At 37.5% G+C, this 72,089-nt stretch overlaps 3 protein-coding genes and 3 long non-coding RNA genes across 6 annotated transcripts in view; 5 read left to right on the top strand and 1 right to left on the bottom strand.

The window, feature by feature from the left end:
* LOC148743398 (uncharacterized) overlaps positions 1-2,969 on the top strand; it is a 6,649-nt gene extending 3,680 nt beyond the window's left edge. Inside the window, exons 3-8 of the mRNA XM_088751105.1 lie at positions 286-357; positions 928-999; positions 1,146-1,217; positions 1,862-1,933; positions 2,550-2,621; positions 2,781-2,969. Coding sequence (XP_088607231.1) covers positions 286-357; positions 928-999; positions 1,146-1,217; positions 1,862-1,933; positions 2,550-2,621; positions 2,781-2,856 — 436 coding nt within the window. The 3' untranslated portion in view covers positions 2,857-2,969. The remainder of the gene's footprint in view (positions 1-285; positions 358-927; positions 1,000-1,145; positions 1,218-1,861; positions 1,934-2,549; positions 2,622-2,780) is intronic.
* On the top strand, positions 2,901-6,457 carry LOC148743397 (G protein-coupled receptor GRL101-like). Its single transcript, XM_088726274.1, has 7 exons — positions 2,901-3,046; positions 3,352-4,351; positions 4,631-4,715; positions 5,035-5,103; positions 5,205-5,264; positions 6,039-6,101; positions 6,309-6,457. The coding sequence occupies exons 1-7, from the start codon at positions 2,979-2,981 to the stop codon at positions 6,416-6,418; spliced, it is 1,455 nt and encodes a 484-aa protein (XP_088582400.1). The 5' UTR covers positions 2,901-2,978; the 3' UTR covers positions 6,419-6,457.
* A 99-nt stretch (positions 6,458-6,556) lies between these two features.
* On the top strand, positions 6,557-8,514 carry LOC148743396 (uncharacterized). The gene is made up of 4 exons (XR_015989143.1): positions 6,557-6,641; positions 7,465-7,506; positions 7,885-7,924; positions 8,264-8,514. It is a non-coding gene; the product is annotated as an uncharacterized LOC148743396 (long non-coding RNA).
* A 21,321-nt stretch (positions 8,515-29,835) lies between these two features.
* LOC148743395 (uncharacterized) lies at positions 29,836-31,386 on the bottom strand. The gene is made up of 2 exons (XR_015989139.1): positions 31,155-31,386; positions 29,836-31,026 (listed from the first exon to the last, which is right to left on the bottom strand). It is a non-coding gene; the product is annotated as an uncharacterized LOC148743395 (long non-coding RNA).
* A 26,116-nt stretch (positions 31,387-57,502) lies between these two features.
* Positions 57,503-60,436, top strand: LOC148743394 (G protein-coupled receptor GRL101-like). Its single transcript, XM_088751098.1, has 7 exons — positions 57,503-57,531; positions 57,857-57,928; positions 58,092-58,163; positions 58,260-58,331; positions 58,636-59,635; positions 59,912-59,996; positions 60,324-60,436. The coding sequence occupies exons 1-7, from the start codon at positions 57,503-57,505 to the stop codon at positions 60,434-60,436; spliced, it is 1,443 nt and encodes a 480-aa protein (XP_088607224.1).
* Positions 60,437-60,485: 49 nt separating this feature from the next.
* Positions 60,486-61,660, top strand: LOC148743393 (uncharacterized). Its single transcript, XR_015990034.1, has 3 exons — positions 60,486-60,552; positions 61,327-61,389; positions 61,597-61,660. It is a non-coding gene; the product is annotated as an uncharacterized LOC148743393 (long non-coding RNA).
* The last annotated feature ends 10,429 nt before the right edge of the window (positions 61,661-72,089 follow it).

The raw sequence follows: 72,089 nt of genomic DNA, 5'->3' as shown, positions 1-72,089 counted from the left end.
ACCGTGTGATATGCTAATTAGATGAACTGGCAAAATAACGCGCAGCAAGAATGTCTCCAATTACTAAACAATTAAGAACAGAAGTGTGGCACTCTACGAAAAAAGAAAACTGGTTTTCAAGCGAGCTACCGCAGACTTATAAATAATGATCAGAAATTAACTTCATTAAAGTGTAGGGCGGTATTGGGTATCTGAAATCGGGGTGGAAAACTCGCCGTAAATAGCCGATGTAACGAAAATTAACAGAGATAGGGAATGACCTATTATATTTTAACTTTTAATCAGATGGCTTCATAAAAACGGTATTGGAGCGCTATCCAAAGACGCGTTCAAAGATTTGACTAATTTGGATGAGCTGTGAGTATATGGTTAATGAAATACTGGCTCTATATAATATTTACTCTTCATCAATAGTCTGCTCCTCGTGACATGGAAAAAGAAACGAAGCGACCATGTCCCTTTTAACCTCAGCGCGGTAATCCTGTGAGGAGTATACAGTGAATAACCTAGTCACTGATTGAAACTGGCAGACATTTTGGAAGGAAGCGTGACCCCAAGATAAAAGTGTTAGACTCGAAAGCGCTGGTCCTGGTTTTGAATGCTGCCCTGACCATTACGCGGATCTGGTTTTCGGTAGTCCAGAGTTCCACTGCTCGATCTCGTTTTCCTTTTACTTCAATAAATCGGAATAAATAACATTTTACGTTGAATTATTTGTTTCAGGATGCTTGAAAACTCGTGAAAACCAACTAGATAGGCGTAGTGTACTTTTTCTATATAAAAAAGTGATAATTTCATTGAATATAACAAAGGTCTAACTCAGTGCAGCGCTAGGGTTTCAAAGAAGAGAGAAGTAAACTTTTTTCCCTGACCTGGTTTTATTTTGTTTCTAAAAGTACTAATGCAATTACATGTTGAACTTTTTAGAGATCTGTCTGTTAACACAATTGAGAATCTACCACAAGAAATCTATAGCAACCTATCACAGCTCACAAAACTGTAAGTCGCCACACAAGATCTTTTTGATCTTACCATTCGTTATCGCAATCTACCTTTTTTTCGCTGTGAAACGCAATTTTCGGGTTTTTCCTATACACTGACAAGTATCACTCGTCAGTGTCTTGCGAACTGTTCTATTCTTGCAGGATTTTATCGAACAACCAAATCGAAGAATTACCCCCATCGATATTTGCTAACCTGACCCAGCTCAGGACATTGTGAGTAGTAACGAATAGTTTGAATTGTTGATTGATTGTTAAAATTTTTTATAGTCGATTGATCGATTGATTGATTTATGAATTTGAAAAATTAAACACTTAAAGCAAATTTGATAAAAAAGAGATACTGCATGTAAATAACGGAAACAGAAATTTCTTAGTTAGACTTTCCTAGAATTGCTTTCGAGTTCGACAATTTTAGAACTATGCGAGGTCAATTTGATCATCAAGGATTGCTCTCGTTCTGCTTTCATTCAAGATAGCTTCAACGGAGACTGCCAAGTGCAATAACATGATTGACTGCACTGTGTTTGTATCCTTGAAGATTGAACGCCAAGTCAGTTCAAGATGAATCTTGAACTGACTTGTGCCATTCTCTCAAGCGGTCAAATACCATGAATCAACTGCGTCTTGGTCTGTAGCTTTTTCCCGCGCTTGGTCATGAAGTCGTTTGCTTGTCACTGTATTTACATTTAGTGTACAATGGATTCGTTGCGATTACTTTGGCTTTGGTTTTCTGGCACTTTCTGGAAAGGCACTCTAGATATATATACTTACCACTCACATAACCTTCAACTTTTGAATTAAAAATAATAAGAAGAAAAGACCTGTAATGAACAGGTATATGATTGGCAATTTAACAGGAAAATGGAGAAGAACAAGTTAAAGAAGCTCCATCCTAAACAATTTTGGGGACTGACAAAGCTGCATGACCTGTAAGTATTTCTTGTATAGTTTTGGTATCTAGTTTCTAGGTTTTGAATATGTTATTACACTGATTTTTGTGACCCAGCCTGACTGAAGGATTTTTTCCTTATCGCAATTGCCTGCAACATACGCTGGGATCGATCACATTTTCCAATTATGGAAATTTAACGCCCTTTGTTATAACTTCTCTGTTTCCGAAATTTCGGAAATATATGCTTGTGGAGAGTCTGTGGAGATAACTAGAGAACCTGGAAGGGAATTGGCCGGGTTAGAAATAATAAGCGGGATTTTTTGATTACCCTGGAAATTAGTTGTAAAGTTGATGCAATGATGATGCTTCACTAGAAATGACCAAAAACTTAAAAAACCAAATGAGAAGGTGTAGTCTGATCAAGTGACTCTGATGATGACTTCCGCACAGGTTGTCGAAACGTCAGTCACTACCACCGACAACAGTCCTTCTAAGGACTACACTCACCCGGACGATCAGACTACACCTTCACATGTTACCCCCGGGTTCAAACCATTTACTGCAAAACCAAATGATGTGATTACATTGGAAATTGCTGTAAATTACTTTCCCTGTTATGAATTTAGTGAAAAACTTTTTCCTTTTTTCATCAGCTATTTTTCAGGAAACAAACTCGGATATTTGCCAACAGGAATTTTCAAAGATCTGAAAAAGCTTTTGATATTGTAAGTAGGCAATGAATTATATGGCGATTAATTTCATCGAAGTGGTATCGTGGCATCTTCTAACAATCGCACTTTTTGGTTTTAAATCCATACATCAATGCTGAAAAATGGTATCATTGCTGTTGTGCTGATTGATTTTTTTGTCTTTACTTCTGTCAGAGAAATCTTTGATAATAAATTGACGAAAGTTTGCATCGACAGTTTCGAAGAAATTAAGCAGTTGAAAATTCTGTGAGTTTTAACTTATTAAAATGACAATCAAGATATAAAAGGCGCTTCAAGAATGTAGACAACCACTTCAAGAATGTAGACAACCATCCTATTTATTGAATTGATTCAAATCTAATTTTCAGATATATGCATTACAATCAGATGAGGGAGATTCCTTATGGATTTTTTAAAGTGTTAAAAGATATACTGCGAGTGTAAGTTTTTTATATTGTTTTATTTTAAAATTTAAAGTTTTTAACAAGGCTTGTTGACAAGTTGTTTGCAGTTTTATTTATCTATTTAGTTGAAATAATTACACTTACAGGAGTTTCGACACAAATTTGTTGCGTTGCAATGTGCACAAGGACGACGCTGACCCTGCTTTCATATACAACGACGCCCTTTTTTTGCGCATTCTTAAGACTTGGGTCCTGTAGACAAGTTTCATGCGATTTTAATCATCCATATATAGAGTAAAAATTTCTTAGAAGACTGGTTAATTCCTATTTTACAATTGCAGGAGTTTCGACACAAATCTGATGTGCTGTCACATGCATAAGGAGGACGCTGACTGTGCTTTCATTTACAACGACGACTTTGCTAACTGCGAGAGCATGTTTAAGAATTCTGCCCCAAGGATAAGTATCTGGGTGATTGGAATGTTTTCTCTGGCTGGTGCAGTGTTTGTCATAGCCTGGCGAGTGATTTTCAAAGAGAAGAATGTGGTACAGTCCATCATGTTGCTACATTTGGCGGTGTCCGATGGTGTGATGGGCACCTACCTGATCACTTTCGGCACCAAAGATCTACTGTGGAGAGGAGAATATTACTTACATGACTTTCAGTGGAGGTCTGGCTTGTCTTGTCAAATTATTGGAGCGATCTCCTTGTTGTCAAGTGAGGTGTCAGTAATGATGATGACACTGATTTCTGCTGATCGCCTCAAAAATATTGTGTTCCCTTACCAGGGTGCTTCTCTGAAACCAAAGGCAACACATATCCTGTGTATCTCCATATGGGCAATTGGTTTCCTTATTGCCTTTTTTCCTATGTTTGGTATCAGGTATTTTCAAGACCCATTCAGGTACCATAGTTACTATGGTAGAAGTGTGGTTTGTTTGCCCTTGCACCTTACCTCTGATAAGCCAGCAGGTTGGGAGTATTCTGTCGCTATCTTTGTCGCTTTGAATTTTGCTTTTTTCTTGTTCATCATGGTTGCTTATGTCACGATACTCCTCAAGTCTTACTTGTCGAGCCGGCGATTAGCCCGCCAGGGTACTGCAAGAGAGATCCAGGCCAGAAGAGTAAACTTTAGGAGGGAAACGGCTCTTGCAAGGCGGGTGTTTTTCATCATTCTTAGTGATTGTGTGTGCTGGATGCCGGTGATAGTGTTAGGCATGAGGACCATCATCGAGAAGTCTTTCAAAGCGCCAGGTGACCTTGCCGTCTGGATTGCTGTATTTGCCCTTCCGATCAACTCTGCCTTGAATCCCATCCTGTACACCTTGTCAACAGAACAGGTATGATAGACGCCTATAAATCAACTACAATCAACAAAAGAGACTCCGTCGACTAGAGCTACAAAAAGTAGGTAGCCTAATTATAGGAATGGTAATGAGTTGAAGCCGACAAGGAGAACTATGATAAGAATGCCCACAGCTGCTTTGATGACCCGAAAATGACCCTGACACTTTTTAAAATCATTGAAAAGCAGAGAGTCACTTGTTTCATTTTATTATGTGAGACCAGTTCAAAGCAAGGAACAAATTTAGATTTTTTTTTGTTTATTGCCTACTCAGGTCCGAGGCATTCTGGGGAACAAATTGGAAAAATTCTGGAACTACTTGAAGAACGTTTTCTTTTGCTGTTGTCGAAATCAGGAAGGTGCGATGTTATGATCATATATTTGAAGAAATAAAACTACAGCTAACACTTAGTAATAAGGTATAAACCAAGCAATTGGGTTAACTATTAAAATATTTCTGCAAGTATAGTTTTTGATTGATTGACTGATTTTTTTTCAAATGCATTCATTCATTCAATCATTTATTCATTCATTTATGTATTCATGCATTTGGGAATTCACTTAATCATGCTTTTCCTTGTTGGTCTCTGCGTTCGTTCGTTACTACTTTCGTTCGCTCTATCAGATCCTTCTTTCCGGGTTCGTTCACTAGCCTTTTCTCGTTGTTTTCCTGAAAAGGCGAAGGACAGGGAGAACAAGTGAACCAGCAGAGAATGGATGAAAATGATCAACACGGCGGCCAGGGAGGTGAAAACCTTTCTTGTGTCAGCTAACAATTCTTGGAAACTTTAAGCGAGGGTACAGCAGAATTCTGTGACTAAAACATATTCGATTAATTTTTCAAGCAGAAGTTGAGGGTGCGGAAGCAATCGAACTGGCACATATGGGTGCGCATCTCCCACAACAGGGTAGGCTGACGTTTTCTAACCAAAGCCATCTTAACTGGAAGAACAGTGTCGTACTGAAGTTTCCTTTGCGCTGATGATGTTTATTGTGTTCTCTACCTGGGAAGGTTGGATAATTTTAATTCCCCTAGACGTAGGTCTTTATTTTCATTACAATCGTCCAACATTTTTTCGTTCATTTTGTTACTTTTAATTTTTAGATCCCGTCATGTAACACAAAATTTGATCGATTTGAGAGCTTTTTAGACGGTTAGGTGTGTGATCCTAAGCTCACGGTCATTATCATCTTCTGGAAAGGGGAAGAAAGTGATCTAGCGTGTTTAAGAGAAGTTTTTGATTTTGAAATAACCACAAATACTCAGATACAGTGTTTTCAAAACGTCATGAAGAATAACGAACAATATTGTTAATTAGTCGACAACTATTTTAATTTATTACACGACTCGGGCAGTCAGAGGGCCAATAACTAAAATCAACCAATCAAAATGCTCTATTGCCGGTCAACATTCTCTCAGTATTGGACCGGGTACTGTCCCGAATGGTCTCGAATGATACCGCACTTGTGTCCCTTTGAACTTCAGTCGTATAATAAAGCTCTTATTAACCAAGCTTGCTCGGGACCATACTGGAAGAATATCTGCCCTTGGTCTTTTTTGTACGGACCGAGCTGCGCTCGGTCCGTACTGTCAAGACCTCGGGCCGATATTCTCCCAGTACGGCCCTCGCGCTTGGTTAATAAGATATATGTAAAGGTACAATTTACCTATTGGTTTCAAGGAGAACTCGACGAAGCCGAAAGAATTGAACCAGCACCTATCGGATCAGCTCAACCAAATGAAGGTAGGTCGTCTCACCTTATAATATGGTTTTATCAACTGGGTTGATAATGTTAATTGTCCACCGTAATGAGTTTGTAAAAGTCTAGTTGAAATAATCACAAATACTCAGATTCAGTGTTTTCAAAACGTTGTGAAGAGTAGCGTACAATATTGTCAATTAGTCGACAACTATTGTAATGCATGGTATAATTTACCTGATGGTTTCAAGGAGGACTCGACGAGGCCGAAAGAATCGAACCAGCACCTATCGAATCAGCTCAACCAAATGAAGGTAGGTCGTTTCACCTTATAATATGGTTTTATCGACTGGGTCGATAATGTTAATTGTCCACCGTAATGAGTTTGTAAAAGTCTAGTTGAAATAATCACAAATACTCAGATTCAGTGTTTTCAAAACGTTATGAAGAGTAACGTACAATATTGTTAATTAGTCAACAACTATTTTAATGCATGGTATAATTTACCTAATGGTTTCAAGGAGGACTCGACGAGGCCGAAAGAATCGAACCAGGTGCTATTGGATCAGCTCAGCCAAATCAAGGTAATTCGTCTCACCTTCTAATATGGTTTTTTCAACTGGGTCGATAATATAAATTGGCCACCGTGAAGAGTTTGAAAAGTTTAGAGACTCTCTGCGGTGGGCAATTTACATTTATTTATCAACTGAGGTGGTGAAATCAAATCATCTTTTAATACCCTCACCGACGCAACACCACAGTTTCTTCAGAAATTTACCTTACTTTATTTGTTCGCTTACTAATACAGAACGTAAACATGAAATCTTCGGCGCTAATGAGTAAAGTTTGGGGTGGAGAAAGTTGAAATTCAACTTGTAAAATCAAAACCTCAATGCTCTTACAGGAGAGTCTTTGCCTCTCGTAGGTTGAATTGATATCTTGAAAAAAAGCAAGCCGATTAATTTTTCGATTCAAGTAACCTCAGAAAAAGGAAACTACTTCAGTAAATCACGATAGTCCACGTTAACTGACTTCCCTTTCGGCTCAGAGATGAGAATAACTTTTGATTAGTGAAATCGACATATCCTGCCAACGCCATGATTGTTTCTCTCACTTTCCTCTTGGAACCGTTTATGATGGAGCACGTGATATGTATGTGACTTTGAACCCCGTGTTAAGTCTTCGCGGGGTTACCATTTTTTGCGGAACAAGCTAATGCAAACAAGAGGTCTATATCCCTTCTCGAGTGTGTCGAGAAACAAGATATGCAAGAGACATACACGCATGAGTACACACAAGTCGACTTTTTTCGGTTGAAAAGTTGTGAAGACCCCTTTTAGAAGGAGCACAACTTAAATACCCATAGTATATTTGCTTATTTTTTTCGTTTTCTTTTTATCAACGCAGAGCAAGGGGAGCAAGAGCTTGATTCTGTGTCCCTTACTCGAGGTAGGTTAACCTTACAAAGGGCTTACAAAGACCTTTATCGCAAATTTAAAATTTCTATGACCAGGAGTGGATATAGTCTATCATCAAACTTCGTATCAAATATCAGAATCATATGGAGAGTGGAGTTCTCAGAGTAGTTATGTCTTTCTGTGAGAGGGTATCGAAAAACAATTTTTTCATTAACATAACATGATATGGCAGAATTCTAATTAATATTCAGTAAAAGAAATCAATGTTTATCTTCAACATAATACTGTTGCACGCTTTCGTTCAGGAGAATGATGTTAGAATGTTGTTTACTGAGCAGCAAGCAGCAACGCATCAAGTAAAACATCTCTTGAATTTTTTATTTTACCTACCGTGTCCATTTAATTGTAGGTAAACGGAGCAAAAGTTTCAGGTTTTCAACCGAAAAGAGGTGAGTGAGCAGAGAGATACGCCCAGTTTTATCTTACGCTGATGACGCTCAGTTACTATTACATAGTTGATGGACATAGTGACTGAGAACCTGACTGCTTAAAGGTTGACTGTTTTTTTTTAAAGAGTGACTGTCATTGTAACTGACTGACTAATTGACCGACTGACAGACAAATCGCTGACCAGTCGCCTAAATGACCATTGACTTTTCAACTTGGAATTACTGACTGAGTACTTTTCTGACCAACCGACGGACTAATTGACTGTCTGACCGATCAAACGACAGAATAGGGCTGTTGTCGGAGAAAGACCCCCCAAAAAACTTCTTTCTTTTTAACAGAAGATGGGGACAATCAAGATCTTCAAAGCGTCGAAAGTCGTACTCGGCTTCCAAAGTTATCCATGAAGAGCAAGATTTCGAAAACGAGACGGCACTGTAGGTGGTGTAATTCGAGGAAATTGTTGCAAAAGAAATTTTGAACAATTTTCTAAGCAGAATTGGTCATTGGGATCAGTGATGAGATACAGCTGTGGCACCATTTTAACTAAGCGTATTCTTTGTAGAAGATTCTTGTACCTAAGAAGAAACTATTTCCGTTCATTTTGTGCCACAGTTTAGGAGTTTAAAAAGAATCATTAAGTCAGTTCTATTAAACCCCTCAGTGTGCGTTGGTTATTTTAAGTCAAGTCAAATCTCGCTCAGTCCTTCGCTATCTTAAAAACCTTCCCAAAAAAAATTTTTTTCTTTGCTTCAGTGGTTTAATCAGTTATAGTTACACACTATCACTTATCTACGTTAAACAGATAATTGATCAGATCATTTCTTGAGGATTTTATTCCCCCATGATGCAAATTGCGCATGTCTTGGGACATGCCCGCGAGATTTTCGGGCACTCTTTCAGGCACCCTTTCAGGCACCCTCTCAGGCACCCTTTCAGGCACCCTTTCAGGCACCCTCTCAGGCACCCTTTTAGGTATTTCATATTCACGATTGAAATTTTCGTCATTGCCTCTTAACATTATCAGTGCTTCATTGTGATTTACATCATCATAGTTTGTACAAAGAAAAGAGGGACGCGGTTGAAACTAATGGCATTATTTGGCTCGAAACGACAGGATGGCACATCGAGGACTACAAGGGTGTTTTTTTTTTTGCCATTTTTGATCACGTGTTTGCTCGTTCGGCCTGATGTACATAATTATATTCAGAACAAGAACAGGTATTTAAATATATTTGCTGCAGAGTTCAGAAAATGCACGCTTTCTGACCTATGAATTATCTAACACTTGATCCTCGTTTAGACAAAAAATTAAACAGTGCGCTGGGATGAAATGTGTTAAATTTTAATTAATAAAGTGTTAACATATTGATGAAATGGCTCCTGGTTAAAGGATCATGTTAATATATAGCACCATTGAGTAAAACTTACGGAGGGTGATTATCAATTAAGAGGTAACGTCTTTAGTAATCAAATAATTATTATATTAATGTTGTAATTATATTCATGTTGTATTAAAATTCTGAGATATTTAGAGATAAAGCAAGTATCTCACTTCAACTCTTGCAACCAAAACAGCATGAAAATTTTGGAGCTTACATATTTATGAAAATGTATGAAACTGCCTCTAGAATAAAAGAGAATAAGAGAAATGCCAGGATATTCTTTTCTGTATCGTTTTGCATGTGCTCACCTTTTATTGACATAATTAAGCGATATGACACACTTCTACCTACTCCATAACGTAATAAATGAGGATCACGAGGAAAGTTCATAATTATTTGTTACGGCTCATAAGAGTTACTGGTTCTAATTCCATCAAGTGGTGGCGCGCCTGAGGTGTTATTTGTAAACTCACGGTAAACACAGTAAATACCAACAACCCGGCGTCAAACAAATTGCTACTCAAAAGCTCAAAACTTTTCTAACGACTCAAAAAAAAAACAAAAAAGCTTGCACACATCAAAAACAAAGTCTGCGTGATTTGCTGGCGACATTATGTGATCTCAAAGCAAGTGGGCACTAGTAGACATTTACAGAGTATGCTAGCATAATTTTTGGCATAATTCGAGCAAACTGATAATTTCTGCCAAGTAGCAATGCTAGCATAATTTGCTCATTTTGATAATTATCAGATCATTTTTGATGCCATTATTTGATAAATTTTTTGTCTCTAGTCCCAAGCACTTGGTGACCTTAATCGATATTTAAAGTTTTAGTTAAACTAGTAGCATTTGTAGGTCACTGTGAAGCACTGAACCCGGGTCTAACCTGAACCACATGTTTATTTGAAATTCATTGTGGATTTGTTGCGTTTCTTTCCTGTAGACGAACGGCTTCTAGTTAAATAATATATATTTTGGACTTATTTGCATTTTTTCAAAGAGCATAATTTAAAAAAACGGTGACATAATTTGGAAAAAAGAGCATAATGTTAGCATAATTTGGCCAAAAAAAAGCATTGCTACTAGCATAATATGCCACTTTCACTAGCATAATCTATAAATGCTTAGGCGCTAGAAACGCGCGCACAAGTTCGGCAACGTCGTCTTAACAGTTGTCATCCTTACTGACTTGAAATAAATGGACAGCGCTTTCTTAAGAATATTCATCTTAAGATAATGATTTGGAACAGCTGTATACAGACGGCTTTCTGTATGTGAATTCGACGCTGTTTAAAGGCAGTTCGATCTGAGTTTAAATGAGGGAGCAGCGAAAATATACTCCAGGTATTTACCTCGTTTTGATATTCCAAATGTCGATAGGGTGAAATGTTAGTAAAATAGGTCACAGACTTAATTGAGTGGGGGGTGGAGATATCAAACCTGTCGGAAAAATTTACTGCACTTTTTGCTTCCTCGATATTTAACTCAAAGGCAATAATGAATTACTTCAGCCATTCTTCATTTACGGAGTTACAAAACATCTATAGATTTAGCGGCTTAACATTAAGCACTAACTAATTTTTCCCATGCCACTGTCTTTCCAATAACAATGATAATGATAAATTTATTAATGTATTATCATAAACAGTGGTGTGTTAGTTATTGAGACTTTCTCGGCTGGAATAAGATAAGAATGATAACAACATCTTTACGTTTTTGTGTTCAGTCAATTGTTGAAGACACGTGCTTTGTGGCGCGGACAACTTAATCGGAAGAACAAGAAATAAAGAATCTTAGGAGTAATTACCTGAAATATTACTACGGAAATGTAATTGCTTAGGTAAGCCTGGAAAGGTAAGTGTAACTGGAATGCTTTAAAATTCCTTAGTTCACGGGAATTGTTCTCGAAAATGCATCCAGCGCGCAAAGACAAAGTACAGTAGAATTTCGAGCAGACAAAAACCTGCAAATTCAGCAAACAATCTCTTGATCTTTCAGTTGACAGCATGAAACTCATTAAGGTTTAGGTCAGAACGCATCTTAGGACTGTATATTCATAGTCATCTCACCTGGAACGAACACATTGACACACTATGCGCCAAAAACTACTTCAAAGAATTGCAGTTTTAGCAAGAGCTTGGAAATATGTACCAAAAAAATATCGATTGCTTCTCTACAGTGCAAGTATCAAACCGCTCTTCACTTATCGCTGCACTGTTTGGAGCGACTGTAGCCAAACCAACTTAGACGAACTGTTTAAACTTCAAAAACGCTGCGTTCGATTAATTTTGGATAGTCTTCGGGATGCACGATCTTAACATAACTTTTAAAAGCTTACGCGGCTAATATCTGGCCTATCTAACAAACTGGAGCTCACTAATCAGTATGCCATTAGAACTCTTTTAAACATGGCTAAGTCAAACTCATATACTACCTTACTTGACCATGTGGGTCTGAAGACCCTAGAGCATCGCAGATATACTCATGCTCTCTGCCTCTTTTATAAATGCTTATATAACATGGGGCCGAAAAATATTAGGGAGATGTTTTTATTTCGTAATAATAAATATGACCTCAGAGGCTTCTGCAGGCTTGATCTGCCTACTTGTTCTAGCAGATTCATGCATAGGTCATATCAATACGTCACTACAAGATTATGGAATAATCTACCTGACTATGCAAGAAGAGCTCCTTCTCTTAATATTTTTAAATCAATGCTGGACGAGGTCAACTTGACTACCAGTGTAGAGTGTGAATGCAACTTTTGTACATAGCTTATTTTATCCCTAGCTTGTTCCCTCTTAGTTTTATTGATTCCTATTTATTTCCTATATATACATCATGATTCCCATATGTTTTTATAGTTCCTTTTTATTACTATTATTATCATCATTGTCTAGCTTGTTATATATATTATTTTCACGTTAAAACGAGTTATACTCAATTGTGAAATGTGGATAAATAAATTACTTACTACTACTTACTTACCGGCTAATCAACTATTCAAGCTCAATAAATTCGGCCTCTCAAAGAAAGTTATTGATGAAAAAGCACCGGAATACTTAATTGCAACCTTGGACTGACTCCGGTTTGAATAGAAATACTCTAGCAGAACAAAAACATTATACCGCTGACCCAAACCCAGTACTGAAGCAATGAGGAGAACATTCTTTTATTCCACTATTAAAGAACTAAATGCTCTTAACTTAGAACCAACCACCTTCTTTAGCTTAATGAAGACAACAACACTGACTAATAAGGCCGCCTCAAACTATACGGTGGACAATTAAAAAGTTACTGTGATTTTTTTTTTTTTAAGAACTTTTATTATAATCACTAGTTAAACAATAGTGTTTCCGTCGAGGAACTAAAAAAAAAAGTCTTTCTATAGGATTACACAATTGCTGGTGAACCAGTAGTTTCCATTGTGGTCCTTGCAAACAAATGAAACAAATGGTCTAAATTGAACATAACATCATTAAGAACATCATTAAGAACCCCAACCGGCCGGAGGCAAACCAGTTGGCTACTTACAAGCGTGGCCAAGGATCTGACCTCGGGCTACCGTGAAACAAATCCAGTGGTCAGGGTGGGACTCGAACCCGGGAGCGGCGGATAACAAGTCCGACACTCTAACCACTCGGCCACACTGCCACACTAGCGGCGGATAGTTGCCCCGCGGAAATTTGATGTTCTTAGAACAAATATGCTAGTTTTTAAAACATCAAATTTCCAAGGGGCAACCATTAGAACGATAATTCCAAGACGTAAACACTCTATTGTCTTATACCTGTAAGAATTGAAAAGTCACTGTTTTTCCGATCTGCCAAACTTCGCGGCTGTCAAACCATCCAAAATTTTTCAAGGATGAGTACTATCCATCTGGGTATTTTCCGCGGACGGGCACTGTCCATCCGGGTATTTTCCGCGGACGGGCACTATCCATCCGGGTATTTTCAGCGGACCGGCACTATGGGCTAAAAGTGTCTCTCCACGGATGAACACTATTGCGTCACGTGATCAATTTACACCAATAAGAATCGGAGAAAATTTAGTGGTGAACTATAATTGTAAATAAATAATTTGGATATATGAACAACGTTGAAATGGTAAATTGGCCACCGTAACGATTACAAAAGCTGACGTTTCGAGCATTAGCCCTTCGTCGAGACGTCAGCTTTTGTAATCGTTACGGTGGCCAATTTACCATTTCAACTTTGTTCATATATCCAAATTATTTCGTTACTCCCACCGACGCAGCCCCAAACAGTTTCTTTCGAAACTATCAGCCTTTATAATTGTAAATAATTTGAATATATCAACAAAGTCGAAATGGTAAATTAGCCACCGTTACGATTATAAAAGCTGACGTTTCGAGCGTCCACTAATTTATTCGTGTTTTTCTCGTTGCCATGTTCCCACCAATCACGTAGCTCCTTTTTCTGCCTTTAAAAGAACACACAACCCACAATTCCACTATTCGCTCCGACAAAGGGCTGACGCTCGAAACGTCAGCTTTTATAATCGTAACGGTGACCAATTTACCATTTCAACTTTCTTGATATATTAATATTACCCCCACCGACGCAGCCCCAAACAGTTTCTTTAGAAACGATCAGCCTTTATAACTGTAAATAGGCTTTTGATCATGATTGTTGTAATTTTATTCTTATCAATCTTGTTTTTAAAGGGCCTCTAGGAAGGGAGAATACAAGAATTTTTATTTCATTTATCATAATTACTATTTGTAAATGAGCTTTTCATCATTGAGCAATTTTGTTTTTAGAGCGGCTACTAGAGAGAATACTTTTTAAAGTAATTGGTGTCACTATCTTAAAATAAAGGTTTTTTTTTTGATTTAGTTGCAAATGTGCAGAGCGGTACGTTCAGGGCGGTGCCTTTCTTTTTATTAAATATATCAACTTAATTCATGTACGTTAACTCAGTTGTACTAAAACGTTATAAGATGTGATACGGTAAAGTGACTATTTTTACTTCCCCTCAGCTTAACAACTGAAAACAGGAAGATGGCGACCAGAAGGACCATATGGGGTTTCTTCATTGCTTTCTGTAAGCGTTTTTATGTTTATTAAAAATGATATCAAGCCAAAGGACTAAATATTTCACATAAGCTTATTCCAAAGCAAATCACAAACTTTAAATTGCCTCCCCGGTAAAACTGCAATTTTTGCTCAGATGGCAATTTTAAAAGACATGTTTCGACAGTAACGAATCGTAATTTTCAGTTAAAATATTTAAGAAGTAATATTTTTAACTGAAGATGACAGTAGTTATTGTCAAAACATGACTTTTAAAAATGCCATTTATTTTCTAAAATTCGTTACATATCTGCTCTTATCTAGACTTGTTCCTTAAATGTTTAGGTCTGAATAGAATGCACTCGCGAGAAGATTAGGAACCTTCAGCGCAATAGAAACATCTGGCGGAAGGCGACTGTTGGACAGGAACTCGAAACATGCTCACTGTTTCTTCTTAAATTAGGTGACATCTAGCACATAGGTTCTACTTTCGTCATTTTCACGGCTTTCTGGTCTTCGATGTTCCAATGAGTAGGAACGGGCTCGAGGCAACAGCAGACCATGTCCGAGATGTAACAAAAAAATTCAACTTATGCAGCACAAGCATTAGGCTGAGAAAAATACAGTTTAGTGATTCCTTGTTTAATTTTCAACTAAATCGTGTTGCAAAACAATTTTTTACTCTCATTATTAGGCGACCAGCCTTATCTCCTGCGTCTAGAAGAAGCAAATTATTTTAATATTTGATGTTTGGCATCAAACGCGCGCTCACTTAATTATGTCATTTATATGCGTCACGAGGAGAAAAAAGTTTGTTAAATATGCTTTCGTAGAAAATTTCATCGCATGGCTAATGAATCATAGTAGCGAACCGAAAGATCGAAAGAAAAGATCGTATGTGTATTACGAAAAACAATATCTCCGTAACAATTACACGAGAACATAGGATGAGGTTGTGTCTACAAACATAAATTTATTATCCGCTCGTTTATTTCAACCGGTGCGCGATGTATTCCCGCTGGTTAATATCTTGCACTTAATATGATGCTGAAACCGGCAATATGTTTCTTGTGTTTGAAATTAAAAACCAGGAGACAAATTACGTCTAAATATCCCTGAATAGTTAACAGATCAAGTGAGGTTCCAAAGCATCAGCAAGTATTCCGGCTGAACCCGCTCCAAAACAAGGATATAGATAGTCTGCGTGGTTTCTTCCCTTTTAGTTCTTGTCGATGTCGATGTCGATGTATCAGTTCTCGCCGGTGTGAAGTTACATCCTCATCTTTATCTTACTAATACAGGTTTCATAGACACAACCAATGATGACGTAATTTGTTATATATGGCTTTCAATCAAAACGTCCTATCGGCTTTTGTCTCCATTCTGAATTTTTCTGGCAAAAAGGATCCATTCGAGATGCTGTCTTGCAATGCTCCGGCGAAATTGACATATACCAAGACCTGGGCGAGGAACTTCTCTCTTTGTCCTCTCGTTTACTCTGATTTTACTTGCAGTTGCGCTAATAGCGGAAGTAAGCCTTCAGAGAGTTGTCCCATCGTTTTACTCAAGTCAACTATTGCAAGCTCCGAAGGGAAATTATGTGGAACTCAATTTCACCTTGGAGACGTCATATCCAACACCATGCATTGATGATATGTACCTTGCGATTCGCGATGGATACAACAAGTCTGCCAATCTTCTTGGGAGATTTTGTGGAAGGAACATTTCTGGTATTGTGCGATCCAGTGGCCAAAACTTGTGGATCAGAAAATTAGGTTTTTTCAAGCATTATATCATGTTTTGGGGCTCGTACACCAACAAAACACTTAACACAACAGGTATTGTCTTCTGAAGTTACAAACTAAAACAATTCTAAAATGTTTTTAAGTCGATCGACAGAACATGACAGAGGTATAAGTATATTTTATTCATTTGTTCCCTTCTAGTCTACCCCAACCTTGACAACGTGGTTACAACTCAGTTTGTTCTTTTCAACCAAACCTCATCTCTATGGTGTCCAGCAAAAGGTGCACCGGCACCAATTATTGTTTGGAGAAAGAACGGCACAGTGGTACAAAACAGTACAAGTGTACAGTATCAGCTGAACATTACTGGAGAAAACCATGACAAGTACAGCTGTGAAGTAAACAGACGTGAAAATAAAGAAATTCATCTCGTCATTGAAAGTGAGTTTATTTGGAAATATTTGATTTTAAACCCAACAAGGCTGAGAAGGAAATATACTGCACATTTGCAATGTTTCCATACCTCGCTGGTGAAATGAGCAAATCCTAAAGCTTTTTCACCCACCTTCGCAGCTGAGAGACTGACATTATCATTTAAGCGACCCAATGACATTGAAATAGTATTGAGGATTCACGAGATAACGAGAGCGAAGCTCCGCAAGTACAACCAAAAAACCTAAATTTCAGCAAACAGCACGTAAATAAAAGCATGTTTTATTGGCATAATCTAGGCTGCCCAAATTCTTGCAAATGTATCACAGCAGTTGGAATCATGAGTGTAGCTACCCTCATTGAATGTAGAGGAAAATATTTACAGTCAGTTCCACGGCACTTGCCCCTTTTCTACAGCGAAATTGTAAGCATTTCAACTCTTTTTGTTTAACCTGTATAACCTGTATATACTCGTAGATACCTAGGTGAAAATCTGAAACCAAATGTCCCTAAAGTTTTCTACAATCATTAATTGTTTTCCCAAACATCTCAGCGGTCCGAAATCCTGACTCCTCGAATTTTATTGGCTTATTTAATTTCGGGAGCTCCAGCGGTTCGGATTTTCCCATTCAGACCCCGGATACGGAATGCTCCGAGTGTTACAATCTGTTGCCTAAAAAGCGTTTGTAATTTAATAATTCTCCTCAAAAAGTAACTCCGATGGAAAACAAAAACTTACATTTACAACTGCAAAAAGAAACAAACAACAGGAAAGGAAGACGTTAAACTCACTAACCTATCTATACTCGTAGAGATCTAGATAACAATCAGATAGAGGAGCTGGCATCTGGAGTCTTCAACAGCAACACGAAATTAAACTACTTGTAAGTCTCCAAAGTTTTTAATAACCATTATTTTTTTCTAAGCATCTCAGCGGTCCGGATTCCTTAATCTTCAAATCTTATTGTCTTATTCCGCGAGCTCCAGCGGTTCGGATTTTCCGAGTACTTCGATTTGTGGCCGTTTATAATTTAATCACTCTCCACAAAAAGTAACTTAGAAAGTTAAAACGTGTGGTGTTTACAGTTGATCACTGGAACTTTATTTCATTTAAAATCCTAATTTTCCTAAACAGTTTGTCCGTTATAAATCGTTAAGCAAAGTTTTGAGTCCTTCTGCAAACACACAGTCAAGGCAAGTTCCTTGAATGTCGGCATTTCTACCAAACATTGCACTACAGAAAACTCTGTAATTGTCAGTTTCCAGATCATGACCGATACTTATAAAGAGAAAATGTTTCAAAATTTTTTTGGAAGGCTTCCTCTCTTTTCTCCACTATCTACTCGCTAAAAAGTTGATCGGTTCATGAAGGAGCTTACCGTTACTACAACCCTAAATCATTCGGTTCCTTTTGGGAAGCATTTCGTCAAAATTCTCTAACTTAATTAAGCGATCTATAATAAACTGAAAATTACTCAGTAAAAGAGAATATTGGTGAGCACGGCGACCTAAGACTTCCAAACCATTTGAATGTATCAGGGTTTCTACGTTTTTAGCGAATTTGCTTTATTTGTTTGTGTGAGGTATTCTCCATGGCTTGTGTCCAAGGGGCGGAGGGGAGGGGGGCGAGAGACGGAAAGGGAGAACACAAATGAAGGTCGTACTTGCATGTGTTCTCTCTCAGATCTCAATGTTACGGCTCTGTAGTTCCCGCCTCTTCCCTCTGCTAATTAATAGAACACTGATAATTTCCTGTGAGACAAAGTTTCAACACTTGCAGATGGTTACGTAATAACAAGATCAAGAAGCTGCGAAGTGACTCCTTTTCTCAGTCAGTCAAGCTGAAAAGTCTGTGTGTGAAAAGTATATCCGTTTTTACATGTATCAGAGCACCCATTTTTAGCTGTCTCTTATGAAATTCATCTTCAGAAAATGTACGACAACAATACACAGGAGGTTAAATGTTTCACCTCGATGCGGAATATTTTCTCCTTTTAGAGACTTGGGTACAAACCAAATAGAGGAGCTACCACCTGAAGTCTTCCACAACAGTACAGAGTTAGTCAAACTGTAAGTAACTAATATCTATACCTAAGCTTGTGGTAGTTTTATTGACGCGCGATGTGATAAGAATTGCTATATAACTCACGCATGGTAGGTTAGTGAACCACAAAGGTAATGGAATAGGGTTGGAGGGTTTTCAGATCGGCAATATTGACAGAGAGGAGTAGAGCATCCTTCCATCTTCATAAATGACAATATACTGGAATTTTCAAATTCCATTTTCCAATTTTTATCGGTAAATCTGTTTCATTTGCAAATGCGAAGTATTCTGGGTTGCCAACGTGGAAAGGGGAGGCAGAGAGAGAGGGCGAAATGTGATAGTCTCTTAAGGTTTTCCCTCTCAGGTGACAACTTTCACGTTCCGTACTACCCACCTCGTTCTCTAGTTTTACCAGTTTAGCAGTCGCATTTTCCTATATGATGGTGAGACAAAGTTTTCAACATTTACAGATGGTTAGACGGTAACAAGATCAAGAAGTTGAGTGGTGATTTATTTTCTCAGTTAATGGAGCTGCAATGGCTGTAAGTGAAAATTGGTACTCTTATATCAGCCATTTTGTGTTTGAGATTGTACCATTTCTTACAGAAAATAAAATTAAAAAAGTTAACGATCGCAAACCTAGTACGGGACTGAATTAATTTCCTCAAGATTTGAAGAAATGCCGATAATTAACGGACGTTTAAAAAGTTCCGCTCAAAAATTCATTATGTATCATTTTTATAGGAGGTTAAAGCACAACCAGATAGAGGAGCTACCATCAGGAATCTTCAACTACAACACTGAATTGGTCAAATTGTAAGGCAGTTAACAAGTTTGTGCTCGATTTTTACCAATTTTTTTTTTACTGTCATGATCGTTATCGTTATTAATTCTAAAATAATCGAAATATTGTTTAACGAAACCATAGTCGTCGTGAGTGAGGAAACATTACTTTTGTGTTCACCATCGCGAAAACCACAACAGATATTTGTTAGCGACTGACAAAAAAAGCGTACTATGGTTATATTTACCCTCTATGACGCTCTATTTCCCTAGTCTTGGTTCGCTATTTAAATTTGAAAACTGAGAGCAATTGTACATGCTTTGACTGCTTTATCTTGTTATCCACCAATAGATGGTTAAACAAAAACAAGATCACAAAGTTGCGTGGTGATTTATTTACTCCATTAGTCAAGCTGCAGAGGCTGTAAGTGGAGAACCTTTGAATATCTATCGCTGATCAAGTCTTGGACAATGTAGAGTGTTTATTAGATGATCAAGATAGTATATTTACCACACAATACTCCGTGATTTGTTATTCTACTTCTACTTAAGAAAGTAGATTTACAACACGATTGATTACTAGGAATTGTCCTTACAGTGGTAATTATAAAGCTGTGTAACGCAATACATTACAGATAGTAACTAGTTGATCCTTCTTTATTCTCCGACTCCAAGTGTCGTAGTCATAGACTTCTTCAGGAAGTTTTACAAGTACAACTAAACGCCTGTGTTTATAAGCCAGAGTTACGGGGGCCAATGACCATAGAGGCTTGGCCGGACTTACCAACAGGAACAGGCAAAGTTTTGCGAAAAATTTTAAAACGCGTAAGGCTAGGTGACAAAAATATTTTGGGGACCACGGTTTTAGAGGCGTTTTTACAGGCGTTTAGTTATACTTGTAAAACTCCCTGAAGAAATCTACGACAGTTAGACGGAACGCGTTGGAGAATAAAGAAGTTTTACAACTACTGTTCGCAGAATTTCTGCTCACTATTTTATATTTAAAACATTGTGAGGTGACTCCTTTTCTGAGTTAGTCAAGCTGAAAAGGCTGTGAGTGAAAAGTATATCCGTTTTTACATGCACGAGAACACCCATTTTTAGATGACTATTATAGTATTTATCTTGAGAAAATATACAACAACAATAAAGAGGAGGTTAAATGTTGAAGCTCAATGCCGGATATATCCTCTTTTAGGGACTGGATACAAACCAAATAAAGGAGCTACCACCTGAAGTCTTCCACAACAACACAGAGTTGGCCGAACTGTAAGTAAACAATATCTATACCTATGCTTGTGCTTATTTTATTGACGCGCGATGTGACAAGTATTGCTATATAACTCACGCATGGTAGGTTAGTGAACCATGAAGGTAATGGAATAGGGTGAGAGGGTTTTCAATAGACTGGAATTTTCAAATTCAACTTTCTAATTTTTATCGGTGAATTTGTTTCATTTGCTAACGCGAGGTATTCTGGGTTGCCAAAGTGGAAAGGGGAGGCGGAGAGAGAGCGAAATGTGATCGTCTTGGAAGGTTTTCCCTCTCAGGTGACAAATTTCAGGTTCCGTACTACCCACCTCGTTCGCTGCGCTTACTTGTTCGATTGTTTTTTGATACATTACAACTCGCGAATAAAAATCGTTTGCGCGCACTTTATATGGAATAGTCTCAGTCTATATCTTACTGAAAGCAACACATTTCTGAAAGACAGAAAATACGAACCTTTCATGCATGAAATAGTCTACTTCGCGTTTTGCGTAAGACTCGCTTGCAGCGTCAACTATTGCGCAGTCGCATAGCATCACAAGTTTCGAAAAGATTTAATTATCTAATAAGCTAGCCCATAATCGTGAGTGACGAACCTTACTTTTATGTTCACTATCGCGAGAAAGCGAGAACCCGAAGAGATATTTATATATGCTCAGTACTGACATTTACATGGCATGAGTTAGAATTCTCCTTATCTTATGGTCGACAAGGAAATGAAAATTTTTCATTAAAAGAGAACACTAACAATCTGTTCAAATTTCCCTTCAGAAAATACTATGTTAAACAACCGCAATCCCTCCTTTTCGGCGAAATCCGTCTCGCGCTACAAGAAAATCAGCTAAAAAAAGAATGGATGTTTGCGTACCGCGTGGAAATCTGGGAGTGTACCTCACTCCCAGCGGTCTGTGTGATGTGATAACATCAGGTGTTTTTTTCGCTGATTTTCTTGACTTGTGCAACGAATTTCGCCGAAGGGAGGATTTCTCGTTGTCTAGCTTGAAGGTGTTTAACAAGTCCATTGTACATAAACGTATTCAATACAATTATTATCTGTGTCGATATCGTTACTAATTCTTAATTACTCAAAGGCTGTTTTACGACAACAAATTGCGTGGTGATTCAATTACTTAGTACTCTAGCATTTCCGGCTACTGCGAATAATCTCACCATAACAACCCAGCTCGACTCCTTGTCTTGGCCGGCAGTTGTCCCACTAAACCTGTTACCAGTTATTTAGACAAAATTATGGCTCGTAACGTCAAAACTTTACCATCAGGTGTTAAAGACAGCAAACACGTAACTGAAATTTTTAGACTTTAATTTTCTTGGTGAAGACAAACTTCTTTTGACTATGGATATTACATTTCTCTACTTATGCTGTCATTGCAAATTGCGAAGGTCTCCTGGGCTTCAAACCTTTTTTGATCAAGGCACTATTAAGAAACCTGTTTTTGTCGTTCAAGCGGGCAAGCATCGCGCCCAGCCAATTCATCGACAATCAGCACTACAAACGCCACATAAGGAAACTACTGACCGCATTCTATTTACTCTTACATTTCACCCTCACAACCACGCAGTTAAATCAATCATTCTTAAAAACTTTAAATAACTTCAAAACGATTCAGAGACCGGTACTATCTTTTCACAACCTCCGCTTATTTCATTCAAAAGCTTTAAAAACATAGGCAACTTTTTGGTCAGAAGTTCACTACAAACTAATGATCAGCCCGCAAGTTTCAAATGCACTCGCGCACGATGCAAAACTTTTCCTTTCATTCATAAAGTTAGAAAGAATCGGGACCCACACGATCAATTAAGATTGCTGATCACTTCACGTGCACCTCCGCCAAAGTCATCTATTGCATAACTTGCACTTATTGCAAAAAGATATTCATTGCTGAAACAGGAACACGACCAGGTGACCGATTCCGAGAACACCTTCGCGACAGTAGAAAGGAATGACAGGGATGCATTAAAACCAGTCGCTAGACAGTTTAATCTGACTTATCATTCTAGGCAGCCTATCGCAGTCTGCGGCCTTTCCTTACAATTATGTAGTTCGAAAAGCTGCAAAACTCTAGAATAGAAGTTTATCTACCGAAGGCAGTCTTCAATAGCAACACCGAGTTGACCTATCTGTAAGTTTTAAATTAAATAATCAATAAACTCTATTTCTAAAGATTATATCGGTTTTGCTAACATTTACTCACCACATGCTGAGATTCGTTTTCATTAATTAGCGAAAATATATTTAAATTACGGCCGAGTGTCGTCAATCGTAAAGGGAGTAGGAGAGGATGATAATAGATATGGTTTACAGATTGACTGTCCCGAGCAGATAAGAGTAGTAACTCCTATTTGAAGCATGCTTGGGGATCTTTGCTCGCTCCATTCTCTCCTGGTTTCTCTTTCCAATTTTTCCTTTAACTAAGCCGCACAGACAAACGTGAACAGATTTATTACACTTCCTCATGCAACTGTTTTGCATACTCTCTAACTCTTCTAGATCCCTGAACAATAACAAAATGAAGGAGTTGCACCATACTCTATTGAATCAGTCAGTAAAGCTTAAGCAGTTGTAAGTAAAGTGTGTTTTTCCTTACCAAATGAATAAGCGCATGCAATATACTACACATTTTATGGAGAACGATAAAGATCTCTAGGTTAGATTATACAACCCTTGAGTATATGGTGGCACAAGAACTGATTACGAGCCGAAGTAAAATAAAGGAGCTATTTGCATGATTTTTAATGATATTTAAAAAAGAGACATCTTAAGTAACTTATCACTGATGAAGTTAGCGATGCTGAGTTCTTGGAAACTGAACTTCAGAGGTGGACTGGTCGAAATCTGTTAAATAGATGTTCATTAAACAACAACAAACATATGAAATATATGTATGAACTGCGGTTATGAGACGTATATGTGAACGATCCTTCGCAGTAAAGCACTATTTGAGCAATAGTGAAAATCAGACCTGAAAAAAATTTCAGGCCTGTACGGGATTCGAACCACTGACCTCTGCGATACTAGTGCAGCGCTCTACCAATTGAGCTAACAAGCCAACTGGGAGCAGGCCAGACCTGAAAAAATCAGACCTGAAAAAAAAAAAAAATTTTTTTTCAGGTCTGATTTTCACTATTGTTCAAATAGTGCTTTACTGCGAAGGATCGTTCACATATACGTCTCATAACCGCAGTTCATACATAAATTTCATATGTTTGTTGTTGTTTGATTTATCATCTACGGGTTTATGTCGAATTAATTTGATGGCCTGCTCCCAGTTGGCTTGTTAGCTCAATTGGTAGAGCGCTGCACTAGTATCGCAGAGGTCAGTGGTTCGAATCCCGTACAGGCCTGAAATTTTTTTCAGGTCTGATTTTCACTATTGCTCAAATAGTGCTTTACTGCGAAGGATCGTTCACATATAGATGTTCATTAGTTAACAAATGATAAACACCACACCACACCACAAGAAGCTAGAGTCACTCTCGACCATCGCCTTGTGCGACTCTTACGTTTCTCTTGTGCTTAGCCACTTCCCGCGTCCATCCATAACTCAATTGTGTACGCTGTGGTGTTTACCATTTATTTACGCAAGTCTGTCATCAAATGCTGCGTTTAAGCCTCAAAAAGGGAAATTAAAGCTTTAACAAACTTATTTTTTCCCCATATCATCTTTTACCGTTTTATTCAGTTTAAACTTTCTGAGATAACAGTAACAACATTATCAAGTTTTCATATCTCGTGAATTGTTCACAGCGACACTTTTATATTCTGGCGCGCCCAGAGAAGCAGAGAAACAAGAGAGAATAAAGAAGAGAGAATAAATTTCTCTGCCTATAAATCTTCTGAAGATTTATAGTCAGAGAAAATTCAATCACACAGGTAGGGAATTCGAAGAATCTCTTCATAACCCTCCTATCTGGCGTAAGGACATTTTTGAATGGTAATGAATTGTTGTTTTTTTATGATATATACTGAAAGATGATTCTGCAAGTTCCCTATAAAGCCTCGATTAGGGACAGGAGTGTCTTAAAAAAAACAATGGAAATCTTCTTTGTGATTAAACTGCAAATTTTCGTTTTCAACTGCTTTTTATGAGTTAACCAGCCCCGCATCTGTGATCTGTCATGGGATCCATAATATACAAGGCGCTTAACCTAAGGAAAAATGCGTTATCCATCATTTTACGCTATTTAGTCAAATGCTTCAACCCCACTCAACACTCAAACTTAATTCCCCCCAGTCCATCAGTTGATAACAGGAAGATGGCGTCCAAAAGAACAAACAAACAAACAAACAAAAAAAACATAAAGAGCTTTGGCGGAGAAATGCACCGAAGCTCATCAAGATAAAACTTCGAGAGCATTTTGACATATTTTTGTTGAGTTGTCGTTCGCTACAACTACTTGTTGCATCTAATTGCCAGTAGGTACATCACTGGTCTTGAAATCGCCTGTCTTTTCAGGACATTATTTAACTATTTCGCTCTTGTTTTTTGTCCATTAATCAAGACGAACAAGTCACAAAAGAGCAGCATGGTGATTATCAAGTTGGAATTGAAGAACGATTTAACCAGGAAAGCACATAATGATCTCATTATATCAGTATGAGAGCGATTTTCGCAGTAACGAACACTACTCAAGCAGTAGTGAAAATAAGGCCTGAAAACAATTCAGGCCTGTACCGCACTCCACATGTATGAATTTCATATATTCACAAACGTTAATCTCATCATAATTATTACAATTATTATTATCATTTTTTTATTTACAACGTTTATATCAATATCAAGATATTGAATACATTCAAACAATTGTATTACGGTTTCAAAAATCGTTTCTACCCTGCTTTGTTCTTACATGAAGAGGCTTATTCATTCATTTATTTTTCTGTGTTCTTAGTGCAGCAAGGAGCTGAAATGATGGAAGTTCAGGTTTTGGCAATGCCACCTCAGGAACAAGGTTCTTGATAACTCCTCTATTTCTGTTCGTTGAACAATAACATAAAGTTAAATACCGTAACGATTCATTCTGATAGTGTTATTGTGGTCTCTTAATTTTTTCCCTTTCAACATCTTTTAGAGGAAGATCACGAAGGAGAAGATAACATTGAAGAAGATGATCTGGAATATGATACAAAATTGTAATCATGAAAGGATATAAAGCTAACAAAAGCCAAATCCTAAACTTTTTAGATCTAACCAGTAATTATATATTCCTACTTATGTTTCATTGTGATGATATCAGTCACGAGACTTCGATATCACGAGCCAGGATAATACGTCTAGCTCATAGAACTGTTAATTCTAGTAACCTGCTCGCCGTATAACTCACTGAAATTGCTAGGTAAGGTTATCTGAATATCAGGACTAACAATTTAGGAATAGCTTTATCCCTGACATCTAACAAGATATTTCTTGTTGTAGTACACCATTGAACAACAAAGAGCAGTATGTTGGATTATCAACGAATGGTGAAATGCAGAAAGAAGAATAATTCTACTAATAATATTTTTGTGGAACACAGTAAAGCAAGGATAGCTTCCTACTTTTCCTGGTCAGATCACGGGAAAATGTTTTTCAAGGCTTATCATTTCATAAAAATTGAGCTAACCGCCTCCCGGTTGGCTCAATGGATAGAGCGCTGGACTGATGTGCGGGAGGTCGAGGGCTCGGCCGGACCAACACTCAAGGTCTTAAAATAATTGAGAAGAATATGCTGCCTTTCTATAACATCAAGAAATGGTTTAGATATTCTAGTCTTCTCGGATAGGAACAAATAAATGGAGGTCCCGTCTCCTGCAGGGTTAGGGGTAGGAGACGTTAATTTCCCACGCACGAGGTTACTGTGTGATGGATGTCCTCCCCTGGGGTGGGATGGGTGGGTTATTGTCTTGCGTTTCATACATGAGCCTCTGGCTCGGGCAATTTGGGTAACCATGCTCCACGTAAAGACATTAAACTTTGATTACTATTAAAATGTGATCTTGTTTGATACCACTGGCCTACTGATTCAATCGGTTGTTCTCCATGTTTAAAACCGAGAGACATATCCTTCCTTGACAGAAAATGATAATAGATGATAGAAATATTAATTAGAAAGAACAGCCGAAATGGTATTCACATCTGCTAGTTAACAATTGGTTCATGCTTTAGCGTGCACTATCGAGTTATGGAGCACGCGGGAAGTTTGGAGAGCACGAAAGAAGCGTAAGAGTTGCCCTAGGCGATAGCTGAGGGCAACTCTAGCTTCTTGAGTGCTTTCCAAACTTCCCACGTGCTCCATAACTCGGTAGTGCACAGCTGAAAGCATGAACCAATCGTTTTAGAACATAGCCGGTGGAAATGTGCATCAAATGCGACGCGAAAAACGGACAACAATATCAGTTGAAGCGAATCGTGACGGCGCTGATGCCGAGTCTCCTTTTCCTTTGTTTTTCTCTTTTTCTGCCTCATTTAAGAACTCTAGCCCATGGGAAAAGGTCGAAACATTGTCTTCGTTTTCGGACTAGCAGGCCGAGTTTCTGTTTGTATCCGTTATTGTCGCGAAATGTATTATTTTTCCCTGCACTAGCAATGGCCGCTCGCGCGAAAAAAAAATTTTTGGCGAAGTCGGATTTGCTGACGCTATCAGCGTGCACTATCGGGATTTTGAGCACGCTTACGTATAATGAATTTGATTGCGCGACTCTGCTAGCTATGTTCTAATAAATCTTAGCAAGCCTCTCAATACTTTATATCTCTGTCGGGTAAATACAATGATCTTGAGAAGACCTCTAGCGTGAGTAGGGCTACCCTGGAGAATCCTTATTTAAGCCATGTATAGGGAACAGACCGTAGTATTACGGCAAAGAAAATAAACCATCCACTAAGTGTATCTTCTACGTGGTTAAAACCGCTGGGAACTAATTATGAGTAACATATATAGCCTCCGTTTATTTACTCCAAATATTATTGTTGATCTTGTGATTTACTTAATCAATTACTAATAATATTGCAGCCAAAAATTTTTGGTAGGATATTTCAATTGTCAAGGATGGAAAAGTAGAAAGAAAGTAGCGGTTCAGCTGATACAGCGAAGTAACCTAACTATTTTGCAATAAGATTATTCACATTACCTATTGTCTTTAAAATCAGTAAAAGCTATTAAAAATCAATACCAATGATACATGAACTGTTTTTTGTGTTTTACCGAACAAAATAATAAGCGAAAGGGAGAAAAATATCATTTATGATTTAGGAAATTCTTGAGGGTCATCAAAAGCTCTTTTCTTGTCTATCGAAAATTTTCCCTGCAATCGTTCAAACCGTGGCTTAAGGAAAAGAATAAATAACCTGGTTGGCCTGTCAAACGCTGATCCCAATTTTTATGAAAAATTCACTTAAGTTGTCAATGCTGAACAAATTGCCACCTCGACCATACGATGCCAGCTACGCCACCCCACCTCCTTCCCCCCGCCTCCCCAAACGTAGTAAACGATCATTTAAATATATTCCCTTCCTATCTATTTTTTCTGACAATCCTAAAAAAATGATAAAAAGATGAATAATGAAAAAAAAAAATTTGCCGCAAACTTTTCTTGGTTAGCTCACTAAACGTCTCTTAGTTATGAAAATAACTTAACGGAAGTCGATGGAGATCCAGCTTTCTAAAGAGAGAAAAGGAGGCTATATACGATTTGAAGTTTAATTTACATAACACATTGCGATCTAGATATATATTTCATTTATTATTATCAACAAAATATGGTTGAAAAGGAGGCTTAAAATATGTTCCTGATGTAAATGAATTCATTTAAATAGATATGAGTGAATATGATATATTTGGACTCAAGGGGGCTGCGAAATTCTGGTTTCACCACCATTGTAGCCTTGGGGCACATTCTGTGATCTCCTGTCAAGTCACTTTCTGAAACTTGCCCTTTTCAAGGAGAGGGGTTGACTTATTCGAGCGCTTGCAACTCGTTACATTTTGTAAAACGTAAGAGTAAGCATTTTTGGTTTTTATTTGAAAAGCTGGTTATGTGTTGGTGACTCATGTCGATGATATTTATTAAAATGCAAAATTGGTTGAAGGCATAATTGCTGACGTTTTATGGACAGATGACTGAGAATGTCGTACATAGTGACTTGACTTGAATGGAAGGCTTGTTCATAAGAATATCCATTTTAAGATGATCTGGAACAGCTGTATGCAGGCGAACTTTCTATATATGAATTTTTTGTTGTTTAAAGATCGTTCGATCCGTAAATTGAAGTGAGGGAGCAGCAAAAAAACATTTCAGGTATTTATTTCTTTTTGATGTTTGAAATGTTGATACGATATAAGATAAAATTCAGCGTCAGTGAATGAAGTGAGCGAAGGGCGGACCTTTCAATTCTAAAAAAAATATTGGTATTTGTGCCTACTCGATATTCAAATATTCAAGGCAAATCTGAGTTACTACATATGCACTCTTCATTTTAAAGGCCGATAAGTAAATTCAGCGTTCTCAGGTCTGGCAACATCCACTGCACTTATCTTTACAGTGCCATAATTTTAAAAGTGACTATTGATTTTTTCCTACACCACTTTAAAAACTGGAATGATAATAAAAATTACGACGTTTTCATGTTTTTATATTCAGTCAATTGTTTGCCGCGGCACGTTCTTTCTGGCGCGCACACTGAGACAGAAATAGATGTACAAGGAAGAATAAACGAACCTTAGGAGAAATTACATCGTTGGAGAAGATGTAATTGTAAAGGTGGGGGAGAAGCCATTTCTACAAGAATTTCTTTACAACTTTTCTTTTACGGCATAAGGATAATTTCGTGGTATTATGGTTATACATAGTTAGTAGAGGGGACTGGTTAGGAAACGCGGCAAACTTCAGTCGGATAGGTTATTGTTCGATTTTATCGAGGTCACGTGACAATGACCCTGCACACACAAATCCAAAATGGCACCGCGGGCTTGTTTCGACAGTCACGTAGCGTTTAAGTTTTTGGATTTTCTCCGTGATCGAGCGACATCTTACCTTCAAAATATAGCTAAAAACATTAATCAAGTCAGTGGACATAATGCCAGGTGAAAATTGTTCAGTATTTGGCTGTGGAACGTGTAGGAGAAGTAAAGGAATTGAAATCTGGAAGCTACCGGCGCCGCGAAACACAGAATACAAGAAGTGGCGAGAAGACTGGCTGAAAATAAATAAGTTACTCTATGTTAGATACTTTAAACATATAGCCTTTATACTCGTTTTTGTCTATAAAATAATCATTAATGAGCAATATTTAATATGTTGCAGGTTGTAGCTACCAAATTAATCTTTTGTAATAAATTACTTATTGACAAATTGTTGCAGGCTCTTAATTCTAACTATATCTGCCTTTCTTGTTCTTTGCTGGCTCTACAAATTTCCTTTCGTACTGTTTTCGTCTTCCTTTGTTTACATTGAATTTTGTGTTTCTGTATAACATCTTTGGCCAGTGAGAAGCACCGTACAGTAACATATAAATGAATAATGCTGTCCAAAACATCTTTTGCAATGCTGTTATCTATGTCTGAGTCCAACAGCATGGTGTCATATGCTGAGACCAATTGAACATCACAAGCTGATTTGGATTCATCTTAACATTGTCAATCTTCAGCTGGAGACTTCCTGAGGTCAGAATCCTAAAATTATGTTCTATTCTCTTAAAAATTGTTTGAGCTTGTTTAGAAATAACCCAAAGTCCACCTCCGTTTAAAGATGAAATTAGTTTTTGACTCCCTGCAACATGCAAATCTTCTGCTTTGCCAGCTTTCAGTATTGAAGCTGTTTGTTCAGTATGTGCTGTGGGATTATATACATTAATTGTTCACCTTGCTATAAAGCTTGTGCAGAACATATCCTCCAATATATTGTAACCCTGCCATATCTCTATCCCACAGTTTAGTAGGGATATTGGGATTTGGTGATTCATCTTTCTGTTTGCTGTAAGCTATCAAACAATCAGCCACTTTGGTACTAAGCAATGTTGCCGTATTACTTGACAACCCCACAAAAATTTTTGTTGAATTGAGGCCTATTCTTGAATAGTACTTCGAGTAGAATTGTTCTGCATTTCCAGTTTTAACCAAACGCATATACATGGATTCTACTTCTGAGAAGTCCATATTTTCTTCATCCCAGTTCGTATATCTTCGTAGCTCTTCTTTTGCGCTTTGAGGGTAGATTTTTCTTTCAATTATTTTATCTCGTGCTTTCATTGATAACGCTTCGAAGTCTTCACCAGTGAATTTGGCTTCTTGAGTCGGTTGATTTCCCCGCGCTTGTTCCTCCTTATGCTTTATTGTCTTATGTCTTTTTAATCCAGCCTTAGTCTAGCATTTCTTTTGGCACAACTAGCAAACAATTCCCTCTTCGTATTGAACCTAAAAATTGAAAGACTTTCAGTAAAAAAATATGTTATTGTACTACGACCGATGCCGTTGCTAAGGGCATCAATAACTACAAAGTTTTTGGGTGAAAATAACTTTTCAAAGGCTTCTAAAAGACTTACAGAGTCAGCTGCTTCGACAAAGGGCTCTTGTATTCTTCCTCGTTTTCCAAAGTTTCCAAAATGGTATCAGAATCGTCGCCGAAGAAAAATAAGTCGTTCATGTCCTCCATATTGTTTTGGTTCTGTGCAGGGTCATTGGTCACGTGACGTTCGAGCGAAGCTCAGGGGACAGACAATAGGCCGGCCCTCTGAAGTTTGCCGCGTTTCCTAACCAGTCCCCTCTACTAACTATGGGTTATATAACTTGTTCTTATTATCAAATGCAGTGAAATATAACACTGGAAAGTTCACTTAAAAACCTTAGTAAAGCAAAGCAGTGCCATAAAAAAGAAGCTTTGATGTAGCTGCATCTCGTCGTCTTTAACTGCTTTGTGAGGAACACAGCCTCGGCATCTCTGATCTATAATGAGATCCGCTAACATACAATGCACTTAACTAGGCGGAAAAAATGCATCATCCATCGTTTTATGTTACTCAATCCAATTATTTAAAAGTTGACTCAATATTTAAAACTTCCCCTCAGCCCATCAGCTGAAAACAGGAAGATGGTGTCTAGAAGGACCTTCTGGGGTTTCATTATTGCCTTCTGTAAGCACTGTTATCTTTCTTTTTTATAGAGTATCAAGTTAGGGGACTAAATATCTAATTTAAGCCGATTCTAGAGGATCGGAAATCGTTACTTTTTACCGACCTTAATAAGGGTTTTGGTCTAGTGAGAATACCTCACACGTCGATGAAATATTCCGGCCTGCGTAGGATACACTCGTGAATAAGCGAGTGACACACGCACGGAGGAGACACGTGGCGGTGAAGCTCTGAGGGGGATACGAAAATTGATTAACTGTTCCCTGGTAATTAAAAGAAAAAAATAAAGAAAAAACATAGAAGCAATGGAGTTGACTTCCACTTCCCTCTCGAGTCCGAACTTCGTTATTCCGCGATCCATGAGAGGGGACGACCATTACACGTGAGCTCCAAACCATGCGCGTGACGTATTACAAAAGTCAACTTATGGGGAGCACTTGAGCAACTAAACAAAGACATAACTGCTTTTCTTCACTCAATTTTAAACTAAACTGTACGGAAAAAATGGTCACAAAAAATCCAGCCACATTTATTGTTCTTAGAAGAGACAAATCTCTTTACTTGTCGTAGTTTGCAATGTCCGATACAAGTGATACAGTCTCCTTGGTCGGTCATCCTTTGCTTTATATCAAAGCTATTGTTATTTCGCCCCTGTGTGATTTCATTTACTTACTAGTTTACTTACTAGTTTTCATAGACATAGCCAATCTCAGCGTTGTCTTACGTGTATAACTTTGAATCAAAACGTAATGTCGTGAGTCCCCTTAGACGTATCTGAACTCGAACTCTAATTCTAGATGGTGCCTTTAAATAGCTTTGATAGAATTTACATATTTCAAGACTTGGGCGAGGAACTTTCCTTCTTTTTCCTCTCGTTTTCTATTGATTTTACACACAGATGCGCTGATACCGGAAATAAGCCTTCAGATAGTTGTCCCAACTTTTAAGGCGAGCCAACTTTTGCAAGCTCCAAAAGGACATTATATGCAAGTCACTTTCACCTTGGAGACTTTGCATCCAACACCATGCATTGATGATATGTATCTTGAGGTTCGTGATGGAAACAACAAGTCTGCCAATCTTCTTGGAAAATTTTGTGGAAGGAACTTTTCTACTATTGTGAGATCCAGTGGACAGAACTTGTTTTTAAATCCGTCATATTCTCTTCGCTGGATAACTGGTTATTACAAGATGAGTTATTTTACCAATAACAAAGCAGCGAATAAAACCGGCAAGTATTGTCTTGATGAAAGTATCTGAAAATAAGATAACCATATTTGAAGTGCTTTTAATTTTTCTGTATTTGCTTTTTCTCTCTTAGTCGAGCCAAACTTGGATAAAGTGCTCAAGACTCAGTACGTTCTTTCCAACCATTCCTCGTCTTTATGGTGCCCAGCACAAGGTGCACCAGCACCATTCATTGTTTGGAGAAAGAATGGCAGAGCGGTACAGAACAGTACAAGTGTGATGTTTCAACTAAAAATTACTGAAAAAAACAATGCCAAGTACAGCTGTGAAGTGAACAGAAAGGATGGTGTTGACAAGAAAGAATTCCGTCTTGTCATCGTACGTGAGTATTTTAACATTTTGACATTTATTCATGCTTACACGGACGCATTCAAAATTTCCACTTCCAACCACATTTACTAATTAACAAACAGAAAGGCCTTGACTGTGCTCTGTTCTGTTGTAAAGCACATAGAAATCGGCTAGAGCACGAAGGAAGTGTAGAGAGAAACACGGGACGTAGTCGAATATTAGAAAATCAAACTGCTTAAGGCGTTTGTCTTATGAATGAACGACATCAGAATTCACAGGGACAAGAAGATTTTTCGGGATGACAAAACCCTAAAACGCGTTTGTTGTCTCTGATATGGCCTTCATCTCCACGCATCGGAAAGATATAAGAGCAAGCTTTTATTTTAGTTCACTCGAGAGGCGGCCAATGTTATTTCTGAGGCTAGCTTCACTGTGATGACCGGAGATTGCCATGATGAGCTAGCCGCGATGGAACTCAGCATGATTGCAGTCGCTCGGAAATCGTCACGATTTGCATACATTTAACAGTGATACCAGTTTGATAAATTTTTAAGTTTCTCCATTCCTCCTTTGTTCTCCTTTGTGTTAGAACATGAAACTATACATGTATATACTATACAAGTGAGAGTCATGTTTACTTGATATTACCGCACGTAAGTTTACAATCTAACTGAGCGTGACTACCTTCAAAACTCGGACTGTCTATTTTCCTAGTTCTTTTTGAGAATTTTCGTCTCTGCACACGTTAAGATAATGCAAACTACGGCACTTCGCACGTTTACAAACCGTTGTTTGTGCCATGTATTCGGTTTTATTTCGAAAAACACATGGAATGAATAATACGCAGACGTGCGCATACTTACAAGAACCAAGCGCATACACTACACTTTGGCTCTTCTGGTCCTACTTGCGTGCTCGCTTGTTCCAAAATTTCACTTAAAATTCACGAAAAAAAACGATATATACAGTACAAATTTGCAAATGGTGTGACAGCTTTAGCTCAGTTCCGTGCTCTGTACTCTAATAGAGCACGTCCTTTCAATCAATGACATTGTGCGTTGTATCCGAACTTTACCATAAAATGCATTATGAAGCATGACAACGGGATTATCATCTTTCCTTTTTTTAAGGCTGTCCGGATCCTTGCCAATGTACAACCACATATAGGTTTATGGATATGGTTACACGAGTTGGCTGCAAAGACAGACAACTACAGTCCGTTCCAGATAAATTCCCTCACTCCACTGCGAAATTGTAAGCATTAAACTCTGATTATGTAGTTTGATCCTACGACTGAGAGTAGTCGTTAAGGGATCCGAAACGTGGTTGGAATTCATCATCAGAGTGGAGAGGAGTTGTTTAATTTGGTCGCCGGTTGTTATAGATGTTATTCCTAGTTTTGTGTCTCTCTGTTGGCTGAAAACCTGATAGTCAGTTTAGATTGGTCGGCTCGATCTGTCCATAGGTCCATGTACTAAAATAAGCAAACAAATAGAGCTAAATAACAGCTTTTAATAGAACTGTACGAACTGTCCAAAATCTTTCCAAAATGATTTTTTTCCAACACTCTGAAGTAATTAAATGTAATCAATTGAAATTCACTATTTTAGCAGATAAAAACATTATTTGTGGCGAGAAGTTAGGAAAAAATCAAACTCGGATCAAAGTAAACAGATCGTCTAAGCAAAGTTTGGAAGCGCTTTACTCTGCTTTGATTTTCGAACCAATTGGAAAAACATTTTCGAATTCGGGCTCATAGCAATGAACCGATCTTTTTTGAAAATTGGCCCGGAGTGAGATAAAAGTTGAAGTAAAAAATCGTCTGGCTGAATTTCTTTTAGATATGATCAAGAGCGCAAAGGTCAGAAATAAAAATTACATACTCGAACTTGAAAAGTTTATTACTTTTCAAATAAGACGTCAATCATTAATCGGCCCCACAGTTCCTTAACACAATATGTGCTGCTTGACTTCACCCAGACTGTCTGCCGAAGCAAAACAACCTAAGCGTGTATAAATCGATTGAAAACACATCAGTAGTTTTCTCTTTGTGCTCAATTAATATCTCTGCATTTCAGGAAAATAAAAAACAAATAAGTTGTCGAATTCTGTTGTTTATAAACTTTAAGATGATATATATAGGGCGATTTTAGTTTCCTACTGGTAATCTGCTATTTGGGAACTGTGGTTCGTATGAGTTTAGAAAATACTCTACAAAGTGAATGTGTAGGAAATAGTTGAAATGCGTACTTAAAGGAGCAAAATTGAATTCAAATGAATTATGATTCAAGATACAGACGACAGAAAGAGTATAAGATGAAATTTAAACTTAACTATGTTTTCCTCTCCAGCTATAGTTAATGGGGGTTCCACTGTTATAAATGAAAGCATAAAGTTCTCTAAGTGCAATGACTTTTGATAGCCGCAAGTGGATTATAAGTCGGTGGAATTGTTTTTTCGTGTGGGTGTCTAGAAAGGGGAAATGCTGAAAAAAGGAGGACCTACATCTTGCAGGTGGTTGGCCTCGAACAACATCAAGAAATTACATGGTGATATATTCACTCCATTGACCAAGCTGCAGCTGCTGTAAGTGAGCAAACTTATTATTACTTAAATTATTTTATGTATCACATCACGTCTTTACATAGATTCCATAACACGCATACAAATTAGTACGCGGGTTAGAAGGTAGAAATTGAAATCTCAAAATCAAAAACCTCAACAACTTGGAAGAAATTTAATTTCAAGTGGTTTAGTCTCAGAAGCGAAAGATCCAGTTTAGAGTTATGGAGGCACTCGCGAGAAGTTTTAAGTGCACGAAAGAAGCGTAAGAGTTGCTTGAGGTGCAGTTGAGAGCAACTCTAGCTTCTTGGGTGCTCTCCAATCTTCGAAAGTGCATCTACAACCCGATATAGGCACAGCTAAAGCACGAACCAATCTTTTTATAACACAGCATGAATATACACGTTGAGCAGGAAGAAAAAGAGTTTATTATAACGAGTCATGTTTACCAGTTAGTCGTATTCTACCCGAAAACCATTAATAAATGACAAAGCAAAAACGACCATGAAATATTTAGAGACCAATTATTTATTCAACGCGCGAATTTCTTGCATGCATAAAACCACGTAGTACATTCAGCATGAATCGTTGCTCACGGAAATTCACGGACAGAAAATTGCGCAGGTTTGTGTTGAAAATTTTGGAATTTCTAAGATAGTACGGTTTTTGAAATGAATCCTTCATCACACAATACTTTAAGGACAATAGTTATTTTTTAGAAGAACGAAAGGAAAACTTATAAATTTCTTGCATTTACGAGACCAGGGTGATTTACATACTTTGAACAGAACATAACTCCAATGTAAAATCCTTTTCCGCTTACAGGACAATCAGATTAACGATCTATCATCTGGAGTCTTCAATAACAATGTAGAGTTGAATGACCAATAAGTAATCAGTTACAACCTTTAAGATCACATTGGTTTTGTTTACCTTCACGCCATCTACCAAATCCAACTTCCAATTCTTAAATCGCAGTTCAAGTTAAAGAAAATGTCGTGAAAATTACCTCTATCCTGGCTCGCCATCGAGGTGTGCTCAGTCTCATTATTTATTGAATATGAGCGGATATGTCAATTTTCGTCTTCCACAAAGCGAGTAACAGATTTTGGTTCACTTGCAAATTAACATTGTGGAATGATCATTTATCGACCATTTGAAGATAATAGCAAAAGCGTTTGTTTGACCTGGACATGACTCGAATAAATGGCAATCCCGAGAGTAAAAAGGCTCGCTACAGCAAAAATACTCAAGAGTTAATTCTTTTAACTGAATTCAGGGAAATATTTTCTCGTAGGAATTTGGATAACAACCAGATAAAGGAGCTACCACCTGAAGTCCTTAAGAACAACTCCGAATTGATCAAACTGTAAGTAACTGATAATCATTCCTCTGTTAATATTGCTAAGAGTTTTATCTAATTATTCACTAGATAGTATCAAGAAGATCTTTGGACTTAGTGGGTATAGTCAGTCTTAAAGAAAGTGAAAGGGGTGGGACAGATCGCAGATGAACAGTATTGGACAGAAGAGAAAAACACACCTTAGTTTATTTAAGTATTCTCTTAATTAGATAAATATTCATTTTCTACCTCTCGAGGGTCTTCCTTTTGATAACCCTATTTACAATTAGCTTGATAACTTTAATTTAGCGGTACAAGCGTTGTTGTTATGAAAGGAGAGGTGGAGAGATGCAAAGACATACTATTTACAAGACAAGAAGAAATAAGTATAGTAATTGTGTGGGAAAAAATGCAAAGGGAAAGGTGCGAAAGGGACACTATGTGAGGCGCCTGCCCAAGAAATTGAAGTTTTAAAAATACACGTGCACGGATCTAAACAAACAAAGAAATAGAAGTAAGTATGGTGATATAGGCAATCCCAGAGGATGAGCCACGAACACACCAAGTCCACAACAAAAATTGATATTAAAAAGGACTTATACTTATTTTATAAAAGGATTTCAAGAACCCTCAAGCGTTCCCTCAACTTAAGACGGGCCACATACTTTGAATCTTATTTTACACCAGAATCACAGTCAAACGCGAACGGGATTTATAGATTTCCATGTATTGATAATAGACCGTTTCAAAACTTACATGTGGTTAAAAAGTAACCAGGTGAAGAAATTGTCTGGCGATGTATTTTCCCACTTAGTCAAGTTGCAGTGGCTGTAAGCGAAATGTCGTCCGTACAAATAATTTATATAAACGTTTGCAACACTTACTCTAAGCACTTTCCCCCTGTTCCCTTTTTTCGTTGCCCAAGTGATATTACCCAGTTTTCAAACCTTATGTCCACTAAGATTAGTCTTCGTTTTTCATTCAACAAAACAGAGAGTTTTTATGGCTGTTACAGAAGGCAAATATGATTTATTTCTTTTCCATAACTTATATCTCAGCCAAATTTCCTTCAGGCTTCGTTATAGGCGAAGAAAACAGGGTCGGGGATAGTGTTTAAACTAACTGTCATTTGGTTTATGAGTCAAGCTACAGCCACTCTAATTACAAATTTTCTTCGGGCTTAATTTATGGCGAGGAAAACAGGGTCGGGGATGGTGTTTAAACTAACCGTCGTATTTGATTGATGCGTCAAGCTACAGCCGCTCTAATTATAAAACTTCACTTCGTGACAGCATTGTACAACTCTTAAATATACTCTTGGTACTCTGACAGTTGCATTGTTTATTATTGACACAAGGATAAACATAGCTATTCAAACGATTTTGACTATATCATCACGTTCTCCGAGGCGACTCGCAGCAACCTCAAGCGGAAAATAAATCTAGAGCGAAAAGTTAACTGACTGTTTGCGCGAATCAAACTTGCATAGTGGCAGTAAAGAACTGAAGAGAGTGACTTCCCCTCTTTAAATCGTAGTTTAAGTTATTTAGAATATTGTAAAGGTTACTTTTATCCTGACTCGCCATCGAGATGGGCTCAAAGTCTCATTATTTGCTGAATATGAGCGAATGTCTTTATGTTAAATGAGTGTCGTCGACCACTTGGCGAGTAATATAGGGTCAGGTTTGTTTGAAAAGTAGCATCGTAAAATAATCCTATATCGATCATATCAGAAGTATAGCAAGAGCATTTATTTTACCTGGACATAACACGAACAAATTGCAAATTTGACGGAAAAAAAAAGGTTCGCTACACCAAAATCCACAAGAATTCAAACACTTTTAAATGAAATCAATGAAACATCTTCCCGTAGGGATTTGCGTGACAACCAGATAAAGGAGCTACCACCTGGAGTATTCAATAACAACTCCAAGTTGATCAGACTGTAAGTGATTGATATTCACTCTTTTGTTCATATTGCCGAGAGTTTTATCTAATTATTTACTCGATATAATCAAGAAGGTCCTTAGGCTTAATGGGTGTAGTCAGCCATAAAGAAAGTGAAAGGGGTGGGACGGGTCGTAGATGGACAGTATTGGACAGAAGAGAATAACATACCATAGTTTATTAAAGTATCCTCTCTATGAAATAAATAATCATCTTCTTATATATGTCGGGGGTCTTCGTTTTGTTAACTTCATTCTCTATTGCCTTGATATCTTTGCTTTAGCTGTATACCAAATGTATATATGTATCAACGCCAAGTTAGACTGTAATTAACTGATATACATGCCTAAAGGACGTAAAGACAGCAGAGTGACAATAACTCTCAAAAAAGAAACAACAACTTTGAGTTTAAATTTACAAGATATGAATCGACATTCTCATGTCATCTTCAGTTGCAAATGAGCATTTAACTGTTGTACATTTGAATTTAAATTAGGGTACGTTACAAACTTAATACCAAATTAAGATTAAAGAGGCATTGCATATTAAGTGGGAAAAACCTATCCTTAATCAGCAATTGAAACATCTAGAATTGTCTCTTTCCTTTTAATGATGTTGTTCCTTGGTCTTTTAATTTATTTTTATCATCATTACATTTATTTATTTATTTTTTATTTATCTATTTGTTTTTTGATCTAGTCAAGCGCGCGCTATTTACATCTTTCGCGTTTTTAACATTCAAATGTAACATACGCACTGACACGTAGTTTGTAACGTACCCTAATTTAAATTCAAATTTACAACAGTTAAATGCTCATTTGCAACTGAAGATGACATGAGAATGTCGAAACATGTCTTGCAAATTTAAACTCAAAGTTGTTGTTTCTTTTTTGAGAGTAATATACATGCCTCTGTTAATATATGATCAAGAAGGTCATCAAGCTTAGCGGGTGTGGTCAGCCATAAAAAAAGTCAAAGGGGTTGGGACTAGGCCTTTATAGCTTATGCTAGTAAAAGTAGCATATTATGCTTGTAACATTGCTTTTTTTGGCAAAATTATGCTGAAATTATGCCCCTTTTTTTAAAATGATGCTCTTTGAAAAAATTGCAAGTGAGTCCAAAAAAATACACGTGCACGGATCTAAACAAACAAAGAAATAGAAGTAAGTATGGTGATATAGGCAATTCCAGAGGATGAGCCACGAACACACCAAGTCCACAACAAAAATTGATATTAAAAAGGACTTATACTTATTTTATAAAAGGATTTAAAGAACCCTCAAGCGTTCCCTCAACTTAAGACGGGCCACATACTTTGAATCTTATTTTACACCAGAATCACAGTCAAACGCGAACGGGATTTATAGATTTCCATGTATTGATAATAGACCGTTTCAAAACTTACATGTGGTTAAAAAGTAACCAGGTGAAGAAATTGTCTGGCGATGTATTTTCCCACTTAGTCAAGTTGCAGTGGCTGTAAGCGAAATGTCGTCCGTACAAATGACTTATATAAACGTTTGCAACACTTACTCTAAGCACTTTCCCCCTGTTCCCTTTTTTTCGTTGCCCAAGTGATATTACCCAGTTTTCAAACCTTATGTCCACTAAGATTAGTCTTCGTTTTTCATTCAACAAAACAGAGAGTTTTATGGCTGTTACAGAAGGCAAATATGATTTATTTCTTTTCCATAACTTTATCTCAGCCAAATTTCCTTCAGGCTTCGTTATAGGCGAAGAAAACAGGGTCGGGGATAGTGTTTAAACTAACTGTCATTTGGTTTATGAGTCAAGCTACAGCCACTCTAATTACAAATTTTCTTCGGGCTTAATTCATGGCGAGGAAAACAGGGTCGGGGATGGTGTTTAAACTAACCGTCGTATTTGATTGATGCGTCAAGCTACAGCCGCTCTAATTATAAAACTTCACTTCGTGACAGCATTGTACAACTCTTAAATATACGCTTGGTACTCTGACAGTTGCAATGTTTATTATTGACACAAGGATAAACATAGCTATTGAAAAGATTTAGACTATGTCATCACGTTCTCCGAGGAGACTCGCAGCAACCTCAAGCAGAAAATAAATAGAGAGCGAAAAGTTAACTGACTGTTAGCGCGAATCAAACTTGCATAGTGGCAGTAAAGAACTGAAGAGAGTGACTTCCCCTCTTTAAATCGTAGTTTAAGTTATTTAGAATATTGTAAAGGTTACTTTTATCCTGACTCGCCATCGAGATGGGCTCAGAGTCACATTATTTGCTGAATATGGGCGAATATGTCTATATGTTAATTGAGTGTCGTCGACCACTTTGCGAGTAATATAGGGTCAAGTTTGTTTGAAAAGTAGCATCTTAAAAGAATCCTATATCGATCATATCAGAAGTATGGCAAAAGCATTTGTTTTACCTGGAAAAAGGTTCGCTACACCAAAATCCACAAGAGTTCCAACACTTTTAATTGAAAGCAATGAAATATCTTACCGTAGGGATTTGGGTAACAACGAGATAAAGGAGCTACCACCTGGAGTATTCAATAACAACTCCAAGTTGATCAGACTGTAAGTGTTTGATATTCATTCTTTTGTTCATATTGCTGAGAGTTTTATCTAATTATTTACTAGATATAATCAAGAAGGTCCTTAGGCTTAATGGGTGTAGTCAGCCATAAGGAAAGTGAAAGGGGTGGGACGGGTCGTAGATGGACAGTATTGGACAGAAGAGAATAACATACCTTAGTTTATTAAAGTATCCTCTCTATTAAATAAATAATCATCTTCTTAGATATGTCGGGGGTCTTCGTTTTGTTAACTTCATTCTCTACTGCCTTGATATCTTAGCTTTAGCTGTATACCAAATGTATACATGTATCAACGCCAAGTTAGACTGTAATTAACTGATATACATGCCTCTGTTAATATATGGTCAAGAAGGTCATCAAGCTTAGCGGGTGTGGTCAGCCATAAAAAAGTCAAAGGGGTTGGGACTAGGCCTTTATAGCTTATGCTAGTAAAAGTAGCATATTATGCTTGTAACATTGCTTTTTTTGGCAAGTTTATACTAAAATTATGCCCCTTTTTTTAAAATAATGCTCTTTGAAAAAATTGCAAATGAGTCCACAAAAAGACACATGCACTGATCTAAACAAAAAAAGAAATAGAATTAAGTATGGTGATATAGGCAATTCCAGGGGATGAACCACGAACACACCAAGTCCACACCAAAAATTGATATTAAAAAGGACAAACTTATTTTATAAAAGGATTTAAAGAACCCTCAAGCGTTCCCTCAACTTAAGACGGGCCACATACTTTGAATCTTATTTTACACCAGAATCACAGTCAAACGCGAACGGGATTAATCTGCCCCACAGTTCCTTAGCACAATATGTGCTGCTTGACTTCACCCAGACTGTCTGCCGAAGCAAAACAACCTAAGCGTGTATAAATCGATTGAAAACACATCAGTAGTTTTCTCTTTGTGCTCAATTAATATCTCTGCATTTCAGGAAAATAAAAAACACATAAGTTGTTGAATTCTGTTGTTTATAAACTTTAAGATGATATATATAGGGTGATTTTAGTTTCCTACTGGTAATCTGCTATGTGGGAACTGTGGTTCGCATGAGTTTAGAATATACTCTACAAAGTGAATGTGTAGGAAATAGTTGAAATGCGTACTTAAAGGAGCAAAATTGAATTCAAATGAATTATGATTCAAGATACAGACGACAGAAAGAGTATAAGATGAGATTTAAACTTAACTATGTTTTCCTCTCCAGCTATAGTTAATGGGGGTTCCACTGTTATAATTGAAAGCATAAAGTTCTCTAAGTGCAATGACTTTTGATAGCCGCAAGTGGATTATAAGTCGGTGGAATTGTTTTTTCGTGTGGGTGTCTAGAAAGGGGAAATGCTGAAAAAATGAGGACCTACATTAATCTTGCAGGTGGTTGGCCTCGAACAACATCAAGAAATTACATGGTGATATATTCGCTCCATTGACCAAGCTGCAGCTGCTGTAAGTGAGCAAACTTATTATTACTTAAATTATTTTATGTATCACAACACGTCTTTACATAGATTCCATAACACGCATACAAATTAGTACACGGGTTAGAAGGTAGAAATTGAAATCTCAAAATCAAAAACCTCAACAACTTGGAAGAAATTTAATTTCAAGTGGTTTAGTCTCAGAAGCGCAAGATCCAGTTTAGAGTTATGGAGGCACTCGCGGGAAGTTTTAAGTGCACGAAAGAAGCGTAAGAGTTGCTTGAGGTGCAGTTGAGAGCAACTCTAGCTTCTTGGGTGCTCTCCAATCTTCGAAAGTGCATCTACAACCCGATATAGGCACAGCTAAAGCACGAACCAATCTTTTTATAACACAGCATGAATATTCACGTTGAGCAGGAAGAAAAAGAGTTTATTATAACGAGTCATGTTTACCAGTTAGTCGTATTCTACCCGAAAACCATTAATAAATGACAAAGCAAAAACGACCATGAAATATTTAGAGACCAATTATTTATTCAACGAGCGAACTTCTTGCATACATAAAACCGCGTAGTAGATTCAGCATGAATCGTTGCTTACGGAAATTCCCGGACAGAAAATTGCGCAGGTTTGTGTTGAAAATTTGGGAAATATCTAAGATAGTACGGTTTTTCAAATTAATCCCTCATCGCACGATACTTTTAGGACAATATTTATTTTTTAGAAGAACGAAGGGAAAACTTATAAATTTCTTGCATTTACGAGACCAGGGTGATTTACTTTCTTTGAACAGACCATAACTCCAAGGTAAAATCCTTTTCCGCTTACAGGACAATCAGATTAATGATCTATCATCTGGAGTCTTCATTAACAACGTTGATTTCAACGATCTATAAGTAATCAGTTACAACCTTTAAGATCACATCGGTTTTGTTTACCTTCACGCCATCTACAAAATCCAACTTCCCCTTCTTAAATCGCAGTTCAAGTTAAAGAAAATGTCGTGAAGGTTACCTCTATCCTGGCTCGCCAACGAGGTGTGCTCAAAGTCTCATTATTGATTGAATATGAGCGGATATGTCATTTTTCGTCCTCCACAAAGCGAGTAACAGATTTAGGTTCAGTCGTACATTAACATTGTGGGATGATCATATATCGACCTTTTGAAAATAATATCAAAAGCGTTTGCTTGACCTGGACATAACACGAATAAATGGTAATCCTGACAGTAAAATGAAAATAATATCAAAAGCGTTTGCTTGACCTGGACATAACACGAATAAATGGTAATCCTGACAGTAAAAAGGCTCGCTACAGCAAAAATACTCGAGTTAACACTTTTAACTGAATTTAGGGAAATATCTTCCCGTAGGAATTTGGATAAAAACCAGATAAAGGAGCTACCACCTGGAGTCCTTAATAACAACTCCGACTTGATTAAACTGTAAGTAACTGATATTCATTCCTCTGTTAATGTCGCTGAGAGTTTTATCTCATTATTATCAGATATGATGAAGAAGGCCCTTAGGCTTAGTGGGTGTAGTCAGCCATAAAGAAAATGAGACGGGTGGGACGGGTCACAGATAGACGGTATTGGACAGAAGAGAACAACCCACCTTAGTTTATTTGAGTATCTTCTTAATTAAATAAATATTCATCCTCTACATCTCGGGGGTCTTCCTTTTGTTAACCCCATTTACTATTGCCTTGATAACTTTAATTTAGTGGTACAAACGTTGTTGTTATGAAAGAGGTGAAGAGGTGGAGAGATGCAAAGACATACTATTTACAAGATAAGACAAGAAATAAGTAGAATAACTGTGTGGGAAAAAAAGCAAAGCGAAAGGTACGAGCAGGACACTATGTGATGCGCCTGCCCAAGAAACTGAAGTTTTAAAAATTGAAATATACGCATCTAAAGAAACAAAGAAATAGAATTACGGATGGTGATATAGGCAATTCCAGGGGATGAACCACGAACGCACAACAAAAATTGATATTAAAAAGGGCTTATACTTGTTTTATAAAATTATTTAAAGAACCCTCATGCGTTCCCGGCTCAGCTTTAGATGGGCCGCGCACTTTAAATCTTATTTTACACCAGTATGACAGTCAAATGCGAACAGGATTTATAAATTTCCATGTATTGATAATAGACCGTTTCAAAACTTGCAGGTGGTTAAAAAGCAACCAGCTGAAGAATTTGTCAGGCGATGTTTTTTCCCAATTAGTCAAGCTGCAGGAGCTGTAAGTAAAATGTCGTCTGTACAAATGCTTTATATCAACTTTTGCAACACTTACTCCCAGCACTACCCCCCTCCTTCTTTCACAAGGGATATTCTCCAATCTTGGATCCTTATATCCACTAAGATTAGTCTTCGCTCGAATTTCACTCAAGAAAAGAGAGTGTTTAATGGATGTTCCCGAAGGCAGATGTAATTTGTTTGTTCATAAAGTCGAATCAGAAAACACTGAAAAGAAAACGTCCCACGCAGCAAATTATTGACACTGGTAAGTTGGTTTACTTAATTAGAACAAACCTTAAATCCAGAGTAAAATCCTTTTTCCGTTTAGTTTCTTAGTTTCTGTAGGTAATAAAAGTTTAAGATAACAAAGATCATTTTTAATTGTTTTTATAGGTCACCTATGTTCAATGATCATGATTGGCCAATATAAGAAAAGTGGTCCATAAGATTAGCTCCCTCAAAAGAGAAGGTTCATGTGAAATATTTCTTTGGAATATTAGAGCAAGGGTCGTCTTAATGCCGAATAAAACACTTTGGAACTCAGAAGTTGTTATTCCTAAATTCTAAACTACAGAGAGCCTATCAGTCCAAGGAGTTTTTTCAGCCAGTTCAAAGTGATTAAAGTGTAGTAACTAAGTTTGAAAGTAGTTTTAACGACTTTTAAACTCTTTTTCTCCTATACAGACAACTTGGCAACAATAACCTAAAACAGTTGCCAGAGGGTTTGTTCGTTGGTTTAAGGGCACTGAAACGCTTGTGAGTTAATTAAAGGAAAACCTCAATGTACAAAATAAAAATAGTTAAGAGTTTTTGTGGAACAATTTCGGATCTATGCAAACTGAAGATGGAGAAACTAATGTGTTTTTTAGAAAAAAAAAAGGGAAAATGCAAAACTGTTGCTGTAAGAGATAATATACCGTGTGATGTGCTAATTGGATGAATGGGCAAAATGATGCGCAGCAAGAATGTCTCCAATTACTAATCAATTAATAACAGCATAGTGGCACTCTACGACAAAAATAAAAACTTGTTTGCAAGCGATCTGCCACATACCTATCAAAAATTACCAGAAACTGGGTATCTGAAATCAGGTTGGAAACTCGACATAAAGAGACGATGTAACGAAAATTAACTGAGAAAGGCACTGACCTATTATATCTTAACTTTTAATCAGATGGCTACAACAAAACCAAATTGGAAAGCTACACAAAGACGTGTTCAAAGATTTGACTAATTTGAATGAGCTGTGAGTATATGGTTAATGAAATACTAGGTCTTTATATTGTATTTACTTTTAATCCATTTTGCGCTCCTCCTGACATGGGAATAGTAACGAAGTGACCGTGTCATACTCGTAATCCTGTTACGAGTATGCAGTGAATAACCTGGTCACTGATTGAAACAGACGACCATTTCGAAAGGGCTGTTCCTGGTTTTGAATCCCGCTCTGACCATTAATGCCGAATAAAACACTTTGGAACTCAGAAGTTGTTATTCCTAAATTCTAAACTACAGAGAGCCTATCAGTCCAAGGAGTTTTTTCAGCCAGTTCAAAGTGATTAAAGTGTAATAACTAAGTTTGAAAGTAGTTTTAACGACTTTCAAACTCTTTTTCTCCTATACAGACAACTTGACAACAATAACCTAAAACAGTTGCCAGAGGGTTTGTTCGTTGGTTTAAGGGCACTGAAACGCTTGTGAGTTAATTAAAGGAAAACCTCAATGTACAAAATAAAAATAGTTAAGATTTTTTGTGGAACAATTTCGGATCTATGCAAACTGAAGATGGAGAAACTAATGTGTTTTTTAGAAAAAAAAAAGGGGAAATGCAAAAATGTTGCTGTAATAGATGATATACCGTGTGATGTGCTAATTGGATGAATGGGCAAAATGATGCGCAGCAAGAATGTCGCCAATTACTAATCAATTAATAACAGCATAGTGGCACTCTACGACAAAAATAAAAACTTGTTTGCAAGCGATCTGCCACATACCTATCAAAAATTACCAGAAACTGGGTATCTGAAATCAGGTTGGAAACTCGACATAAAGAGACGATGTAACGAAAATTAACTGAGAAAGGCCCTGACCTATTATATCTTAACTTTTAATCAGATGGCTACAACAAAACCAAATTGGAAAGCTACCCAAAGACGTGTTCAAAGATTTGACTAATTTGAATGAGCTTTGGGTATATGGTTAATGAAATAATAGGTCTTTATATTGTATTTACTTTTAATCCATTTTGCGCTCCTCCTGACATGGGAATAGTAACGAAGTTACCATGTCATACTCGTAATCCTGTTACGAGTATGCAGTGAATAACCTGGTCACTGATTGAAACAGACGACCATTTCGAAAGCGCTGTTCCTGGTTTTGAATCCCGCTCTGACCATTACGTGAAGCTGTTTCTCGGTGGTCCTGGTCTCCAGTGCTCTATCCCGTTTTCTGGTCTCAATCAATTGGAATTAATAACATTTTACATTAAATTATTTGCTTCAGGATGCTTGAAAAAGCTCCTGAAAACCAACCGGACAAGTGTAATGTACTTCTAATTTAAAAACGTGATGGTTACATAGCATATAACAAAGTTCTGATTCAAATTTAGCACTACAGTTCCTCAGCAAGATACAAGTGGACTGTTTTCCCCGTCCTGTTTTCACTTATATGCGAAAAACATACCAGGTGACGTTATTTTGTTTCTGAAAGTTCTAATGAAATGATATGTTATACCTTTCAGGGGTCTGTCTAATAACAAAGTCGAGTTTCTGCCACAAGAAGTATTTAGCAATCTATCAAGTCTCACAAACTTGTAAGTCACCAAACAAGATGTCTTAGATCTTCGTATACCATTTGTCATCAAAATCTAAAGGAAAGGATTGCTTTGCTGTCAAACACCAATTGCGTTTTTTTTTTTGCTATACACTTACAAGAATCATTTCAGCGTTCTGCTAACTGTTCTATTATGTTGCTGAGAGTTTTATCTAATTATTATCAGATATGATGAAGAAGGCCCTTAGGCTTAGTGGGTGTAGTCAGCCATAAAGAAAGTGAGACGGGTGGGACGGGTCACAGATAGACGGTATTGGACAGAAGAGAACAACCCACCTTAGTTTATTTGAGTATCTTCTTAATTAAATAAATATTCATCTTCTACATCTCGGGGGTCTTCCTTTTGTTAACCCCATTTACTATTGCCTTGATAACTTTAATTTAGTGGTACAAACGTTGTTGTTATGAAAGAGGTGAAGAGGTGGAGAGATGCAAAGACATACTATTTACAAGATAAGACAAGAAATAAGTAGAATAACTGTGTGGGAAAAAAAGCAAAGCGAAAGGTACGAGCAGGACACTATGTGATGCGCCTGCCCAAGAAACTGAAGTTTTAAAAATTGAAATATACGCATCTAAAGAAACAAAGAAATAGAATTACGGATGGTGATATAGGCAATTCCAGGGGATGAACCACGAACGCACCAAGTCCACAACAAAAAGTGATATTAAAAAGGGCTTATACTTGTTTTATAAAATTATTTAAAGAACCCTCAAGCGTTCCCGGCTCAGCTTTAGATGGGCCACGCACTTTAAATCTTATTTTACACCAGTATCACAGTCAAATACGAACAGGATTTATAAATTTCCATGTATTGATAATAGACCGTTTCAAAACTTGCAGGTGGTTAAAAAGCAACCAGCTGAAGAATTTGTCAGGCGATGTTTTTTCCCAATTAGTCAAGCTGCAGTGGCTGTAAGTAAAATGTCGTCTGTACAAATGCTTTATATCAACTTTTGCAACACTTACTCCCAGCACTTCCCCCCTGTTCCCTTTTTTCCTTACCCTATTGATATTCCTCAGTTTTCGAACCTTATATCCACTAAGATTCGTTTTTGTTTGCCTTTCATTCAAGAAAACAGAGAGTGTTATGGATGTTACAGAAGGCAAATTTTATTTGTTTTGTTTTCCATAACTTTATCTCGGCCACATTTTCTTCAGGCTTAATTCATGGCGTGGAAAACAGGGCTGGGGATGGTGTTTAAACCAACTGTCGTATTTGATTGATGAGTCAAGCTACAGCCGCTCTAATTACAAAACTTCATTTTCGTGACAGCATTGTACAACTCTTAAATATACGCTTGGTGCTTAAGTTATAAAGAACATTGTAAAGAATATTTCTTCTCCACACTCGCCGTCAAGATGTGCTCAAAATCTCATTATTTGCTGAATATGAGCGAATATGTCTTTATGTTAAATGAGTGTCGTCAACCACAAGGCGAGTGACATAGGGTCAGGTTCATTTGTAAAGTAGCATTGTGGAATAATCCTACATCGATCATATCAGAATTATAGCAAAAGCGTCTGTTTCACCTGAACATAATTAGCACGGATAAACTGTCAATTTGACTGAAAGAAATGTTCGCTACAGCAAAACTACACAAGAGTTAACACTTTTAACTGAATTCAGGAAAATATCTTCTCGTAGGAATTTGGGTCAAAACCAGATAAAGGAGCTACCACCTGGAGTATTCAATAACAACTCAGAGTTGGTCGGACTGTAAATAATTGAGATTCATTCCTTTGTTGACATTGCTAAGAGTTTTATCAAAGTATTTACTAGATATCATCAAGAAGGTCCTCAAGCTTAGTGGGTGTAGTCAGCTATAAAGAAAAGTGAAAGGGTCGTAGATGGACAGTAATGGACAGAAGAAAATGACATACTTTAGTTTATTAAAGTATTCAGTCAATTAAATAAATAAATACCTTCTTAGATATGTCGGGGTCTTCCTTTTGTTGACCCCATTCTCTCTTTCCTTGATAACTTTGCTTTATTTGAATAAATGTGGCTGGTATGAAAGGTGGGGAGAAGCGAAAACATACCTTTTACAAGATAAGAAGAAATAGGTAGGGTAACAGTATGGGAAAAGAAATAAAATTAAAGATAGTGACATAGACAGTACCATGAGATGGACCACGAACAAACCAAGTCCACAACAAAAATTGATATAAAAAAAGGACTTAATTAATTTATAGAATGATTTAAAGAACCTTCAAGCGTTCCCTCAGCTTAAGATGGGCCTCGTACTCTACGTTTCTTTGCACGTCAGTATCTCAATCAAACGCGAACAGGATTAATAATTTTCCACGTATTAGTAATACGTAGTTTAAAACTTACAGGCTTTTATACGACAACAATATCAAGAACTTGAAAGGCGATATATTTTCCCAATTAGTCAAGCTACAGTGGCTGTAAGTGAAAAGTCGTCTGTACAAGTGATTTATATCAACTTTTGCAACACTTACTCCCAGCACTACCCCCCTCCCTCTTTCACAAGTGATATTCCCCAATTTTGGATCCTTATATCCACTAAGATTAGTCTTCGCTTGAATTTCACTCAAGAAAAGAGAGTGTTTAATGGATGTCACCGAAGGCAGATATAATTTGTTTGTTCATAAAGTCGAACCAGAAAACACTCAAAAGAAAACCTCCCACGCAGCAAATGATTGACACTGGTAAGTTGGTTTACTTATTTAGAAGAAACCTTACATCCAGAGTAAAATCCTTTTCCGCTTAGTTTCTTAGTTTCTGTAAGTAATAAAAGTTTAAGATTACAAATGTCATGTTTTCGTTCATTTCATTTACTTAAGTCAGCAAAATTTTCCTCAAGCTTCATTCATGGCAAAGAAAACAGGGTCGAGGATGGTTTTTAAGCTAATTGTGGTATTTTATTTAATTGTCAAGCCACAGCCGCCCTAAGTACAAAACTTCACTTTCGTGACAACATTTTACAACTCTTCAATATACGCATGGTGCTCTGACAGTGGCATAGTTTTTTTATAATACGTGTTGGAAAAGGATAAAAATAGCTATTGACAAGAGTTAGTTTATATTATCGTGTGCTTTGAGGAGACTCGCAGCAACATCGAGTCAAAAATGAATGTACGTTGAAAAATGACTGTTTGGATGAATCAAACTTGCATTAGTGGCAGTGAAGAACTGAAGAGGGTAACTTCTCCTCTTTAAACAGTGGTTGTATACAATATTTTAAGGAGTACTTTTATCCTGGCTCGTGATCGAGATGTGCTCAAAGTCCCGTTATTTGTTGATTATGAGCGAATATGTCTTCATGTTTAATAACAGTGATCGACGCTGAGGCGAGTAACATAGAGTTAGGTTTGCTTGTAAATTAGCATCTTTGGGGGCCACGGTTTTAGCTAAAACCTTGGCCCCAAAAATATTTTTCTCACCTTGCCTTACACGTGTTAAAGTTTTCACAAATTTTTCACTACTTCGCCTGTTCCTGTTCGTAAGTCCGGCCAAGCCTTTACGGTCATCGGCCCCTGTAACTTTGGCTTATAAATACAGGCGTTTAGTCATTCTTGTGAAACTCCCTGAAGATGTCTACGACAGTTAGACGAAACGCGTAGGAAAATACAAGAAGTTTTAATTATTATAAATTTTTTAAATTTTTACAAGCGTAGCTGGTATGAAAAGGAGAGGTGGAGAGAAGCGAAAAAGAGATTGATAAATGAACACCTACTATTTACAGAATTAGAAGAGATAAGTTTATAAACTAAAGGGAGCGAAACCCTAAAGGAAAAGGCGCGAACGGGACACTAAGACCTACGCGAGCTTTTAAGTTTTAAAAAGTACACCGATGTACAGATATAAAGAGGCTAAGAGATAAAATTAACGATGGTGACATGGACAATCCCATGAGATGGGCTACGAATAAACTAGGTCCACATCAAATACTCACATAAAAAATAATCAAAGGCCCTGTGAGCCAACTCGTGAATTGGATACGCCAATGTAATTTATGTGTCGTCAATGGAAATTAATGTTTGATTTTCATACTAGGGTATGAATCGCTCTAAGAAGTGTTGGTCTGGTGAATGAACGTTTTGAGGAGTCTGATGTGAAATTAAATTAGGCCTCAAAGACAGAAAATATGGTTTGAGTGAGAGTGTATGACAATCACCGTTCCAGATTTTACTGTAAGGTTTTGTGGAGAGACTGTTCAAAAGGGTCGGTAGTTACTTGCGATGTAAGCATAGGGATAAGCATATAAAAGCTCATGCGTTGCATGGGACGCTCGGATATAAGGATAAGCATATATGCACAAGATTATCTAAAGGTTGCGTTCTTTTATACTTATGCTGTCTATACTAGTGAGTCATGCCGTAGATGGCCTTGTCGTACTGCCACAATCATAGTAACTTTCACTGTTACGAAGGAGTGGTTGGATCAAATCCGCAGCGCGAAAGTAAATTTTTTGTTTTGCTTAACCGCCCGTAAACGCCCGAACCGCGCAATTGGCTCGCGCGAGAACGCTTTCCCCCGTACCTCCCCTACCGAGCAGAATTTTTTTCCTCAAACTTCCTCTATAGTTTGGAGATCAAGAAACGAATCAGAATCCGTCGTTTGCGCATATATTTTGATGGCTTTAGGGGGTACTAGAGGGGCATCATTCTGTGCGTTCATACTAAATGATCAAATTTGAAAATATGGCGTCCGCGCGGCCAACCTTCAAAATTTTTAAAGTCGGATTTTTTTTCCTTTGCGATCGAGTTAGACCTTGTGGAACTCAGAATTTGAAGTAACAATGCTATAGAGTACTCTCCTAGGAAAATAATGGATATCGAGGTCTTAAAGGTGACAGAATAAGCTCTCGAGTCAACGACAGTACGATTCTCTAAAGCGATGCGAATTGTGGACGTAAATTGGAAACCGAACTTTCGGACTTCAAGCAGGGCCTAGCGACAATTTGACGATTCCATGGCCCGGTAAATATTATGTTCGAGTAATAGTGTGTTCAAAAAATATAGTTTAATAGAAGATTTTGAGTTAAATCGTAGTTTTTCAGAATTTTCAACATAGCGCTACGCAATTTTCTGGCTGTGAAGTCAACTATACAACGATCTAAGGATGATGAATTTTACTGCGTGGGCTTTGTACACGTAAGAAATTCGTACGTTTTCCCCTTATAACAGCAAATCAAGAACTGTTTTGAATAAAACTGTCGTTCTGAAATAATTCTTGGTCACTTTGGTCTTGCTTCCCATCGACAGATCCCATTAAACTTGAAATATTTTCACTCACGGACAAATTTGCATATTCCTTTGAAATATGACCCGCGTGTCTATTTCCACACATTCCAAAATATTTAGGGATTTTTATCTTTCATCTTCATTTTTGAGTAGAAACTTAAGGCGCACTTATCGTTGACCTTCCTTTTTTTGTTTTATTTTTTTCTTTTTCGGACACAATAATCATTTTACTGCCTATATACATTCAAAAATAGAAGTATTGACGCCATAAATGAAATATACTCTGCAAGAGATAAAGTGTATTCGGAGATTGGGCAAACTTTAATTCACGGATGAAAAACGTATAGTTTTAAACTCTTTTAAGATTATCATTGGCTTCTTTTCGCCCCACCACTATTCTTAGCAACAGAGGTCGCCATTTTGTTAGTTTATTACTCGCCAAAGACTCTCAAATGCACTCAAAAGCCTAAAATGGAAAAAAGTTTACTGGAATCGACCAATCGAGCGAGCAAGCGAGCGAGCGCCATTCTTCACATCATATCTACTACTAGCTCTTGCTCATGAGTGCAATTCACGAGTTAAAAAGGACTCAGACTTGTTTTTCAAAAATGATTTAAAAGAACCCTAAAGACATCCCTCTTAAAACGGGCCCCGCAATCCGCATTTCTCTTTACGCCAGTATCTCAGTAAACGCGAAGAGGATTTAGACATTTCCACGTATCGGAATTAAAAAGATTTTAAAACTTACAGGTGGTTATACGGCAACAAGATCAAGAATTTGCCAGGCAATTTATTTTCCAAACTATTAAAGCTGCAGTGGCTGTAAGTGAAAGTCGTCCTCTCATATCAAATCAGTGTTGTCAACGCATTTTGTCATCCAATAGTGCATGTTCCATTTCATCGAACGGAGTTTTCAACCCTTAAATACCTGTGTAGCACATAGACCAATAAAGGTCGCGTACAATCAATGATCATGAACGCGATATAATGGCTAAATCTTACAAAATACGAAAAGTGGTCCAAAGATTGGGTGCCTCAAAAGACTAGCCCCTTATGAAAGTGTTTCATGTTGGAAAATTAAAACAATGGCCGGTTCAATGCCGAATAAACTACTTTCGAACTCGGTGCTTGTTAGGCCCTAAATTCTGTGCTACAGAGAGCCTATCAGTCCAATGAGATTTTCCAGCCAATTCAAAGTAACTAAACTATAGTAAGTAGGTTTAAATTGACTAAAGTAATTGTGACAATTTTTTACTTTTTTTCTCCTTGGTTTACGAGCATTGGCACACCTGTGAGTTAATTAAAGGAAAACCTCAATATAAAAAATGAAAATGGTTCAAATCCTTTGTGGAACAATTAGGATCTAGGCAAACTGAAGATGGAAAAACTGATGTGTGTTTTTGGAAAAAAAGAAAAGTGGAAAATGCAAAAAATATTGCTGTAAGAGATCATATACCGTGTGATGTGCTAATTAGATGAACTGGCAAAATAACGCGCAGCAAGAATGTCTCCAATTACTAAACAATTAAGAACAGAAGTGTGGCACTCTACGAAAAAAGAAAACTGGTTTTCAAGCGAGCTACCGCAGACTTACAAATAATGATCAGAAATCAACTTCATTAAAGTTTCGGGCGGTATTGGGTATCTGAAATCGGCGTGGAAAACTCGCCGTAAATAGCCGATGTAACGAAAATTAACAGAGATAGGGAATGACCTATTATATTTTAACTTTTAATCAGATGGCTTCATAAAAACGGTATTGGAACGCTATCCAAAGACGTGTTCAAAGATTTGACTAATTTGGATGAGCTGTGAGTATATGGTTAATGAAATACTGTCTCTATATAATATTTACTCTTTATCAATAGTCTGCTCCTCGTGACATGGAAAAAGAAACGAAGCGACCATGTCCCATTTAACCTCAGCGCGGCAATCCTGTGATGAGTATACAGTGAATAACCTAGTCACTGATTGAAACTGGCATACATTTTGGAAGGAAGCGTGACCCCAAGATAAAAGTGTTAGACTCGAAAGCGCTGGTCCTGGTTTTGAATTCTGCCCTGACCATTACGCGGATCTGGTTTTCGGTAGTCCAGAGTTCCACTGCTCGATCTCGTTTTCCTTTTACTTCAATAAATCGGAATAAATAACATTTTACGTTGAATTATTTGTTTCAGGATGCTTGAAAACTCGTGAAAACCAACTAGATAGGCGTAGTGTACTTTTTCTATATAAAAAAGTGATAGTTTCACTGAATATAACAAAGGTCTAACTCAGTGTAGCGCTAGGGTTTCAAAGAAGAGAGAAGTAAACTTTTTTCCCTGACCTGCTTTTATTTTGTTTCTAAAAGTACTAATGCAATTACATGTTGAACTTTTCAGAGATCTGTCTGATAACACAATTGAGAATCTACCGCAAGAAATCTATAGCAACCTATCACAGCTCACAAAACTGTAAGTCGCCACACAAGATCTTTTTGATCTTACCATTCGTTATCGCAATCTACCTTTTTTTCGCTGTGAAACGCAATTTTCGGGTTTTTCCTATACACTGACAAGTATCACTCGTCAGTGTCTTGCGAACTGTTCTATTCTTGCAGGATTTTATCGAACAACCGAATTGAAGAATTACCACCATCGATATTTGTTAACCTGACCCACCTCAGGACATTGTGAGTAGTGACGAACAGTTTTAATTACTGATTGATTGTTACTTTTTTCTTAGTGGATTGATTGACTGATTGATTTATGAATTCGAAAATGGAACACTTAAGGCAAATTTGAAAAAAGAAATGCTGCATCTAAATAACGGTAACAGAGACTGTTTAGTTAGACTTTCTTAAAATTGCTTTCGAATTCGACAATTTTCGAGCTATGCAAGGTCAAAGATAGATCGATTTAATCGTCAAAGATTGCTCTCGCTTTGCTTTTATTCTCTTCATGATCAATCTTAAAACTTGTGTCATTCTCTTAATCGTGTCTTGGTCAGTCGCTTTTTCTCGCGCTTGAAGTCGTTTGCTTGTCACTCTATTTACATTTAATGCAGGCTGGATTCGTTGCGATTACTTTAATTTGGCTTTGGTTTTCGGGCACTTACTAGAAAAGCACTCAAAATACTTACCATTCATATAACATTCACCTTGAAATTAAAAAAAAAAGGAGAAAAATAACCTGCCATGAACAGGTAATATGATTGGCAATTTAACAGAAAAATGGAGAAGAACAAGTTAAAGAAGCTCCATCCTAAACAATTTTGGGGACTGACAAAGCTGCATGACCTGTGAGTATTTATTGTATATCTAAGTAGTTTTGGTATCTAGTTTCTAGGATTTGAATATGTCATTACGCTGATATGTGTGACCCAGCCCGACTGACGGATTTTTTTCTCATCGCAATTGCCTGCAACATACGCTGGGATCGATCACGTTTTCCAATTATGGAAATTTAACGCCCTTTGTTATAATTTCTCTATGTTTCGCCAAAATTTCTGAAAAATATGCTTGTGGAGGGTCTGTGAAGATAACTAGAGAACCTGGAAGGGGATTAGCCGGGTTAGAAATAATAAGAGGGATTTTTTGAATACCTTGGAAATTAGTTGTAAAATTCATGCCACATCACCAGAAATCGGGGACATTTCGAGCCCGTTACGAAATGTCAGCGGTATATCGTATTACAGACAATTCAATACGGCGGCGGTGGAAGTGAAGTGAACACGTAACTTTCTGTTTCCGTAAAACCCCGCCTAGTACCTTACTATCCCAGAAAACCAAAGGAGACGTCAAAACAAGGAAAATGGCGGCCAAACTGTGCAGTTACAGGGACTTGTATCTTTCGTGTTCTTCCTTCCTAAAATTGGGGTATTTAAAACTGGCGTATTGGGCTTTTGAGCTCTGAGTCTCCTGGCTCTAGGAAGATTTGTGGGCCAACATATTCGACTGTTTACAAACGATTTAGTTGAGAACGCGTCCGCAGAATGCATATCGAACTACGCAGTTGCGAATCTTCACAGGGTTGTTCCCACGACAAAAGAATTGTAACACCTAGTCGAAGCAGATTTTAAGAGTTCATATGGGAAAATGGAGTCAGAATTATGGGTTTACTCTTATACCTTGGGAAAAGGTAGGCTTGAATTTAAGTATTTCTTTTTCGTTGCGATGAACGCTTTAACCGATGCAGGCTGCATTTCCAACTACGCAGTGAAAGAATATCCCATTCTTAGACAGCTATTTTGAAAAAACAATCTTTTCTTATACATTTTCTTATACATTTTGCTTGTAACACGAGAACTCCGCCATATTGTCCCAAATTTCTGGCAATGATGACGATGACGCTTCACTAGAAATAACCAAAAACTTAAAAAAACCAATGTGATTACATTGAAAATTGTTGTAAGTTACTTTCTCTGTTATGAAAACAGGAAAAACATTTTTCCTTTTTTCATCAGCTATTTATCAGGAAACAGACTCGAATATTTACCAACAGGAATTTTCAAAGATCTGAGCCGGCTTTTGATAATGTAAGTAGGCAATGAATCATATGGTGATTAATTTCATCGAAGTGGTATCTCAGCATCTTCTAACAATAGTAATATTTGGTTTTAAATCCAGGCATCAGTGTTGACTGAAAAATGGTATCATTGCTGTTGCGCTGATTGATTTTTTTGTCTTTACTTCTGTCAGGGAGATCTTTGATAATAAATTGACTAAAGTTTCCGTTGACAACTTCAAAGAAATAAAACAGTTGAAAATTCTGTGAGTGTTAATAAAATGACAATCAATATATAAAAGGTGCTTCAAGACTGTAGACTTTCATCCTATTTAATGAATTCTTCCCCATCTAATTTCCAGATATATGCATTCCAACCAGATGAGGGAGATTCCTTATGGATTTTTCAAAGGGTTAAATGATATACTGCGAGTGTAAGTTTTTTATATTGTTTTATTTTAAAACTTAAAGTTTTTAACAAGGCTAGTTGACAAGTTGTATGCAGTTTTATTTATCTATTTAGTTGAAATAATTACACTTACAGGAGTGTCGACACAAATCTGTTGCGTTGCAATATGCACAAGGACGACGCTGACCCTGCTTTCATATACAACGACGCCGTTTTTTTGGCGCATTCTTAAGACTTGGGTCCTGTGGACAAGTTTTATGCGATTTTAATCATCCATATAGAGTAAAAATTTCTTAGAAGACTGGTTACTTCCTATTTTACAATTGCAGGAGTTTCGACACACATCTGATGTGCTGTCATGTGCACAAGGAGGACGCTGACTGTGCTTTCATTTACAACGACGACTTTGCTAACTGCGAGAGCATGTTTAAGAATTCTGCCCCAAGGATAAGTATCTGGGTGATTGGAATGTTTTCTCTGGCTGGTGCAGTGTTTGTCATAACCTGGCGAGTGATTTTCAAAGAGAAGAATGTGGTACAGTCCATCATGTTGCTACATTTGGCGGTGTCCGATGGTGTGATGGGCACCTACCTGGTCACTGTCGGCACCAAAGATCTGCTGTGGAGAGGAGAATATTACTTGCATGACTTTCAGTGGAGGTCTGGCTTGTCTTGTCAAATTATTGGAGCGATCTCCTTGTTGTCAAGTGAGGTGTCAGTAATGATGATGACACTGATTTCTGCTGATCGCCTCAAAAATATTGTGTTCCCTTACCAGGGTGCTTCTCTGAAACCAAAGGCAACACATATCCTGTGTATCTCCATATGGGCAATTGGTTTCCTTATTGCCTTTTTTCCTATGTTTGGTATCGGGTATTTTGAAGACCCATTCAGGTACCATAGTTACTATGGTAGAAGTGTGGTTTCTTTGCCCTTGCAGCTTACCTCTGATAAGCCAGCAGGTTGGGAGTATTCTGTCGCTATCTTTCTCGCTTTGAATTTTGCTTTTTTCTTGTTCATCATGGTCGCTTATGTCACGATACTCCTCAAGTCTTACTTGTCGAGCCGGCGATTAGCCCGCCAGGGTACCGCAAGAGAGATCCAGGCCAGAGGAGTAAACTTTAGGAGGGAAACGGCTCTTGCAAGGCGGGTGTTTTTCATCATTCTTAGTGATTGTGTCTGCTGGATGCCGGTGATAGTGTTTGGCATGAGGACCATCATCGAGAAGTCTTTCAAAGCGCCAGGTGACCTCGCCGTCTGGATTGCTGTATTTGCCCTTCCGATCAACTCTGCCTTGAATCCCATCCTGTACACCTTGTCAACAGAGCAGGTATGATAGACGCCTATAAATCAACTACAATGAATAAAAGAGACTCCGTCGACTAGAGCTACAAAAAGTAGGTAGCCTAATCATAGGAATGGTAATGGGTTGAAGCCGACCAGGAGCACTATGATAAGAATGCTCACAGCTGCTTTGATGACCCGAAAATGACCCTCACACTTTTTAAAATCATTGAAAAGCAGAGTCACTTGTTTCATTTTATTATGTGAGACCAGTTCAAAGCAAGAAACAAATTAAGATTTTTTTTGTTTATTGCCTATTCAGGTCCGAGGCATTCTGGGGAACAAATTGGAAAAATTCTGGAATTACTTGAAGAACGTTTTCTTTTGCTGTGGTCGAAATCAGGAAGGTGCGATGTTATGATCATATATTTGAAGAAATAAAACTACAGCTAACACTTAGTAATAAGGTATAAACCAAGCAACTGGGTTAACTATTAAAAGATTTCTGCAAGTATAGTTTTTGGTTGATTGATTGATTGACTGATTTTTTTTCAAATGCATTCATTCATTCAATCATTTATTCATTCATTTATGTATTCATGCATTTGGGAATTCACTTAATCATGCTTTTCCTTGTTGGTCTCTGCGTTCGTTCGTTACTACTTTCGTTCGCTCTATCAGATACTTCTTTCCGGGTTCGTTCACTAGCCTTTTCTCGTTGTTTTCCTGAAAAGGCGAACGACAGGGAGAACAAGTGAACCAGCAGGGAATGGATGAAAATGATCAACACGACGGCCAGGGAGGTAAAACCTTTCTTGTGTCAGCTAACAATTCTTGGAAACTGTAAGCAAGGGTACAGCAGAATTCTGTGACTAAAACATATTCGATTAATTTTTCAAGCAGAAGTCGAGGGTGCGGAAGCAATCGAACTGGCACATATGGGTGCGCATCTCCCACAACAAGGTAGGCTGACGTTTCCTAACCAAAGCCATCTTAACTGGAAGAACAGTGTCGTATTGAAGTTTCCTTTGCGCTGATGATGTTTATTGTGTTCTCTACCTGGGGTGGTTGGATAATTTTATTTCCCCTAGACGTAGGTCTTTATTTTCATTACAATCGTCCAACATTTTTTCGTTCATTTTGTTACTTTTAATTTTTAGATCCCGTCATGTAACACAAAATTTGATCGATTTGAGAGCTTTTTAAACGGTTAGGTGTGTGATCCTAAGCTCACGGTCATTATCATCTTCTGGAAAGGGGAAGAAAGAGATCTAGCTTGTTTAAGAGAAGTTTTTGATTTTGAAATAACCACAAATACTCAGATACAGTGTTTTCAAAACGTCATGAAGAATAACGAACAATGTTGTTAATTAGTCGACAACTATTTTAATTTATTACACGACTCGGGCAGTCAGAGGGCCAATAACTAAAATCAACCAATCAAAATGCTCTATTGCCGGTCAACATTCTCTCAGTATTGGACCGGGTACTGTCCCGAATGGCCTCGAATGATACCGCACTTGTGTCCCTTTGAACTTCAGTCGTATAATAAAGCTCTTATTAACCAAGCTTGCTCGGGACCATACTGGAAGAATATCTCCCCTTGGTCTTTTTTGTACGGACCGAGCTGCGCTCGGTCCGTACTGTCAAGACCTCGGGCCGATATGCTCCCAGTACGGCCCTCGCGCTTGGTTAATAAGATATATGTAAAGGTATAATTTACCTATTGGTTTCAAGGAGAACTCGACGAAGCCGAAAGAATTGAACCAGCACCTATCGGATCAGCTCAACCAAATGAAGGTAGGTCGTCTCACCTTATAATATGGTTTTATCAACTGGGTTGATAATGTTTGTTGTCCACCGTAATGAGTTTGTAAAAGTCTAGTTGAAATAATCACAAATACTCAGATTCAGTGTTTTCAAAACGTTGTGAAGAGTAGCGTACAATATTGTCAATTAGTCGACAACTATTGTAATGCATGGTATAATTTACCTGATGGTTTCAAGGAGGACTCGACGAGGCCGAAAGAATCGAACCAGCACCTATCGAATCAGCTCAACCAAATGAAGGTTGGTCGTTTCACCTTATAATATGGTTTTATCGACTGGGTCGATAATGTTAATTGTCCACCGTAATGAGTTTGTAAAAGTCTAGTTGAAATAATCACAAATACTCAGATTCAGTGTTTTCAAAACGTTATGAAGAGTAACGTACAATATTGTTAATTAGTCAACAACTATTTTAATGCATGGTATAATTTACCTAATGGTTTCAAGGAGGACTCGACGAGGCCGAAAGAATCGAACCAGGTGCTATTGGATCAGCTCAGCCAAATCAAGGTAATTCGTCTCACCTTCTAATATGGTTTTTCAACTGGGTCGATAATATAAATTGGCCACCGTGAAGAGTTTGAAAAGTTTAGAGACTCTCTGCGGTGGGCAATTTACATTTATTTATCAACTGAGGTAGTGAAATCAAATCATCTTTTAAGACCCTCACCGACGCAACACCACAGTTTCATCAGAAATTTACCTTACTTTATTTGTTCGCTTACTAATACAGAACGTAAACATGAAATCTTCGGCGCTAATGAGTAAAGTTTGGGGTGGAGAAAGTTGAAATTCAACTTGTAAAATCAAAACCTCAATGCTCTTACAGGAGAGCCTTTGCTGCTCGTAGGTTGAATTGATATCTTGAAAAAAAGCAAGCGGATTAATTTTTCGATTCAAGTAACCTCAGAAAAAGGAAACTACTTCAGTAAATTACGATGGTCCACGTTAACTGACTTCCCTTTCGGCTCAGAGATGAGAATAACTTTTGATTAGTGAAATCGACATATCCTGCCAACGCCATGATTGTTTCTCTCACTTTCCTCTTGGAACCGTTTATGATGGAGCACGTGATATGTATGTGACTTTGAACCCCGTGTTAAGTCTTCGCGGGGTTACCATTTTTTGCGGAACAAGCTAATGCAAACAAGAGGTCTATATCCCTTCTCGAGTGTGTCGAGAAACAAGATATGCAAGAGACATACACGCATGAGTACACACAAGTCGACTTTTTGCGGTTGAAAAGTCGTGAAGACCCCTTTTAGAAGGAGCACAACTTAAATACCCATAGTATATTTGCTTATTTTTTTCGTTTTCTTTTTATCAACGCAGAGCAAGGGGAGCAAGAGCTTGATTCTGTGTCCCTTACTCGAGGTAGGTTAACCTTACAAAGGGCTTACAAAGACCTTTATCACAAATTTAAAATTTCTATGACCAGGAGTGGATATAGTCTATTATCAAACTTCGTATCAAATATCAGAATCATATGGAGAGTGGAGTTCTCAGAATAGTTATGTCTTTCTGTGAGAGGATATTGAAAAACAATTTTTTTATAAGCATAACATGATAGGGCAGAATACTGATTAATATTCAGTAAAAGAAATCAATGTTTATCTTCAAGTTAATCCTGTTGCACGCTTTCGTTTAGGAGAATGATGTTAGAATGTTGTTTACTGAGCAGCAAGCAGTAAGGCATCAAGTACAACATCTCTTGAGTTTTTTATTTTACCTACCGTGTCCATTTAATTGTAGGTAAACGGAGTAAAAGTTTCAGGTTTGCAACCGAAAAGAGGTGAGTGAGCAGAGAGATTTGCCCAGTTTTATCTTACGCTGATGACGCTCAGTTACTATTACATAGTTGATAGACATAGTGACTGAGAACCTGACTGCTTAAAGGTTGACTGTTTTTTTTAAAAGAGTGACTGTCATTGTAACTGACTGACTAATTGACCGACTGACAGACAAATCGCTGACCAGTCGCCTAAATGACCATTGACTTTTCAACTTGGAATTACTGACTGAGTACTTGTCTGACCAACCGACGGACTAATTGACTGTCTGACTGATCAAACGACAGAATAGGGCTGTTGTCGGAGAAAGACCCCCCAAAAAACTTCTTTCTTTTTAACAGAAGATGGGGACAATCAAGATCTTCAAAGCGTCGAAAGTCGTCCTCGGCTTCCAAAGTTATCCATGAAGAGCAAGATTTCGAAAACGAGACGGCACTGTAGGTGGTGTAATTCGAGGAAATTGTTGCAAAAGAAATTTTGAACAATTTTCTACGCAGAATTGGTCATTGGGATCAGTGATGAGATACAGCTGTGGCACCATTTTAACTAAGCGTGATCTTTGTAGAAGATTCTTGTACCTAAGAAGAAACTATTTGCGTTCATTTTGTGCCTCAGTTTAGGAGTTTAAAAAGAATCATTAAGTCAGTTCTATTAAACCCCTCAGTGTGCGTTGGTTATTTTAAGTCAAGTCAAATCTCGCTCAGTCCTACGCTATCTTAAAAACCTTCCCAAAAAAAATTTTTTTCTTTGCTTCAGTGGTTTAATCAGTTATAGTTACATACTATCACTTATCTACGTTAAACAGATAATTGATCAGATCATTTCTTGAGGATTTTATTCCCCCATGATGCAAATTGCGCATGTCTTGGGACATCCGCCATTTCTATTGACATCATCTTTGGGAGATTTTCGGGCACTCTTTAAGGCACCCTTTCAGGCACCCTCTCAGGCACCCTTTCAGGCACCCTTTCAGGCACCCTCTCAGGCACCCTTTTAGGTATTTCATATTCACGATTGAAATTTTCGTCATTGCCTCTTAACATTATCAGTGCTTCATTGTGATTTACATCATCATAGTTTGTACAAAGAAAAGAGGGGCGCGGTTGAAACTAATGGCATTATTTGGCTCGAAACGACAGGATGGCACATCGAGGACTACAAGGGTGTTTTTTTTGTTTTTTTTTTTGCCATTTTTGATCACGTGTTTGCTCGTTCGCCCTGATGTACATAATTATATTAAGAACAAGAACAGGTATTTAAATATATTTGCTGCAGAGTTCAGAAAATGTACGCTTTCTGGCCTATGAATTATCTAACATTTGATCCTCGTTTAGACAAAAAATTAAACAGTGCGCTGGGATGAAATGTGAAAAATTTTAATTAATAAAGTGTTAACATATTGATGAAATGGCTCCTGGTTAAAGGATCATGTTAATATATAGCACCATTGAGTAAAACTTACGGAGGGTGATTATTAATTAAGAGGTAACGTCGTTAGTAATCAAATAATTATTATATTAATGTTGTAATTATATTCATGTTGTATTAAAATTCTGAGATATTTAGAGATAAAGCAAGTATCTCACTTCAACTCTTGCAACCAAAACAGCATGACAATTTTGGAGCTTACATATTCATGAAAATGTATGAAACTGCCTCTAGAATAAAAGAGAATAAGAGAAATGCCAGGATATTCTTTTCTGTATCGTTTTCCATGTGCTCACCTTTTATTGACATAATTAAGCGATATGACACACTTGTCCCTACTCCATAACGTAATAAATGAGGATCACGAGGAAAGTTCATAATTATTTGTTATAGCTCATAAGAGTTACTGGTTCTAATTCCATCAAGTGGTGGCGCGCCTGAGGTGTTATTTGTAAACTCACGGTAAACACAGTAAATACCAACAACCCGGCGTCAAACAAATTGCTACTCAAAAGCTCAAAACTTTTCTAACGACTCAAAAAAAAAACAAAAAAGCTTGCACACATCAAAAAAAAGTCTGCGTGATTTGCTGGCGACATTATGTGATCTCAAAGCAAGTGGGCACTAGTAGACATTTACAGAGTATGCTAGCATAATTTTTGGCATAATTCGAGCAAACTGATAATTTCTGCCAAGTAGCAATGCTAGCATAATTTGCTCATTTTGATAATTATCAGATCATTTTTGATGCCATTATTTGATAATTTTTTGTCTCTAGTCCCAAGCACTTGGTGACCTTAATCGATATTTAAAGTTTTAGTTAAACTATTAGCATTTGTAGGTCACTGTGAAGCACTGAGCCCGGGTCTAACCTGAACCACATGTTTATTTGAAATTCATTGTGGATTTGTTGCGTTTCTTTCCTGTAGACGAACGGCTTCTAGTTAAATAATATATATTTTGGACTTATTTGCATTTTTTCAAAGAGCATAATTTAAAAAAACGGTGACATAATTTGGAAAAAAGAGCATAATGTTAGCATAATTTGGCCAAAAAAAAGCATTGCTACTAGCATAATATGCCACTTTCACTAGCATAATCTATAAATGCTTAGGCGCTAGAAACGCGCGCACAAGTTCGGCAACGTCGTCTTAACAGTTGTCATCCTTACTGACTTGAAATAAATGGACAGCGCTTTCTTAAGAATATTCATCTTAAGATAATGATTTGGAACAGCTGTATACAGACGGCTTTCTGTATGTGAATTCAACGCTGTTTAAAGGCAGTTCGATCTGAGTTTAAATGAGGGAGCAGCGAAAATATACTCCAGGTATTTACCTCTTTTTGATATTCCAAATGTCGATAGGGTGAAATGTTAGTAAAATAGGTCACAGACTTTATTGAGTGGGGGGTGGAGATATCAAACCTGTCGGAAAAATTTACTGCACTTTTTGCTTCCTCGATATTTAACTCAAAGGCAATAATGAATTACTTCAGCCATTCTTCATTTATTGAGTTACAAAACATCTATAGATTTAGCGGCTTAACATTAAGCACTAACTAATTTTTCCCATGCCACTGTCTTTCCAATAACAATGATAATGATAAATTTATTAATGTATTATCATAAAAAGTGGTGTGTTAGTTATTCAGACTTTCCCGGCTGGAATAAGATAAGAATGATAACAACATCTTTACGTTTTTGTGTTCAGTCAATTGTTGAAGACACGTGCTTTGTGGCGCGGACAACTTAATCGGAAGAACAAGAAATAAAGAATCTTAGGAGTAATTACCTGAAATATTACTACGGACATGTAATTGCTGAGGTAAGCCTGGAAAGGTAAGTGTAACTGGAATGCTTTAAAATTCCTTAGTTCTCGGGAATTGTTCTCGAAAATGCATCCAGTGCGCAAAGACAAAGTACAGTAGAATTTCGAGCAGACAAAAACCTGCAAATTCAGCAAACAATCTCTTGATCTTTCAGTTGACAGCATGAAACTCGTTAAGGTTTAGGTCAGAACGCATCTTAGGACTGTATATTCATAGTCATCTCACCTGGAACGAACACATTGACACACTGTGCGCCAAAAACTACTTCAAAGAATTGCAGTTTTAGCAAGAGCTCGGAAATATGTACCAAAAAAATATCGATTGCATCTCTACAGTGCAAGTATCAAACCGCTCTTCACTTATCGCTGCACTGTTTGGAGCGACTGTAGCCAAACCAACTTAGACGAACTGTTTAAACTTCAAAAACGCTGCGTTCGATTAATTTTGGATAGTCCGCGGGATGCACGATCTTAACATAATTTTTAAAAGCTTACGTGGCTAATATCTGGCCTATCTAACAAACTGGAGCTCACTAATCAGTATGCCATAAGAACTCTTTTAAACATGGCTAAGTCAAACTCATATACTACCTTACTTGACCATGTGGGTCTGAAGACCCTAGAGCATCGCAGATATACTCATGCTCTCTGCCTCTTTTATAAATGCTTATATAACATGGGGCCGGACAATATTAGGGAGATGTTTTTATTTCGTAATAATAAATATGACCTCAGAGGCTTCTGCAGGCTTGATCTGCCTACTTATTCTAGCAGATTCATGCATAGGTCATATCAATACGTCACTACAAGATTATGGAATAATCTACCTGACTATGCAAGAAGAGCTCCTTCTCTTAATATTTTTAAATCAATGCTGGACGAGGTCAACTTGACTACCAGTGTGGAGTGTGAATGCAACTTTTGTACATAGCTTATTTTATCCCTAGCTTGTTCCCTCTTAGTTTTATTGATTCCTATTTATTTCCTATATATACATCATGATTCCCATATGTTTTTATAGTTCCTTTTTATTACTATTATTATCATCATTGTCTAGCTTGTTATATATGTTATTTTAACCTGGCATGTTCACGTTAAAACGAGTTATACTCAATTGTGAAATGTGGATAAATAAATTACTTACTACTACTTACTTACCGGCTAATCAACTATTCAAGCTCAATAAATTCGGCCTCTCAAAGAAAGTTATTGATGGAAAAGCACCGGAATACTTAATTGCAACCTTGGACTCACTCCGGTTTGAATAGAAATACTCTAGCAGAACAAAAACATTATACCGCTGACCCAAACCCAGTACTGAAGCAATTAGGAGAACATTCTTTTATTCCACTATTAAAGAACTAAATGCTCTTAACTTAGAACCAACCACCTTCTTTAGCTTAATGAAGACAACAACACTGACTAATAAGGCCGCCTCAAACTATACGGTGGACAATTAAAAAGTTACTGTGATTTTTTTTTTTTTATAAGGACTTTTATTATAATCACTAGTTAAACAATAGTGTTTCCGTCGAGGAACTAAAAAAAAAAGTCTTTCTATAGGATTACACAATTACTGGTGAACCAGTAGTTTCCATTGTGGTCCTTGCAAACAAATGAAACAAATGGTCTAAATTGAACATAACATCATTAAGAACATCATTAAGAACCCCAACCGGCCGGAGGCAAACCAGTTGGCTACTTACAAGCGTGGCCAAGGATCTGACCTCGGGGCTACCGTGAAACAGATCCAGTGGTCAGGGTGGGACTCGAACCCGGGAGCGGCGGATAACAAGTCCGACACTCTAACCACTCGGCCACACTGCCACACTAGCGGCGGATAGTTGCCCCGCGGAAATTTGATGTTCTTAGAACAAATATGCTAGTTTTTAAAACATCAAATTTCCAAGGGGTAACCATTAGAACGATAATTCCAAGACGTAAACACTCTATTGTCTTATACCTGTAAGAATTGAAAAGTCACTGTTTTTCAAATCTGCCTAACTTCGCGGCTGTCAAACCATCCAAAATTTTTCAAGGATGAGTACTATCCATCTGGGTATTTTCCGCGGACGGGCACTGTCCATCCGGGTATTTTCCGCGGACGGGCACTATCCATCCGGGCGTTTTCAGCGGACCGGCACTATGGGCTAATAGTGTCTCTCCACGGATGAACACTATTGCGTCACGTGATCAATTTACACCAATAAGAATCGGAGAAAATTTTGTGGTGAACTATAATTGTAAATAAATAATCTGGATATATGAACAAAGTTGAAATGGTAAATTGCCCACCGTAACGATTACAAAAGCTGACGTTTCGAGCATTAGCCCTTCGTCGAGACGTCAGCTTTTGTAATCGTTACGGTGGCCAATTTACCATTTCAACTTTGTTCATATATCCAAATTATTTCGTTACTCCCACCGACGCAGCCCCAAACAGTTTCTTTCGAAACTATCAGCCTTTATAATTGTAAATAATTTGAATATATCAACAAAGTTGAAATGGTAAATTGGCCACCGTTACGATTATAAAAGTTGACGTTTCGAGCGTCCACTAATTTATTCGTGTTTTTCTCGTTGCCATGTTCCCACCAATCACGTAGCTCCTTTTTCTGCCTTTAAAAGAACACACAACCCACAATTCCACTATTCGCTCCGACAAAGGGCTGACGCTCGAAACGTCAGCTTTTATAATCGTAACGGTGGCCAATTTACCATTTCAACTTTTTTGATATATTAATATTACCCCCACCGACGCAGCCTCAAACAGTTTCTTTAGAAACGATCAGCCTTTATAACTGTAAATAGGCTTTTTATCATGATTGTTGTAATTTTATTCTTATCAATCTTGTTTTTAAAGGGCCTCTAGGAAGGGAGAATACAAGAATTTTTAAGATCATTTATCATAATTACTATTTGCAAATGAGCTTTTCATCATTGAGCAATTTTGTTTTTAGAGCGGCTACTAGAGAGAATACTTTTTAAAGTAATTGGTGTCACTACCTTAAAATAAAGGTTTTTTTTATTTGATTTAGTTGCAAATGTGCAGAGCGGTACCTTCAGAGCGGTGCCTTTCTTTTTATTAAATATATCAACTTAATTCATGTACGTTAACTCAGTTGTACTAAAACGTTATAAGATGTGATACGGTAAAGTGACTATTTTCACTTCCCCTCAGCTTAACAACTGAAAACAGGAAGATGGCGTCCAGAAGGATCATATGGGGTTTCTTAATTGCTTTCTGTAAGCGTTTTTATGTTTATTAAAAATGATATCAAGCCAAAGGACTAAATATTTCACATAAGCTTATTCCAAAGCAAATCACAAACTTTAAATTGCCTCCCCGGTAAAACTGCAACTTTTGCTCAGATGGCAATTTTAAAAGACATGTTTCGACAGTAACGAATCGTAATTTTCAGTTAAAATATTTAAGAAGTAATATTTTTAACTGAAGATGACAGTAGTTATTGTCAAAACATGACTTTTAAAAATGCCATTTATTTTCTAAAATTCGTTACATATCTGCTCTTATCTAGACTTGTTCCTTAAATGTTTAGGTCTGAATAGAATGCACTCGCGAGAAGATTAGGAACCTTCAGCGCAATAGAAACATCTGGCGGAAGGCGACTGTTGGACAGGAACTCGAAACATGCTCACTGTTTCTTCTTAAATTAGGTGACATCTAGCACATAGGTTCTACTTTCGTCATTTTCACGGCTTTCCGGTCTTCGATGTTCTCATGAGTAGGAACGGGCTCCAGGCAACAGCAGACCATGTCCGAGATGTAACAAAAAAATTCAACTTATGCAGCGCAAGCATTAGGCTGAGCAAAATACAGTTTAGTGATTCCTTGTTTAATTTTCAACTAAATCGTGTTGCAAAACAATTTTTTACTCTCATTATTAGGCAACTAGCCTTATCTCCTGCGTCTAGAAGAAGCAAATTATTTTAATATTTGATGTTTGGCATCAAACGCGCGCTCACTTAATTATGTCATTTATATGCGTCACGATGAGAAAAAAGTTTGTTAAATATGCGTTCGTAGAAAATTTCATCGCGTGGCTAATAGTAGCGAACCGAAAGATCGAAAGAAAAGATCGTATGTGTATCTTACGAAAAACAATATCTCCGTAACAATTACACGAGAACATAGGATGAGGTTGTGTCTACAAACATAAATTTATTATCCGCTCGTTTATTTTAACCGGTGCGCGATGTATTCCCGCTGGTTAATATCTTGCACTTAATATGATGCTGAAACCGGCAATATGTTTCTTGTGTTTGAAATTAAAAACCAGGAGATAAATTACGTCTAAATATCCCTGAATAGTTAACAGATCAAGTGAGGTTCCAAAGCATCAGCAAGTATTCCGGCTGAACCCGCTCCAAAACAAGGATATAGATAGTCTGCGTGGTTTCTTCCCTTTTAGTTCTTGTCGATGTCGATGTCGATGTATCAGTTCTCGCCGGTGTGAAGTTACATCCTCATTTTTATCTTACTAATACAGGTTTCATAGACACAACCAATGATGACGTAATTTGTTATATATGGCTTTCAATCAAAACGTCCTATCGGCTTTTGTCTCCATTCTGAAGTTTTCTGGCAAAAAGGATCCATTCGAGATGCTGTCTTGCAATGCTCCGGCGAAATTGACATATACCAAGACCTGGGCGAGGAACTTTTCTCTTTGTCCTCTCGTTTACTCTGATTTTACATGCAGTTGCGCTAATAGCGGAAGTAAGCCTTCAGAGAGTTGTCCCATCGTTTTACTCAAGTCAACTTTTGCAAGCTCCGAAGGGACATTATGTGGAACTCAATTTCACCTTGGAGACGTGATATCCAACACCATGCATTGATGATATGTACCTTGCGATTTGCGATGGATACAACAAGTCTGCCAATCTTCTTGTGAGATTTTGTGGAAGGAACATTTCTGGTATTGTGCGATCCAGTGGCCAAAACTTGTGGATCAGAAAATTAGGTTTTTTCAAGCATTATATCATGTTTTGGGGCTCGTACACCAACAAAACACTTAACACAACAGGTATTGTCTTCTGAAGTTACAAACTAAAACAATTCTAAAATGTTTTTAAGTCGATCGACAGAACATGACAGAGGTATAAGTATATTTTATTCATTTGTTCCCTTCTAGTCTACCCCAACCTTGACAACGTGGTTACAACTCAGTTTGTTCTTTTCAACCAAACCTCATCTCTATGGTGTCCAGCAAAAGGTGCACCGGCACCAATTATTGTTTGGAGAAAGAACGGCACAGTGGTACAAAACAGTACAAGTGTACAGTATCAGCTGAACATTACTGGAGAAAACCATGACAAGTACAGCTGTGAAGTAAACAGACGTGAAAATAAAGAAATTCATTTCGTCATTGAAAGTGAGTTTATTTGGAAATATTTGATTTTAAACCCAACAAGGCTGAGAAGGAAATAGACTGCACATTTGCAATGTTTCCATACCTCGCTGGTGAAATGAGCAAATCCTAAAGCTTTTTCACCTGCCTTCGCAGCTGAGAGACTGACATTATCATTTAAGCGACCCAATGACATTGAAATAGTATTGAGGATTCACGAGATAACGAGAGCGAAGCTCCGCAAGTACAAC

The sequence above is a fragment of the Stylophora pistillata genome, chromosome 1 (genome assembly GCF_964205215.1).
Source record: "Stylophora pistillata chromosome 1, jaStyPist1.2, whole genome shotgun sequence".
Lineage (NCBI taxonomy): Eukaryota > Metazoa > Cnidaria > Anthozoa > Scleractinia > Pocilloporidae > Stylophora > Stylophora pistillata.
The sequence above is the reverse complement of the archived record's forward strand: the minus strand, read 5'-3'. Positions and strand labels throughout refer to the sequence as shown.

Excerpts from the sequence above, each read along its gene's own strand:
- LOC148743397 (XM_088726274.1), top strand. The coding sequence starts at position 2,979 with ATGCATTACAATCAGATGAGGGAGATTCCTTATGGATTTTTTAAAGTG. Across the intron at positions 4,352-4,630 it reads ACACCTTGTCAACAGAACAG|GTCCGAGGCATTCTGGGGAA; the intron begins GTATGATAGACG and ends TTGCCTACTCAG. Across the intron at positions 6,102-6,308 it reads ATCAGCTCAACCAAATGAAG|GAGGACTCGACGAGGCCGAA; the intron begins GTAGGTCGTCTC and ends GATGGTTTCAAG.
- LOC148743394 (XM_088751098.1), top strand. The coding sequence starts at position 57,503 with ATGGGTTTACTCTTATACCTTGGGAAAAG. Across the intron at positions 58,332-58,635 it reads TTAAATGATATACTGCGAGT|GAGTTTCGACACACATCTGA; the intron begins GTAAGTTTTTTA and ends TTACAATTGCAG. Across the intron at positions 59,636-59,911 it reads ACACCTTGTCAACAGAGCAG|GTCCGAGGCATTCTGGGGAA; the intron begins GTATGATAGACG and ends TTGCCTATTCAG.